At 57.1% G+C, this 64507-nt stretch overlaps 3 protein-coding genes across 5 annotated transcripts; 1 reads left to right on the forward strand and 2 right to left on the reverse strand.

The window, feature by feature from the left end:
* Nucleotides 1-20094: 20094 nt before the first annotated feature.
* Nucleotides 20095-22688, reverse strand: PHLDA3 (pleckstrin homology like domain family A member 3). 3 transcript variants are annotated; one of them, XM_036826692.1, is made up of 3 exons: nucleotides 22052-22688; nucleotides 21073-21215; nucleotides 20095-20757 (listed from the first exon to the last, which is right to left on the reverse strand). In XM_036826692.1, exon 1 carries the CDS (start codon nucleotides 22481-22483, stop codon nucleotides 22112-22114), a length of 372 nt encoding a protein of 123 aa, XP_036682587.1. In that variant the 5' UTR covers nucleotides 22484-22688; the 3' UTR covers nucleotides 20095-20757; nucleotides 21073-21215; nucleotides 22052-22111. The 3 variants fall into 3 exon arrangements, with proteins under 3 accessions (XP_036682587.1, XP_036682597.1, XP_036682578.1); XM_036826702.1 differs by lacking the exon at nucleotides 21073-21215 and having other exon boundaries at nucleotides 20095-20702; XM_036826683.1 differs by lacking the exon at nucleotides 21073-21215 and having other exon boundaries at nucleotides 22052-22682.
* Nucleotides 22689-35793: 13105 nt separating this feature from the next.
* Nucleotides 35794-56757, reverse strand: CSRP1 (cysteine and glycine rich protein 1). The gene is made up of 6 exons (XM_036859709.1): nucleotides 56665-56757; nucleotides 46556-46668; nucleotides 40249-40417; nucleotides 39323-39452; nucleotides 37294-37387; nucleotides 35794-36832 (listed from the first exon to the last, which is right to left on the reverse strand). The coding sequence occupies exons 2-6, from the start codon at nucleotides 46665-46667 to the stop codon at nucleotides 36756-36758; spliced, it is 582 nt and encodes a 193-aa protein (XP_036715604.1). The 5' UTR covers nucleotide 46668; nucleotides 56665-56757; the 3' UTR covers nucleotides 35794-36755.
* On the forward strand, nucleotides 56364-60218 carry LOC118883685 (laforin-like). The gene is made up of 4 exons (XM_036830792.1): nucleotides 56364-57064; nucleotides 58035-58161; nucleotides 59726-59774; nucleotides 59979-60218. The coding sequence occupies exons 1-3, from the start codon at nucleotides 56364-56366 to the stop codon at nucleotides 59750-59752; spliced, it is 855 nt and encodes a 284-aa protein (XP_036686687.1). The 3' UTR covers nucleotides 59753-59774; nucleotides 59979-60218.
* Nucleotides 60219-64507: the final 4289 nt, after the last annotated feature.

Consider the following 64507-nt stretch of genomic DNA (forward strand, 5'->3'; position numbering starts at 1 on the left):
ACTGCTGATGCCACAGCAGGAATCAAGGTCGCGGCAGCAGACTGTTTTCCCACGATGCGCTCACTGGGGAAAAGCCAGTTTTACGTGAGAGTGTCCTTGATGAGGTGGAAGAAAGTGCTAAAGGAACTCTGTTGAATACAGCTGGTACACAGGTCCTCTGTCTGCTTGTAGGTGTGAGGACGTGGAAACCGCCGCTTTCACGTGGCATTTTCGGTTGATTGAAAACTATAGTTAGTCGGACTTCAATGTTGGTAGATTGTTTCTCAGAAATGAATACAGTGGGCCTGTCACCTCGAGGGAAACAGCTGCCAATTAAAAAATTCAAGCTTTCAAGAGAAAATGCAAATCTGGGGAAATTTGTATCTGCCATCGTGAGCTCGACAGTTTCCCAAATATGTAGACTTCTCTGATAAGATTGGCAGTGACGTTAAAGAATGAAATTTTTACAAACTCCCTGAATAATGTGTGAACTGTGTTCACATTGGGAAGATCTGCATGTTTTCCAAATGACCAATGAGTAGTGTTACAGAATCACCCTGGTAAGAGATCCATTCAAAGTGCAGGATAAATGTGGGTTTTAATGCAACTTCATTGAAGAATGAAGACTTTATTGATATGGTTTCGGATTCCACATTGGAACTAACCTTCAAGAAATTCCCGTCTGTTGAGTTTTGATACAGTAACCCAAGAATAGTATTCACAATTCTCTGAAAAGATGATTAAAATATTCTACTTCTCTCTTTTCCAACTACATATCTGTGTAAGGCTGGATATTTTTTGTGAACTTCAAACAAAACATATTACAACAAATTGGCTGCAGAAGCAGATATGAGAACCTAGCTGTCATCTATTGAGCCAGACATTAAAGGTATTTGTAAAAGTGTAAAACAGTGCCACTCTTCTTATTAGATATATTTTTTTTAAGATTTATTATTTATTTATTTATTTAATCTATTTTTGGCTGCATAGGGTCTTAGTTGCGGCATTCAGAATCTTTCATTGCACCATGCGGGCTTCTCTCTAGTTGTGGCACGCGGGCTCCAGAGCATGTGGGCTCTGTAGTTTGCGGCACGCGGGCTCTAGTTGAGGCGCGCGAGCTCAGTAGTTGCGGCGCGCGGGCTTAGCTGCCCCGTGGCATGTGGGATCTTAGTTCCCTTGTCCCCTGCAGTCGTAAGGCGGATTGTTTACCACTGGACCACCAGGGAAGTCCCTTATTAGATAGTCTTGCTTTGTAATTTTATTATTAAAACTATTATTTATAGTAACTAATGATAATGTATTTTATTTGTATTTATACATTTGTTATTTATAACATTATTAAAAATATTTTATTTATGTTATACAGGCTTATTATGTAAACCTATTTGGGCTTACATAATAAGATGTAAGATGGGCTTATTATTATAATTATTAAATAACTCAATATTGAAATTTTTTTCCATTTCCATTTCTAATATGGTAAATATTGGTAATCATGACTGACAAACAAAAGATTTTTAGAGCCCTCAGTAAAGTAAAGGGGTCTTGAGCCCCAAAAGTGTGAGAACCACTGTTCTGTTTTTAGCAGATTATTATTATTATCCTGATTAATTTATTTTATCTATCAAATAAAGCTTAAAAAAAGAAAAAGGATCAACAAAAAGTGAAGTATGATTTTTGCTCCTGTCTAGTGACAGCCAAAAACAGGAATAATTAAGAAATTCTTAACATCCAAGTTATTGTGTGTGGATTGGCCATGGCTAACCTGGGGATTTTGTGGCTTTATGGTTTCACAAAATGCGCCTTAAATGACAAGTTAGGGAGACTTTGATAAGGAACCGCATGAAACTGGGGTTTTCACTTCAGTCCTGGGCGAGAAAACTGCCTAAATTCTAGTTCTCATCATCGCCACCAGAGGGCGCACCGGGGCGCGTGAGTGTGTGTGTTTGTGTGTGACTTACTCGTGACCCAGAGACCACGTACACACGGTCGTTTGTGTTCCTTCTCTCCATTTCATCCCTCCCCACCCACCCACCCCGCTGATACACAGTCAGGCGTCCCCAGTCGGGTCCAAATCCATCACCCGCTCAGCCTTCCCTGCTGTCCACACGTGTCCACACAGGTGAGCTGGGCGGAGCCCAGCGCTAAACCCGGAGACCAACAAACACAGCTTATGGTAGACGCGTTTGCAGTGCAGTTACTGTGACCCCCATATAGCTGCTTTGACAGTGGTGTATCTTCCTTAAAGTGAGGGTACGTGCGTCTAAAAGTCCCCCTGAGGATCTAAGTGGTTAAGGGGTTCTTTATTTTGGGGGGACTTAGAACTTCCTTTGGAAAGTTTTGAAATCCGTAACATTCACACACGTCATTTGGAAGTCATCCACTTTCACACGCACACCAAGACTGGGGGCTCCAAGACCCTCTGAAACCCACTCAAGGACACACTGGGGGGTCTGATCCAGTCGTGTGTTCACAGCTGTCCCCAAGGACTCACAGTCCTTCCAGAGAGGGGACCCCTGCGCCCGGCTCCTCTCTGGGGTGACCGGGTGATGCTGAGAAAGGGCTGCAGGGGAAGGGCCGGCACTAGAGGGCGGTGCTGAGCGGGGTCTGCAGGAAGTGGGCGTTTTCTGATGCCTAAGACTCAAAGGTATGAAGAAAATTCCTGCTGCTTTTACGCTAAGGATATTAAGGTTCCAGAGCAGCATGGAGGCCAGGGAACCACGGTATTTCAGAGCCTGTGACAAAATGATATTCGTTCTCACCAACACCTTCCCCCATGGACAATCACCTCACAATAATTCAGGGGGTCCCACCGGGGGTGAAGTGCACACTTGCTACACCTCACCTGTTATCCTCTCCCCAATCTCGATAAATGTGAATTCTTCATGATTCAGACTAAAATCTAGACAGACGGGAGCCTTCACCTCCTGCTTTGCTGTCCACATAAATATATAAAAACCTCCCCAAACAATTGTAATAACACTCAATACCATATGAGCTTTATTGTAGTACTGATGGGGTGTGATGAATTCTCTGAGAAGAGACCAGGGTTTTTAGGAAACATCGGAGTTCGTCAGGCAACCAAGGAGAAAGGGCATTACAGACCCAGGGTGGTCTGAGCAGACACAGTGGCAGGAAAATGCATGGGGGTGGGGGGGGGGACTATAGGCAGCTTGCTCTCTCTAGAGTGTGAAGGACTAAGCTGGGGACAAGCCGGAGGCGAGTTGGGAGTGGCTATGGGGTGATGACAAGTCCCAAAACCTGGTCTGCACCCCAGGTGCCAAGGAGCCTGGACTCCGTGCATTTACTAGAGGTCTGTTAAAGGGCTGCAAACCAGGTGACACAGGAAGATGTGAATTTTAGAACGTTCATGCAGACTGCAGAATAAAAGCTGGATCCGAGGGTGGAAGAATTGGAGACCAAGCGACCAGAGGCAATTACAATAATAATGATAATAAACAAATAAAGAAGAATTTAAATATAAGTCATATAAAATACAACAGTACAATAATAATAATAATAAGGGTGGCTGCTGAGGAGGACCTGAATTAAGGCAGCAGCAGTGCCATGAAACAGACGAGACTTCGACTGAGGAAAACCACACGACCTAAAAGTTCTGAGTTACGTTATATTTGGGGATCTTACTGAGGACTACAGCCCGGGAGACAGCCACACAAAGAGCTCTAAGGAGCTGCTCCGAAGAAGTAGGGGAGGAGCCTGGATATATAGGAATTTCTGTTGGGAAAAAAAACAAAAAACAACTTGTAGTTGAACATCAAAAAGTTCCTGCTAATCACGAAAACCAGACATCGCAAGTTAATGATTTTAGTGCCTTTCTATGGATGGGAAGATGCAAGAGTCTGGGCACACTGAAATCATTCCTGAGATATGCATCTCAGCTCTCTAGGGCCAGTATCCTGTTTTCCTCCATCCTGAGTCCCCTCAGGGCGCAGCATGGGGGCCGGCTGCAGTGGCTGCTGGCTTGAGATTCGCTGTTACCAGAATGGCAGACCACATTTTTTTATGAGCAAGACAGATCCAAGAGGCCATCAGGAGGATGACCTTCAGCTCTAGCTGTTGACCGGTGTGTGTTGGGAGGTGAGGGGCAGAGGCAGTGGGAGGTGAAGGGAAGAATCTAGACCAATCTGCTCAGTCGACAGGATGGGTGTGGTGCCTTAAACTGGAAGCAGAAGTACATCACAGAGGAAGAGCTGGTTTGGGAGGAAGCTGACGAGGTCCACACTGGACAGACGGCACCCAAGATGCTCAGGGGATGGACCAGCAGCCTGTCCGGTATTTGGTGGGGGGGGGGTGGATATCCCAATGCAGAGCTCCAGGGGGACATGGTGCCTGGACAGGCAGACTGGGAATCACCAGTGCATCCAGCGAAGGCCTGGAGAATACGGGCCGGGTGTGGGGATAGGAGAAGAGGGGGAGGGGGGAGAGAGGGGGAGGAGGACACCCCGAGGGGTGGGACATGCAAAGGCAGGCAGGGGAAGGAATTCAGAGGAGGAGATAAAGAGATGTGGGTAGAACGAGACCAGCAGGATACCCTAGAAGGCAGGGAAGACAGTGGGTGTCGGCTCAGTCAATGACACAGGCGCAGGCAGAGCTTGGGATACAGGCATCACACTGAAAACAAGAGGACGGAGCAAAGTTCACACACGGAGGGGTAATAGCCACCCCTCCCACTTCTGCTCCGGAAACGCTGGCAGCCAGCCTCAGACGCCCTGGCAAGAGGGTGGAGATTCTGATCCAGGAAAAGCAACCATCCCGAGGAAAGCACGGACGTCTGGCAGGCCTGCAGTGAGGCCGCGGGTCCCCTGGAGTTAGACCGCAGGACCCCAGCCGCACCCACACACAGAGCTTCCAATGGCCTTTGAGTGCTTCCGATTCCTTTGTATACATGGACATTGAGGGACCGCCAGATATTTGAGGAAAACGTCTAACTTGAAGGGAACTAAAACAGTCAAAAGTAATCTGGGGAAAGCACAAAATGCAAGGAACGGAACAAAACTTCAAAAACAGATTGAGAGAGAGGAGATACCGTGTCCATGAAATGGGAGAGAATGCTGTAGAAAAAAGGAAAGGAACATTCGGAAAATAAAAAGAACGCTCGGAAATTAGCAATACGATAGCAACAATAAAGCATTCAGTAGACGGGCTGGATGGGAAAGTGGAAGAAATCTTCCGGAAAGTACAAAAAGAAATTGATCAGGAAGGATAAGAAAATTAAAGGCCCATCCAGGGGGCCCAGTATTTTACTACTTGGAGCTATGGAGGGTCAGAGAGCCTAGGAGACAGTCACCAGAGACGCTGAGCCCACACCTCTCAGACCTGAAGCGATGAGCCCAGCTCTGTGAGGACCAAAAACCCAAGGACCAGGAGACCAGCTTCCGGAGAGAAAAGTGGTCACACACCAAAGCCTGAAAACTTGGACAGCTACAGGCCTCTCAGTAGCAATACCAGAAACCAGAATACAGTAGAAAATGCCTCCAAAATCCTACGCGACAATGATTTCCAACTAGAATGCCTCAAATGCCCAGCCAAACCATCAACTGACCTTGAGGGTGGAGGAAAGGTGTTTTTAAATATGTGAAGTTTCAGAGTTCTAGTATCTCTTTTCTCAAGAAGCTGCTGGAGGCTGGGTTTCACCAAAATGAAGGAAAAACCCACAGAAGGGGAGGGCTTGGTGCCAGGAACAGGGATTCACTAGGGCAGAGGCAAAGGGAAGTCCCTGGTCAGTGGGGAGGAAGTACCCAGTGACCAGCAGCTGTGGCCGAGGCCCAGCATGACCAGCACAGGTTAGAGCAGGGGCGGGGCGGGGGAGTCATGGAAGAAAAGAAAAGAGAGGGAGGGGAGGAGGAAACTGTCCCAGATCCCCTGTGGGTTCCGATGAACTGAGTTCTCTCTGCCACCAGAAAAACGGAGGCTTGTTGAGTCGTGAACACACAGACAACCAAGCAAATGCAAACAAGGCAAAACTCAGCTTCAGAGAAAATCATAGTGCTGGAAAAAGGGAATATTAATCATAATATACTATGCCGGCTCTGTTGTGAAAAGCATTTACATAGTCAAATTATGTAAAGACTTTTAATTTAACCAGATAAAAACTAAACTCACTGAGAAGGCGTGGGAGGGATGGATGGGTGGGAGGGGGGATGGGGGTTACACATCACGTGTAGGAAGGTAACCGTGGTGACTGTGGGCCTGGAGACTCAGCCCACCAGGACTGCAGGCAAAGGGTAGGCAGAGTCGTGGGGTGACCTGGGTGAGCTGTGAGCCCCCTGCCCGGGGCGGAGGCAGAGGCGTAGGGAGAGATGCTCAGACGTTTATCTCGTGGCTCTCTGCCAGTTTCCTGGGGACCTCAATGCCTTTGTTGTCACTAAAGTGTCAGTGAGCAGGTGTGGCCCTGACCATGCCCAGAGCATTGAAGTCTTAACAGGGGAGGCTGGAGGAGGGAACTTCCTGACTCTGCAGAACTGACCCACCGACCAGGTGACCCTGGACGGGCCACTTAGGCTCCCTGAACTTCAGGCTCGTCTGTAAACCAGGACTGCAAAGTTGCCATCACGGGGGCTTCCCTGGTGGCACAGTGGTTAAGAATCCACCTGTCCACCAATGCAGGGGACATGGGTTCGAGCCCTGGTCCGGGAAGATCCCACATGCCGTGGAGCAACTAAGCCCGTGTGCCATAACTACTGAGCCTGCGCTCTAGAGCCTGCGAGCCACAACTACTGAGCCCGCGTGCCACAACTACTGAAGCCCGTGCGCCTACAGCCCGTGCTCTGCAACAAGAGAAGCCACCGCAATGAGAAGCCCGCGCACTGCAACGAAGTGTAGCCCCTGCTCGCTGCAACTAGAGAAAGCCATGCACAGCAACAAAGACCCAACGCAGCCAAAAATAAAAATAAATAAAATAAGTAAATTAAAAAAAAAAAAAACTGCCATCACGGGTTGTCGCAAGAATCGAATTAGATAACGTCCGAGGAGAGCCTTTGTGGGCATCAAGAGTTCTGAGGGCCTTGTGCTGAAACCAGATGGAGTAAGCATTGCCTGGAAGCTCCAGGCCTGAGCGAAGCCGGCAGTGATGTCCCACGTGTGCCCTTGGCAGTGGGGGGCGGGTGGTCCCACGTCCAGGCAGCTGACCCCACAGGAGGCTCAGAGGTCAGGAGAAGGACCTGTGGACTCAGGCGTCGTGGACCAGTAATAACTGCCAGAGCTACTGGCCAACTGGACACAGCCAAGCCTCAGAGCTTCAGGTACCTGTGTGACAAGTGCCATTGATCCCTGTCGTTCGAGGTTTTGTTCCACCGTCACTGAACTCTCACCTGACAAACCCTGAGCCACGGCGCCTGGGACATCCAGGGCTGGGTTCCTGGGGGCCTCTGGTCACAGCGTTTTCACCAACCTGTCAACACATGACCTTGTTTTATGTATATTTCTGTTTAAAGACACTTTACCTAATATGTACCGAAGACTCATTAACATTGAACTCGCGACCAACAGCCCTAGATCTTACACCTGAACGAAGCCCATCTAACGTGTTTTCTCCAAAAATCACGTCCCAGCTTCCTTGAGCTCAGGACACCAGACAGCCCTGCAGCATGAGCTTGGGGGCCATTTTAAACACTGGAATCACCAACAAAATCACAAATATGCAAAAAACATGGCACTAGATACTTGTTTACAGTATGAGACGGAAACCAGAAGGCAGACATCGTCTTGCTCAACGTCAGCTGGGAACATGTGCCGCAGGTGACATTTTCACCCCCCTGCATGTGAGTGACCATAAAGGCCCCGTGAGTAGTGATCAGGGGTTACAAATAAATTTTAGCAAGTGGGCTGATTTGCAAATACGGATTCCACAAATAATGAGCAGTGACTGTTATTAAGCCCATTTTACAGAGCAAGAAACTGAGGCTCATCCAGGCAAACAGCTACACCTGACCAAGTGGCAGAGCCGGGATTCAGACCGGCCACGACTGCAGCACAGTGTGCACCAGCCCCAGGACAGCTTCTCATTTACGGCTAAGGCCCGGAGGCCCAGAGAGGTTGTTGAGTCACCTAAGGCTGCACAGATGTTGGGGGCAGTTCAGGCTGAACCCTGGCCCTGGACCCGGGGAGTGTCCTTTCTCACAGCTGCACCCCTTCTTCATGAAGCGCCTGACCGCCTACGTCGTGGGTTCTCCCCTCCCAGAGGTCGGAAGATGCCCTCAGGCCTCTGTCACCAGCTCAGCTCCGGCACTGCAATGAGTGCCTGCAGATGGGGACACCAGGGGGCGCCCCCCTCGCCAACGCCGGGCGCCCCCCAGCCTGAGCAGTCCAGGAAATGGGAGGAACAATGGGGTGATTGATGCAGGCGCCCTGAAAGACAGATTGTTCAGATGAAGAGCATTCCAGGCTCCCGCCAAACGCCCAGAGTGTGTGGAATTTCAAGGAAAAGCTGAGTAAATGAGAGCTGTCTGGCTGGGACCCTGGCGCCCTCTCCGGGGTGTTGCAGGCTCAGCCTGGGCCCCAGAGGCCGAGCCTGGCCAGGTGGAGGCGGCAGGGGAAGCAGAGGGAAGGTGGAGCCATGGGTGGGAGGAGAGCTCCCTCCCCACCCCTCAGATGGCCTCCGCCTCTGGATACACTCAGACACGCACCCAGGTCCTGTCCCCACACCAGCGCTGGCGTGAACCCCAGGGTGGCCTCGGGTAGAGCCTTCCGCCTCTCTGAACTCTGTTTTCTCATCTGTAAGGTGGGACTAAGCATCCCTCCCCTTTGTGCCCAAGGCCATTGTGAGGGCCAAGGAGGAGGGGCTGGACATCTCAGCATCCGGCTCCTTTCTGGTCCAGGCAGGCCCCCCGCGAGCCGCACCAGGAGCCAGCCCCTCCCCCTCCGGCTCACTGCCCAGCCCCACCTTGCTCCCCAGACCTCCAGGTGACCCGGCCCAGCACTGGCCCCTGGCGTGAGCTCCCAGCCTCCTCCGGCCCAGGATCTGAACTTCCGACCACCCCCCAGGGCCAGGGAGGGGGGAGAAGGATCTGGGCCGAGGGCGCACAAGGGCTCCTTGTCCTGCTGGGCAGCCTGGCACCGCCTGTCCTGTCCCCAGAAGGAGTCTCTCTGGGACTATTGTCTTTCTGGTGTGACTCCGGGGAGGGCAGATCAGGGCCACGGGGCCAGGCCGAGCGGCCGTGGTCTGCTCACACCGCACGCCACCCCCTGCAGCGCTGGGACCAGGTTTCATCCGGCCCACCGCAGCACAGGGCCCAGCCGGCACTTGTGTTCCTCCTGGTGGCTCCGCCCCCGGCCCCTTCCCTTCCGAAACCTCAGCTCCCACCCTGTCTTCACAGCCTCTGTTCCACCTGTGTCCCTTTGCTGCTTTATTAATTGAATTATTTACAGTTCTTACTGTGCACCCAGCAGAGTCCCAGCCCTCATCAGCCTTGAGTAAAATGCAGTTACGGCCCAGCCGCCAACCTAAGTCACGCAGGCAGGGACGTAAGCTCCCAGCCTTTACTCTGGCCCGGCGTTCGGTGTTTGTCACTGCCCCTCCTGGCGGCCGGCTGCTCCCTGGCACCCCCGGCGTCCCCTTGCTGCTCTGCCCCAGCCCGTCCTCGGCCCACAGACCCCAGTTCCGACCCGACATCAGGCAAGCGCTACGTGATTTTGAGCAAATGACCCAAAGTTTCTGGAGTGTGTTTCTTTATCTGCAAAGTGAGAAGGGCTCATCTCTGCTCCAGGCGGTGGGAAGATCAAACAAGATGGTAGTTATGAAAGCCCCGTGACACTGATCACCAGCCACGCAGCAGAGAAACCGTCACTGTGGTCCACGTGCTAGCAGGCGGCCTCCCCCGCCACCTGGAGATAAGGGTGTCCTGGTCCAGCTCCTCGGACACTAATAATAGTGATCCCCGTGGCGGGTAGTGTCCCGACTTCACGAAGCATTTTCACACGCTTCAGACCATTACAACTTTCCCAGTGGATCCAGCGACAGAAGAGGTGGGGAGGGAAAATGATTTGGGACAGCTGGAAACCTTCAGCATCACCCGGGTCATCTCTACAGGATTTACTATCTGCCAAAGATACACGAGGCCAACTCCCTAGACACACGCTGGCAACGGAGGAGCTGGGTAAACAGATTTCAGCAGCCCCACTCTGGGGCCGGGATGGGTCCTTCCAGCTGGCCCACAGCTCCTCCCAGGGCCCGACAGAGCTCAGTCCTGAACAAAGGCCTTTTGGGTGCTGGTGGTGACCGAAGAGGAGGCGCATGTGCCCCGGGCACACCCTTCCTGCCACGGTCCCCGCCAGCCGCGCCCGCGCCCTTCCTGGCTTCTGGCAGGGTGGGCAGCTTTAAGTCCCTCAGGAAACAACGCTGGGGCCGTTTGCCAGCATCGCATGCGTGAGCAGAGGCCCAGGCCCAGGGAGCCATCAGCAGGCCTGGGGAGGGTTACGTCCACAGGATGTGCCTGGGACCCAGCTGTTCCCGCGGGCGTGGGCGGGCCAGCGGGGGACTTCACAGCCTCCGCCTCTGCCTCTGCCGGGCTACCACACCTGCCCCTGCCGGGCTACCACACCTGCCCTGGGGAGAGATGCTGCTCTCGGGCAAAGGAAAAGAGGAGCCCAGCTCTGCGGCCGGGCCTCCCACGCAGGTGCCAGGGGAGGTGGGGGGCAACCAGCAGGGAGATGCCAGGAGGGGAAGGCAGGGCTGGCCCTGTCTGTCCCGACCTCCCTTCATGTGAGGACAGCCGTTGGCAGCAGGGAAATCGGTCTGGGAGTTCAGACTCCGGGCCTCACTTGCTGGGTGAGAATACAATGCTAACTATATGAGAATATGCTCTGTGCCTCAGTTTCTTCCCTCCTGGGCGCACCCTCCAGGTAGGCTTAATGACAGCCCCCCAAAATGTCCACATTCTAAGCCCTGGAACCTGTGAATATTACCTTACATGGCAAAATCTTTGCAAATATGACCGCCTTAGGGATCTTGAGATGCGGAGATGACCCTGGATTATCCGGGTGGGCTGTAAAAGTTGTCATGTGTCTGTAAGAAGAGGTACACAGAGGATTACAGACAGAGGAGGAGGGGGCAATGTGACCACAGAGGCAGAGGCTGCAGTGATGGGGCCACAAGCCAAAGGACCCCTGGAACCCCAGAAGCTGGAAGAGGCAGGGGCTGATTCTGGTCCATAGGCTGGGAGGAAGCACAGCCCTGCCGACGCCCTGACCCCAGCCCGGCATCAGCCCCATGCAGGTTTCGGACGTCTGGTCTCCAGAGCCGTGAAAGAAGGGACTTCTGTTGTTTTAAGCCACCACATGTGTGGTCACCTGTCACACCAGCCACAGGAGGCTGTTGGTTGCGTCCTCCTTGCCTGGTGGCACGAGGAGTCCGGTGCCTGGTCTGGCTCCCAGCAAAGTAGCTCGTCTTCTCTGCTGTGCTGGAGAACATCTTTTTCAAGGAGTTTGTCTTCTCCGCCATACAGATAATGCTTTTAAATGGCCAAGGACATCGTTCCGGCCTGGAAACATTCCAGGATGTCCTGGGCTAAACAGGCTGGCGAGAGAAGGTGCATTGCCCACGTGGGAGACAACAGACCCGCCCTTCCTCACCCCCAGGCCCCAGCTTCCTCACGCGGCCCCCAGGACCACTGGACCGAGCCCTGAGCATCGGCTCTGGTCCCTCCCTCAGCCCAGGGCACGCTGATGTCTTCCACTACTGGCCCACTTTCTGAAAAGGCTGACAGTTTTGTCAGATCTGGGGAGCAGTGGAGACGAGAAGACGGAGGGAGATTCTAGAATCTCAGGCTCTAGGCAAACACTGAACTCTCCCTGTTAGCCAAGCACAGGGCCAGCCCAGAGACGAAAGGCAAGAAGAACGTGGTCTCTACCCCGGGGCGGGAGGGTGGAGGCAGAGAAGCGGACCAAGGCTACAGCAGTGAGTGTGTGAAGAGCCGGGCCAGAAGGGAACCCTGGCGACAGCACCTGCTTCGTTATCTGTTGCCAAGTGACAGATCGTCACAGACTTGTGGTGTAGACAACACAGCGCATCATCTCACAGCCTCTAAGGGCCAGGGATCCGGGCGTGCCCCCTGGCCTTCTGCTCTGGGGTCTCACAGACAGCAATAGAGTTGTTGGCCAGGAGGGGGTCTCGTCTCAAGGTCTGACCAGGAGGGACCTGCTTCCAAACTCACATGGCTGTTGGTGGGACCCAGGTCCCTGTGGGCCGTTGGTCAAAGGCCACTCTCAGTCCTGCCACGTGGACCCATCCAACACGGACATTTCCTTCATCCAAAGGAGGCAGGGAGAACACCACGATGAGCGAGATGGGCGTCAGGATCTTACGTGGCCCTAATTGCAGACGTGGCAACCCGTCCACTCACCAGGCCAGTCGCTCTCAAGGGGCGGGGTCCACACAAGTCCTGCAGGGGGTGGAGACAATGGGGGCTGCTTAGGGGCTGCCCGCCACCGGGACTCCCAAACTGGGTCTCAGAGGAAAGCGGGGAACCAGCGAGGTCAGCAGGAGCGGGGGGCTCAGGAAGAGCGTGACGGTCGACTGAGAAACCAGAGCAGAAGGGCTGCCAGGAGGAGAGCAGACCTCAGGGATCCCACGCCTGGCCTGAGTGCGGCCCAGGAGTCTACGTTTTACTATGTGCCCACTTGTGTGTCCTGACCTTATTTATTTGCACAGTGTCCCTGGAGAAAGAGAGGATTATTGCTCTGTCTCCATCTGCGAAAACCGACCCCAGGCAGTAAGAATGTGGCCGAGGCCACCTGCCCATGTGGGCCCCCTTCTGCAGGGAATATTTGATAAGGATGGAATCTGGCAAAGAAAAGCACGAGGCAAGCACCAGTCTGAGGAAGACACAGGAAATGGAGGAATGAGGTCGCTCTTGCGGCCAGGACCCAGGCCTCTGAGGCTAAGTGAACGCATAGGAGCTCGTGGTGTGTGTGTGTGTGTGTGTGTGTGTGCGTGTGTGTGTGTGTGTAAGACACCACTCAGCAGACTCCACTCACTAAATCTCCACCAGGCACCTGCGCCCCAAGCCCCGAGGCCCGCACAGCAGCCCTGCGTTTCCTGCACCCCAAGTGCTTACTCTCCCCCAGCCCGAGATTCACCACGTCATCTATCAGGAAATAGTCCAACATCACAGGCTGTTGTGATAACACAGCAAGATCACATCTGAAGGTTCCTGGAGACTCAGAGGCCTGAGTAGAAACACAGGGTGAGGACAAAGATTAGAGGATGGGGAGGGGTCTTCCAGAGACCTTGCTGGGAGGGGGCTTGCTGGAGAAACAGACCATTGTGACTGGACCCACGGGAGGGGGGAATGCACATTGCCACTTGTGGTTTGAAAGTGGGGAAAGCACGGGGTCTGACGTCTCCCTTTGCACAAATAGCTGAAAGCTCCAAACGGCTGCCCCGACCACCCCAGTCAAGTATAACTAATTGCTGCTGTTGGAACCGCTTTCTGAGCTCCGTTTGTCCTTTTATCCGTCCTGATTAGCGCGGAGGCCCACCTCCTTCGCCACAGGGCGTCAGCCAAGGCTCCCAGGGCTGGCCTGGGCCCCGTTCTGCCCTCTCCTCCGGGCTAGGTGGGCGACAGGCTCTGGGAACTCAGGCGTGGTGGGTAACCTGCCCTCCCTTCCCCGGGCACGGGGACAGGCGTGCGTGTGCGTGTGTGCGTGTGCGTGCGTGTGTGTGTGCGTGTGTGTGTGTGTGTGTGCGCAGGGCTCTGGGCCACTGGAGCGCAGCCCGCTTAGCGGTGTTGGTGGAGATCGTGTCGGCGCAGCTCAGTCTGATGACGAGGAATCTTGACAGATCCTGACCTGCTCTCTTTCTCCAGCCTCCTTCTAACCAAGGGAGCCCCGGGGGCAGTGGGAAGAGCCTGGGTCCCCCCACGCTGGGCCCCTGCTTCCACTCCTCCTGGTGGCACTTCTTCGTCTGGACAGGAGGTAAGTCTGGCAGAGTCTGTGTGTAATTTAGGCCGCACCCCGAGGGCTCGATGTTGGTGTTGGGTACGTTAATTACTCGCGGCTTCCCCCCAAATGGGGATCAGGCGGGCAAGGTCGCGGGGAGGATTTCTACGCGGCTGTGCTCACAGACGGCCGTGTGCACCATCTGTGCGCTGTGTCCTTTACAGGCACTCTCTCCACCACGTCTCACAGTGACCCAGGAAGTAGGCCATCATCGTCTCCGTTTTAATGGGAGCCAAGTAGTATGGCCAAAAAGACACGGCGGGATTCACGCTCGCGGCTGTGATTAGAGCTTTGCTGGTCAGTGGCCACCTGCACGCCTGCTCGTGGGTGACCTGAGTCACTGCCCACACGGGCATTTCCTAACCAGCTGCTGCCTCCCCACCGTCTCCCCGACTCCTCCCAGTCCCCCCACGGCTCCCCACACCCATCTCCCTGCCCCCAGGTCTCCCTCCTCTGCGACCACCAGCCCTTCTGAAGCAGCTCACCCGCACCCACCCTGTTCTCCAGCGGGCCCAGCCGTGCCGCTCTAAGAATTCTCCTAAAGAATCTGCATGATGGCACTTATATGTGCAATCTAAAAAATACAACAAACTAGCGAATATAACAAAAAAGAGGCAGACTCACAGATACAGAGAACAAACTAGTGGCTACCAGTGGGGAGAGGGAAGGTGAGGGCAAAACAGGGGTAGAGGATTAAGAGGTACAAACTATTATGTATAAAATAAATAAGCTGCATGGATATAGTGTACAACACAGGGAATATAGCCAATATTTTATAATAACTATAAATAGATATTGTGAATCACTGTATTGTACATCTGTAACTTATATAATATTGCACATCAACTATACTTTGATTTTTAAAAAGAAACTTAAATTAAAAAAAAAGAATTATTTTACTAGAATATCAGATAAAGAAAAAATCTTAAAAGCCACCAAAGTTAGAGGCCAGATTACCTACAGAGGTACGATAATTAAACTGACTGGTTTCTTATCAACAACAGTTGATGCTAGGAGAAAAAGAAGTAATAGCTTAAATACTAAGACAAAGTAATGTTTAATACCATTTCATATCCAGGTAAATTGTTATTCCAGAATAAAGAATTTTGATTCAGTGAAAAAGAAAAAAAAAAAAAAAGAATTATTTTAAAAAAACATCCAGAGACACAGAGATTTAAATATTTCTTTTTTTATATATAAATTTATTTTATTTTTATTTACTTATTGTTTTTGGCTGCGTTGGGTCTTCATTGCTGCACGCGGGCTTTCTCTAGTTGCGGCGAGTGGGGTCTCCTCTTCATTGCGGTGCACAGGCTTCTCATTGCGGTGGCTTCTCTTAATGCGGAGCACGGGCTCTAGGTGCCCGGGCTTCAGTAGTTGTGGCTCACGGGCTCTAGAGTGCAGGCTCAGTAGTTGTGGCGCACGGGCTTAGCTGCTCCATGGCACATGGGATCTTCCCGGACCAGGGCTCAAACCCGTGTCCCCTGCACTGGCAGGCGGATTCTTAACCACTGCGCCACCAGGGAAGCCCCAGACACAGAGATTTAAATAGGCAAACGTTCGTTGCAGCCTTATATATAACAAAGGAAAAATCAAAAAAACATGGGGATCCAATGAATGAGGGATTGAATGTCAAATAAATAATATAAACATAATAGAATAATATACAGGCATTAAAATATTTAATGTCATGGCCTCATAACACAATATATTAATACATAAAAAATCAAGATATAATACACATAATGACCCCATGTGTGAAAAATAATTACATATTACAAATCATATATAATAATTATATATTACATATATATTTGCATAGGAGTAAATGTAGAAGGAAATATACCAAAATGCTAGCAAAGATTACCTCAAAGATGGGAACACAGATACTTGTTTCCCTCTTTATAATTTTCTGTCCTTTCACATTTTTCTTCAATGTAATAAAATAAAGGGGTGTGTGTGTAAGAACAGCGGCTTTGAGATGGGCTCCCCCCTGCCTGGAGAGAGAAGCGGAGATCACGGCCAGGGGGTTCCAAGTCAGCCGCCTCCTCTGTGCTCACCTGCTGTACTCCCAGGCTCTGTGCCACCTCACCTTTTCCAGCCCTGGCAACTTTGCCCAGGCCAGGTCTTCCCCTGTGCGTTCCCCGCCCCCTGAGAGTCAGAATCCTAACCCCCTTGGAAGGACCACCTGAAACGTTCCCTGCATCCCGCCCCACCCCCGGAGCTCTGCCCCCACCGCACAGCCCTCCTCCCCGTCCAGTCTGCCTGCTCTGGCTCCAGCACCTGGCAGGTGGCGCAGGCTCGGCACTGGTGCAGCAGGTGCGGAGCTGATTGGAGAGCCCTGAGGACACTTGGTTCTCCTTCCTCCCTGCAGCCGGGACCTGACCGTCCTCTGAGGACGGCAGGAAAGTCTGCTGGAGCCGGCGTAGGGGACGGAGGAGCCCATGGGCCATCGCACAGTAGCTCACAGCCCGGGACTCTGCATGGTCCCTTCTCAGGGCCGAGGGCTGTGGGCGGAGCTGACTGCTGAGATGGGGAGGGTGGGAGAGGCCAGGCTTCCTGACCCTGGGCAGGGCTGGGAGGGGGGTGACCGACCGTCCCAGAGTGCCCAGGAGTGAGGGGCTTCTGGGGACACAGAGCTTTCAGTGCTCAAACCAGGAGAGTCCCAGGCAAGCTGGGATGGTCGGTCGCCCCAGCAGGGGGTGAGCCCTACCTGTGGGGCTCTGGGACCAGGGTGCGGCCACATGGGGTCACATCTGCTGAGCCCAGAGCCCTTGTCCCTGCAGGATGGAGTCCCTGTACCCAGGTGATGAGACAAACAGCATTTGGGCCAACACAGGACCGGCACTGTCCCCAGCGTTCTCACGCCCCTCCCCCGACCCGGGGTCCCTCCATTGTTCCAGGGGATCCTGCCCCAGCCTTGATCCTGTGGGCACCCACAGATCCTCCCAACCCAGGGACACCTCCCTGTGTCTCCTCCTGTTTCAAGGCCTGGCTGCAGCCACCCCTCCACCCCTGCAGCCTCCTCCACCTGAGTCTGTGGAGGGTCCCTTCTTGGCCCTCACGCGGCCCCCAGGCCTCAGTGCGTACTCTCAGTGCCCACCTGTGAGCTCCCTTCTCCCAGGAAATCGCAGGCAAACTCACTCTGTCACTCACCTGCTCATCCTGTGAGAAGTACTCGTCTGGTGTGGATTCAGAGAACACATCTAGAGGCCCACTGCCCAGTCGAATCCTGGCTCCTCCGCCAGTTAGCCGCTGTGTGACTCCTAACAAGTCACATAACCTCTCTGGGCCTCAGTTTCTGAATGTAAAACCTAATCCACAACCTCAGCGGCTGGACGTTCCATGACTCCCTTGTGCTGATGGTGGGTCAGTGCCCACAGAGCAAGCTCGGTTACCGTTTGCCATCGTGATGATGAATCGCCTGCCTTGTCCCAGGAACTCGGAGGCAGCAGGAACATACAAGTGACGGGAGTGACCCACTGTCGCCAGGCAGTGTGGTGACGGGAGAGCCGTGGCCGAGGTGCAGAGAGCAGTTCCTTGGCCTGGACTGAGCGGGGAGGCTCCCCATGGCGGGGGGTGTGGGGTGAGCAGTGGGGTGGGTGCAAAGGCCCCCAGCCAGTCCTGGGACCTGGCGCTTCCCATGCAGGGGCCCCGGCTGGGGACTGTGGGGACGGACACTGGAAAGAGCCCTGACATCGGAAGGCACACTTCCTGGGAGCTGGGACTTCCTCCCGGTGCATCGGGGAAACCTCGGGAGGTTTTAATCCGGAGGATGAACTGCGTCCTGGGCGGGACACTCAGGTGGCTGGGAGGAGGTCAGCCCGGGCTCACGTGCAGCCTCCTGGCAGCTCCGCGCACAGCGAACCACAGAGTCTTGCCGGGGTCCCTGCGCCCGGGCCTGGTGGGGCGGCCGCCACGGTGCCTCCACACCCCGGCTTCCGGGAAAGGCCAGACTCCAGGGTCACGGGCGCGATGCCCGCTCCATCCTGCTGTAGACCCTCTGCTTCCGGCAGCTCTTTGAACTCGTCCCCATTCCCTGCAACAGGCTGGCTCTTGCCAAAGCCTCAGCTCCCAGCCCAGCTCACCTGACTAGAGCCAGCCCGGCCCTTCTCCCCCGCCTCCCCACCCGGCCTCAGTAGTGGATTCCCAGCTGCCGCCAGGCTGGGACTTGCCCCGTCTCATTTTCCCATTGATGACTCAGAGATCGGGCAGGAGTGAGCCATGGCTGCCTAGGCAAATGGAAAGATGGTGGTGACTGCCCCGCCCTGGCCTTACGGCATCCGCGGGGCCCCAACTGAGTGAAGTTTTTCCATCTCGTGCATGTCTGCTGGCACTGTCGGGGCCTCTCTGTGCCCCCAGAAGACCTTGACCCTGCTCTGTGGTCCAGCCGAGCTCTCCTGGGGTGAGGGCCCGTGCTCTTTCTCCCAAACTCAGTTGCCAGAGTGGCGAGGACACCCCTGATCCCAGGAAGCAGAGAGACACCCCAGAGAGGTCACGAACCTTTTAAAAAACAAAACTCACTGTGCAAGCCCCGATCCCCGTGCTGCGAGTTCTTGGCGCCTCCAAAGCAGCTACGGGGCTCGAGTGATTATCCCCATCCCAACACCCGCCACTGGCACTAGTGTCTGCTGAGAGTCTGTTCGAGGGTCTGTGCTGGGGGTCCTGCAGCAGCACCCCCTTTAGAGGGGCTGGGACCTCCTAGCAAGGGGAGCAGCCGAAGCTGGGTTTGGACAGGAACCAAAGCATACTTGGAACCAACAGGGCTGGCTGTTCCCAAAAAGCAGGGGGGGCCCGCTCCCCCCCTGCACTGCGTGTGCCCCCGCAGACGTCCCACACTGGCTGTGCCCCCTGCTGTCCTGAGCAGCCAAGCCCCGGAACCACCCCTGCAAGCTCCGCTGAGGACAGGACACTCCCTGTGCTGCTCACACCCCTCTACTGGCACGGCGGGCACTTCCTCGCCCTGAGCTCTGGGCTCGGGTCAGGTGTTTCTTCATCTCCGCACCCCAGCGCCCAGTGCAGCACCTGGCTGCAAGAGGCATGGGCATGTCTGCTGGATGGGTGTGTCCTGCACCCCAATCCCACCTGCTCACAAACACGCTCCCACGTCTGAGTGTCTGGACGCCTCCCTGAATCCTCACCATCACCATCACCAAAGTCACCTTTGGGCTCGATGGAAAGAGCAAGGATTCTGTTTTATTTTTATTTATTTATTTTTTTAGGATTCTATTTTAGAGGCTGCTGTGTTAGAGCAGGATGGAGAAGCTAAGCCTTTCAGGTAGCTTCAATCAAGGAAACAGTGCCAGACACCATGCTCTCCCCACCTCCTCCACCCACATACATATAAGAGCTGCCAACCTCCCCACCTTTCTCCCAAAGCTCACGGCAGACATCACCAATTGATCACAGCACACTAGCTGGCACGGACGGTGATGCTTATTTGCCATCATGGGCTGGGTATGCAGCCTAAGGAGATCATAAATGAGATATCTGTAAAAATTCCTTGGTAACTTGTAAGTTCTTATTTGATTGTAAGATGTAGTTCACATATGAGATAAGCAAGAAGCTGCAGAGGACTCTGAGGGACGGGGACAAAGGACAGAGATCATGATCGGACAGGAGGAGGCATCTGAAGGAGAACAAACAGGTTGGAAGCACTGAGGGACCCCGACTTGTTGCAGGGGACACTCAGCCTCCCTGCTCCTACCAAGCAGTCACCGCTCGGCAACAGGGGAGGCCGGACGTGGGTCACCCGATCAGCAGTTTCTGTGTAACTCAGGACAGCTGTGTCTCTGTACCTCGGTCTCCCCACTGCTGAAATTATTCCTTTTCAACCATCCCGTAGAGAAGACTTCCGGTGTTAATGTACAAGGCCCAAGTGTGTAAATGACAGAGACAGGCCCTACCCAGAATGCAGAGCCGCCCCCCCCAGGAGAGCAGGCAGAAGGGCATCTCTCGAGACCCAGTTGGCCCGTGCAGGTCTCATGGTCCCTCCCCTAGGACCTCTGAGTCCATGTCCCCTGGGTTGCAGGGTCTCTCCCTCCCCAGGCTGGAGATTTCAGGATGGGGTGTGGACTGGGAAAGTGGGGGTGAGGACACAGATGCTCCAAGCAGTAGGTCTTAGCGGCGGGCAAAGAATTTCACTCAGCAAGCGAACAGTGTGGTCACTGCCCTTTGCAGGGCGTCTGCATTTGTGGACAGGTGTGAAATGGTAACGGCTGACCCCCCAACCACCCCGCCACCTCCAGGCCTAGTACCGCAGTGGGGGAAGAGGGGCAGGAAGGGGGAAGAACTGTGCAAAGAGAGGCCTGGATGGGTGGGGGTCCCAGAAGGACCCAAGCAGCAGATGACCCCCAGGTGTGGGCCTCAGACCCATCAGCTACCCCCGCCAAAGTAAATCCAGAGGCGAGCCCAGGTGGTTCCTCTTCTGAGCGCCAGCCTGGCCTCCCGAGTCCTGGGGCGCTGGCTCAGCGCCCCCGGGGGACTGCCTTCCTCCAGGCACGGCACCAAGCCGGGGTGGGGGGGGGGTGCTGATTAGCAGTCTGCAGAAGAGACACAGGGCCGTGGCGGGAGGGGGCTTGGATGCCAGCTCCCCATCACAATCTCGGAGGCCAGGCCGGTGGCCGGAAGGTCCTGAGCCGGTACATCCTGAGAGTCTGCGTACCCAGGGGCTGGATCTTCATCCTCAGCCCCTCGGGGCCTTTGACCTGCTCCCCGGCCCCGGCCGCCCCTTACGCTCCAACGCCTCCTCCACACGTCCACGGCCTCTGCCTCACCAAATGGAGCACAGTCACGCCCCACGAGCCAAAGGGGGCATGGAAGCTGGCGAGAAAGAACAGCAGTCAGGGCAGGGCAGACACTGGGGCGGTGAGTATCCACAGCAGCTGTTTGTACCAGAGCTTCCCAACCTGCTCCGACATTTCAGGAGAAAACAGCATTTGTACAGCGCCCTGTGATCACTGCAGGAAGCTGTTCCTCCCGGCCTCTGAGGCCTGGGGGATCAAAGAGGATCAGCTCTAAGGACAGCAGGTCTGCCTCCTGCCTGGCCTCTCAGTGACCCCTCACTGCCCCACGAGAGGCAGTTAACAGGAGGGCCGGAGGTGTGCAGCACCGACCACCAGGCGCCATGGACCCTACCTGGTGAGGTGAGAAGCTGCAGGACAGGGAGAGTCAGGAGGGTGGAGGTGGTAGTGGGGCGAGGGGATACAGGTTTCCACGGGAGAAATGACAACTAGATCCTTCCTCAACCTGCGCCCGGTTCCCCCGGGAGGGAGCGGCATCTGGGGAAGAGGGCACAGAGCCGGGAGCCACAGTTTCTAGGTTCTATTCCTGGTCCCTCCCCTGAGCCTTGCTGACCACAAACCCGCCCCCACCCCCTCCTCCAGCTTCCCTTCTCGGCCCAGCCAGCATGGCGGGCACTCTGGGGCAGGGGGCCAGGCCCACCCTCCTTGGCATCAGTGGCCTGGCCTGCACACCCCCCAAATCTCCTGGTTTCCCAACAGCTCAGCCCTAGGACCCAAAACCCACCACTGAGAACAGGTAGTGGAGCTCCCAGGCCCAGCCCAGCTCCCACCAAGGTCCCACCTTGGGAACTACGGCTCCTTGGTTCTGGTCTCAACCCTGAGAACCCTGCCACTGAGGGAGGCTGTCTTCCTGCCTCAATCCCACGGTCAAGCTCCAGGATGAGCGTCATCGCAGCAGAAAGGGGTGGGGGGCAAGCGCATCCCCCCTCCGCCCTCCCCAGCTCCCTGAAAGCCACAGCCCAGGAGCCCTGCCTTGGTGGGGGTAGAGGCCCAGCCTCCTGGAAGTCTGTTCTGCCAGCCTCTTCCACCTGAGCCAGGGCAGAACCAACCTGGGGGCAGTGGTGCTCATCCTGCCCACCTTCCTCTCAGGCACGGCGGGCACATTCAGGACCCCTGCCCGGAGCCCCGGGGGAAGGCCGGCTCTTGGCCCCAGGCCCAGGCACCCAGGGTCGACTCCTGGGCTCTCCCTCCCCACTGGCCCTAGGACGGCCAGCTTTGAGGCGGCATGCTGGGGCGGGCGGACATTTCCTCCGTAGGGGAAAGAGGAGACGGGAGGGCAAGAGGGAAGGAGGCCTCAGACCCCAAGAACTCACCTGACACGACCCACGACACCGCGTCCATGGCCGCGGGAAGTGAAGACGTTAGCCTGCGGTCTAGGACACGAGGGTCCCGGTCCCGAGGCTCTGCCGGGCGCGCACGGTCTGGATGGCCTGCTGGTTCTTGAACTTGACCAGGCCCAGGGTGATCTGCGCGTTCCAGCCGGGGTCCTCGGGCGGGCAGCGGAAGTCGATCTCGCCGCCGCCCTCGGTCACCAGCGTGAAGTAGATGTGGCGCCCGGTGCTCTCCACGCACTCCACGGCTTTGATGCGGGCGAAGCTGAGCTCCTTGGGCCGGCCGCCCGCGCCCTTGGCCTCGAAGAGCTGCAGCCCGCGCTCGGTGAGCACGCAGCGCTTGCGCTTCCACTGCTGCAGAAGCCCGCCGCTGCGCTTCTCCAGCACGCCCTCCCGCAGCACGGCCGCCGTCATGGGCGCGCGCGGGGCCGGGGCCGCGGCGCGCCCCGCCGGCTCTCCCTGCCGCCCGGCCGGCGCGCCCGGTGCCTCCCGCGCCGGGCTTCGGCCCCCGCCGCTGCTCCGCGCCCTCCCGCCCGCTCTCGCCCGTTCGCCCGCTCGCTCCCCGGGCCGTCTGCGCGTCGGGCGGCAGCTCGCGGGATGTGCCCTCACATGTCCCGCGCCCGCCTCCCGCCTCCTGCGCCGAGCATTCCTGCCCGGCCGGCCCTGCCCTCTCCTCCCCTCCCCTTCGCTCCTCTCCCCTGCGCGCCCGGGGGCGGGGCGCCTTCAGGCCTCCTGTCTGCCGTTTCTGGGGGCCACAGCTCCTCCAGGCCTTGGACTCGGGGGGGGGGATAGTGAGGGGGAGGAGGAGGGGGCGTCTTCCAGACGTGAGGGGGTCGCAGCTTGGGGGGAGGGGGGGTGGTCCGTGGTCGCGCACTGGCACCGGTTGGGACTCGAAAGGGATGGGGGTTGCCCGACAGCTGCTGGAGCTTCCTGGGCCGCAGCAGTCCTGGCCCCCAGCCTCTGCCCCCTCTCCTAGCTTGACCAGCTCCCCCTTGGCGTTGCGAAATCAGAAAAATGAGGCCGGTCCTGGGGTTGGGGCGGGGGAAGGGGGGAGATGAAGCCTAAGTTGGGTTCCTCCCCCATCTGCAGATTTTTCGGTTTGGGCCTCAGACAGGCTGCCCACAGCTGTCTCTGCTTGGACGACCCACTGTCTTCCGCCTGCCCCCACCCAGTGCGGCTGAGGAGAGTGGAACGCTGAGGTCCCTCGGCCTCCCCTCCCCGCGGTGGAGGAGGAGGGGCCCGCCCCCCACGGATCACCTGGCAATGGCACTGCCTGCATCCTCGGCACACACTGGAGGGGCCTGCAGTCCAGCCCACCTAGACCGCGTGCCTGGTGGAGTCAGCCCCAGGCCAAGCGCGACCCGGGCCTGTTGCTTCCCCTCCGCAGATTCAATCAACCTCCCTCCATCCCGCGCCTCCCGCCCCCAGAAGGGACTTCTCCCCGGATGCTGAGCTGAAGACGGAGGGAGGGGGTGGGAAGAAGGCTCCCCTCCCTTTTCTGCCTGGAGAGTATGGTGTAAAGATCCCATCTCTGCAGAGCTGGGTTCCAACCTCAACTCTTCCGCCTTGGTGGCTGTGTCCCGCCCACCTCGGGCAACTTCATCATCCTTCAGTTTCCTCATCTGTCAAATGGGAGGATCAATTGATTCTTACCTCACGAGCTCTAGTGAATAAGTTAGATTACATCTGTGAAAAGCCCAGGACAGAGCCTGGTAACTCTCAGAGTCTCAAGAAATGTTATTCCAGGGAATTCCCTGGTGGTCCAGTGGTTAGGACTCCGAGCTTTCACTGCTGAGGGCTCCAGTCCGGGAACTAAGATTCCGCAAGCCGTGAGGCGCAGCCGAAAAAAAAAAAAAATTAATTGAAAAAAAGAATTAGTCCACCCCTTCCCCCAGTTTTACTGACTTTAGAGGACAATGAGGACCCCGGCCCAGCACTGGGAGACGGCTCCCCGGGTCCTAATGCCGCCCCATCTTGGTCAGCTCCTCCAGAACTTGCCATTTCTTAGGGACCTATTCATATACATGGTAATAATAGCTTATTATGGGAATAATGATTTGTAATCATGATAGTAATAAGACCTCTTTGTACCCACACCCTGTGTTTCCACCCTCCTGCCCAGTGATGTGGAGCCTAACGGGCACAGAGAGGGTCCAGTGTGGAGGGGGAGGGCGCCCTCCCCGGCAGCACCCAAGTCAGGAGCTCTCATCTTCCCACCCACAGCTCTGCAGCCCGTGTGCTGCAGGAGACACACACGTACACATGCGCGCACGCACATGTGGGCCAGCTAACCCCCTAACTCCCAGAACGCCCCTCCACGGGAGGGAGTGGTCAGGCCAAGAGAGAAGAGAGGCAACCAAGATAGACAGCTCCAGAGGGCGGCAGTGGAGGGAGCTCAAGGGGCCCTCAGCCCTGCCTTAAGGACCCCCAAGGTCTCAGCCTGCCCGCCAACCATGCCCTCCTGTGGCCCTCTCTCCAGCCTCCAACACCCACGCCCCCCACTCCATCCCTCCATGGGCATCTCCTGAGCGCACCAACCCTGCACAGCCCTGCATGATCCAGAGTTCTACTGAGGAAACAGGGCTCCAGACCAGCTCTGTTCCTGACTGTTTTATCGCTGTTGTTTCCTCCTCCTCCGGGCCTGGGACACATTGGTGCTCTCTCCAGACCCAGGTGAATTCACAAACGTATGGGCTTTGAAAGTTTACAGAGCGCTCTCACGTGTTTTTGAGTCTCGTGGCAGATGAGATCAGAGAGGCCGAGCAACCTAGATGAGGTCACACAGCTTTGTAAATGGCAAAGCTGGGATGAGATTGTGTGGTGGCTGAGAGGACCCAGGATCTTTTGCTGACACCACACCACCTCTCTGTAAGCATCTGGGTACACAGCATTCCTTTTAGACGTGAACTAGCCACCCACACTGTCCTCTTCAGCTTCCTGGCTGGAGCAGTGCCAGGCTTTTGGACACAGGAGAATGGGCCGAAAAAAGACAGAAGCACTGGGTAAAGGGGAGGCCGTGGGAGGAAATTCAGCAGGGCGTACTCTATTGCTGGAAAGGTCGCTACCAATTAAATGTCCGGTTCCCAGCCTCACATCTCCCCGGTGTCCTGTGTAGGTCCTTAGAACCTGGGAGTCCTGCCCCCCACCCACCCCCGGGGACAAGGGGAGATGGCTCATTCTAAACCTTTCCCCCAAACTGGTGTCTGCCTGGTGGCCCCATCTGGGAGAGGCTCAGACTCAAGCTGGATTACTTGAGCCTCAGAAGGATCTAGAGGGGCAGGGTGCAGGGGGCTAGTGCTGGCACTCCCTGCCTGCCAGGGCATCTGTACCCCACCCCCGGGGAACACCGCCCCTGGGTACCAAGTCCCTGGGTACACTGCCCCTGGGTACACTGCCCCAGGAATGGAGCTCTCACTCAGCCTCTGGGGCTTGGCTGGGGCAGTGCTGAGTCCCGGAGACACTCACTCAATTCTAATGGACTTGTTGACTCCACAGGGGACTGCTGGACAGAACCGGGGCTGGCTCTTCCCTCTGCCCCCTGCACCTCCCCCCCAGGGAAGTTGGTCTGCACCGTCAGTCCGTCTGCATCCAGCTGGAATGGGCTGGACTGCAAAATGGCCCCAGGGAGCAGCGGGCTGGAAGTGCTCTGAGCCTCCCTAGTGGGGAGTAGGGCGCCCGGTCCACTCCAGGTGGCTGCCTGGGACGGGGTAGAAAGGAAGATGGGAACAGGATGGGATGGAAGGAAGGACAGGGCCCAGAGAGGCTCAAGGGGTAAAATCTCTGCTGTTTTCTACAATGTTTACTTAATCTTATTCGCTTTAAGAATAAGATGGGCCGGGGTCCTCATTGTCCTCTAAAGTCAGTAAAACTGGGGTAAGGGGTGGACTAATTCTTTTTTTCAATTAATTTTTTTTTTTTTTTTTGGCTGCGCCTCACGGCTTGCAGAATCTTAGTTCCCGGACTGGAGCCCTCAGCAGTGAAAGCTCGGAGTCCTAACCACTGGACCACCAGGGAATTCCCTGGAATTCGCTTTAGTGTTCATTCATTGTGAGGCTCAGTCCACAGAACAAGCATTGAAGGTCATTATATTTACAAAGAGAATGTGTATTAACACGGTACAAATTTAAACTGAAGGGAGAATCACCCCTTTGCTTGCAATCCTCCAGAGCCTGAGGCCCCTCGGTGATGCAGCCCTGGGGGGCCTGCCCCTTTCTTCCTGACCTGTACCCCACCCCTCCCCCACCTCCAGCCAGTCTCCTCACCAGCCTGCCCACAAGGCCACGGGCTCCTCCCTGCCTGGACCGCTCCTCCCCCAGCATGTCTAGGTTCGTTTCCTTACCTCACACGGCTCTGTACTCAGACATCGCCTTCTCAGTGAGGTCGTCCCCACCACCCTGTTTACATCCCCCCACACACAGTCACACACAGACACACACACACAGTCACAGGCACACGTACTGCATCCCCTTCCCTGCTTGACTTTTCTCTATACCACGTGTCACCATGTACAAGTCTTGATATTCTCCTTAGTTACTGTACGTCTCCTCCACTAGAATGTAGGCTGTATGCCAGCAGGGAGTTTTATCTGTTTTCTTTACCCTTGTAGATCCAGCACCTAGATTGTTGCCTGGCACACAGGGGGGCCTCAGCACATAATTGTTGAGTGAGTGGATGAAATGGAAATGTAACTGACAAAAACTGGGAGGAGGAAAAGGGCTAATGAGGGGGTTTCCCATTCTTTCATTGTCAGTTGTCAATAAACGCTACCTAGAGTGAATGAACTAATAAGGAGAGGTCTAGGTATATTATTTAGAATGATAATAATAGCCACCAGATGGGCACAGGGGATTTTTAGGGCAGTGAAACTATTCTGTATGATACTGTAATGGTGGATACATGACATTAAATACATGTGTATTACGTATATTTTTAAAATAAAATAAAATCCCTGGGGCTAGCTAGAAAGCTGGCCTGGCAATTCCCTGGGTGGGCACTGCAGGGCCTCCTGGAGTTGGGGGTGGGCACCACAGCAGAGTAGCCCCTGGGCTGGGTGTGCAGCCCCTCCTACCCCTGTGGCCCGCTCGCCCATCCCCTACCCTGGGAAACACGGGAGTCCCCAGGTTCCCCCTAGACCCCTGGCAACTGGGATTGGACGCCTCCTCCAGGCTGCCTGGATTGGACTCCCAGGAAGGAAGGGGCCGTGCGGTGCGGACAGTGCTTCCAGACTGCAAGGTACAAACAGTTCACCTGGGGAGTCTTGTGAATGCGGATTCTGATTCAGTAGGTCTGGGGTGAGACCTGAGATTCTGCATTTCTAGAAGCTTCCACGGAACATACTTGGACAGCAAGGGTCTAGAGCAGTGGTTCTCAAGTGTGTCAGCAGCAGAACCTGGGAACTTGTTAGAAATGCAGGTTCCAGGCTCCACCCCGGACCTGCCAAGTCAGAAACTCTGGGTTTGGGGCCTGTGTTGTAACCAGCCTCCGGGTGACTTTGATGCGCCCAAACCACTGGTGTGGAGGACGGAGCACTGAGCCGAGAGACGGGGCCCCAGCTCCATGACACCTGGGACAAGTCTGTCCCCTCTCTGACTTCGGTTTCCTGGTCCCATAAAACGAAGGCTGCCCAGCCTGTGTTAGATTTGTAAGAAAGTCTGGCCGGTTTCTGGGGGGATCGGTTGTCTCCCCTTTGGTGAGACGAGAGGAGCATTTCTTCTCCTCCCCTGTCTGCTTCACAGTCCCGGGTCCCTGAGGTCTGGTAGCTCCCCTCACCTTGATCAGACAGGAAAGTGGGTCTGCTCACAGCCTGCTTCCCCCCGCTACACACACACACACACACACACACACACACACACACACACACGCAACCTCAGTCCACAGTTCCTCCCCGCCCTCCTCTCCCTGAGACTTCTCCTGACCTGCCCACACCCCTTTGATGTAGAGCGCTTAGTTCTAGGGCTTTGGGGTTTCCTGGGATCTCTGTTTTTCTAAAGGGCAACAGAGGAAAAATGGATCAAGGTTTCAAGTCTCCAGCGAGTTGGGTTTTACGGGCACCATTGCAACAGATGTCAACAGGGCAGCGGCCCCGCTGGCCCGCCCAGGCTTGCTCCTGGGCTGGGCTGTCTCGGTGGAAATCCCCTCCCACGCTCAGCCTTTAATCACTTTCCAGCCCAATAACTTTCCTGATTCACCAGGGCTCCCTTTCGTCTTGAGAGCGCCCACTGCCCCCTCTCTGATGGGGCTGAGTCTGGGCTTGAAGGCATTTGCTCCCAGTTTGGGTCTGGCAGAGATTGGACTGTGGGTTCAGGTCGGGGCCTGCAGAATTTTCCCTTTTCCCACGTCATCCAAGCATCTGGATGCCCCTGCTCTAGGAGCAAAGGGGCTTCCCTGGAATGACCCTCATCCTCGGGGACACTGGGTCAAGGGGCAAGATCATCAGAAGAAGCCTGACTGCTGCCCAGGGAACTAGAGGCCTCAGTCAACCTGCGGGCACCAGCTGGGCAAACTCGGGCACACAGAATGCTTTCTAGCTCATGCCTTTCTTTGTCTTTTAACAATAACAAAGTGTTTGAAGTGCAAGTAACACTTGAATGCACTTCTGCTGTAAAAAATTCAAGACAAGAAAGTATCTTTTTCCACTCCTCCAGTCCCGCAACCGCAGAGACAAGAGTCACTTAGCTTGGCGTCTTCGCTTACACACCTTTGCATGTAGAATGGTATCCAGCAGGCTTCTCCTTGGTCATGTGCGGGGCTTGTCCCAGCATTCATAAGTCCCCTTCCAGCTCTGACATTTCCTGCACTGGTGGGTGGCTCTTCCCTCCCCTCCTAAAGGGCAACCACTCATAGGACCTCATTAAAATCACATGGGGTAGCGGCGTGATGGAGGAAAAAGGATGGAGAGAAAGGTGACAATGTCCCCAGGAGTTCCTTCTACCTGAGGGGACCGTGGGTGCTGGGGTTTTCCTGCTTGCTTTTGAGTTTCATAGCGAGGATTATGAATTTTCACTTGTATTACTTTGATGACTGAGACCTTCCTCTAAGTGCCATTGTCAAGACCAGGCAGAGAAGGCTGTGAGTTGTGCAGCCTAGGACTGGGGTCAAGGAGAAGCTAAGAGATGGCTCAAGGCGGAGGGGCTGAGGAGAGGGAGGGAAGCCCCTAGCATAGTCTTGAATATGATCTTCGGGGCGATTGGTGGGAAGGAATGTCAGAGTGAGTCATACTGGGTGTGAATTGTGTTCTGGGACGAGGCAGGGTGAGCAGGGACCTCCTTCACTCCTTCTGTAGGGAGAGGCAACACTGTGTGGCCCAGGACGGAGCCCTTGAACCCTCCGGAGGGGTCAGGCTGAGGTTGCAGAGTAGAAGTGTCGAAGGCCCATGGCCAGGGGCTTGGCCAGGAGCGGAAAATGCCCACTAAGCGCTTTATTCACCATAACCTGCTTCCGGAATTTTCACGGCCTTGGGGCAAGTCTCCCCAGGCCCATAAACGCAGAACATCAGAGCTGGGCGGGTCCCGGGAACCCGGCTGCTGAATGAGGTCCTGGGACCAGCAGCATCCGTACCTCCCTCCCCTGGGAGCCCGAGAGAGGTGCCGGGTCTCAGGCCCCACCCAACCGCGGAACTGGAATCTGCACCTTCGCAAGATCCCCAGGAGATTCTCAAGCCTGAGCAGCGCTTCTCTGGAATTAATTGAGGCCAACGTCTCCATTCACACATGAGAGGTTGACGCCCAGAGGGAGGAAGTGGGCCCAGGGTCACACAGCTAGTTCCAATCTCCGCCCCACCCCTGGGAGTGACTTTGAATAAGCCACATAAAATTCACTGCATCTCGGTTTACTCTTCTAGAATAAAGGGATAAGATGACCCCTTCTCAGTGCTGGTGGAGGGGTCATGTCTGACAACACCCAGACCGATGCCTGAGTACACAGGATGTGCTCAGTGAGTGTTGGCTATTGCTACAGTCCCAGCACCGCACCCCACACCTCCCGGCCTGAGGCAGTTTCTTCGCAAGCAGAGTGTCAGGTACGTGGTGCAGGACCCGGGCCTGGACCCAGCAATCTGCGTTTCTATCCTGCTCTGCCGTTTGACCTTGAGCCAGATCCTCAGCTGCGGTCGGTATGATCATTGGTAAATGGCAGTAATGACAGCGCCCGGCTCAGAGGGCTCTTGTGGGGATTAAATGAGTGAATGCATTTAAGGACTTCACGGAGGCCACGGCACTAAGTGCACAAGACAAGGAATGAAACCTCCAAAATGTCCAAAAGCGGGAGTCGGGGAGGGAGCTGGCCACGGCAGGGTGGGGTCTTCTCCGAGGGGACGGCTTCTGCTTTGCCCTTGACCCAGTGCAAGCCCCCAGTCTGCTTCTCCAGCCCCGGGACAGCCCCACCCCGGCCATGTTTCTCCTTCTCAGATGATGAAATGGCCAAACAGGGCCCCTTGTGCCTTAGTGGGGAACTCCGGGGAGGCAGGGATGTCTGCCCCCTGCCCACCCACCCCGGCCCAGGAGCAGACGCAGCGTCTCTGAAGGACTGTCAGCCGAGAGGGTGTGCCTGTCCTGGGTGACTCCAGGGACAGAAACAGCAAGTTCCGGGAGGTCGTCTGCAATCATTAGGTCTGTTCAGAGGCGGCACCAGCTGCCGGGTGGGCTGCAGAGCTCAGGCTGGGGGTGAAGGCAGGCGCTGGCCCAGAGGCCGGACTCCTCCTGAGATCCTTCAGCCTAGCTGACCCCGGGCATCAGAATCACCTGAGGGGCTCTGCAAATACAGATTCCCAGGCCCCCTCAGGTGGATGAATCAGACTCTTAGGGGTGGGGCTGAGAATCCAATTTAAAGCCTCCCCCTGTGGTTCACATGGTGGGGGGCAGGGGGTTAGAGGCACAGCCAGGGAGGAAGGGCAGGGGAGGGGGCCAGGGGAGAGGAAGACAGGGGAGGGAGGCCAGGGAGGTGAGGGCAGGGGAGGGGGCAACGGGGAGGGGCGAGGGGAAGGGGCCAGGGGAGGGGGACAGAGGAGGGGGGGCAAGGGAGGGGGACAGAGGAGGAAGAGGGCAGGGGAAGGGGGCAGGGGAGGGGGAGGAGGGAGGCAGGGGAGAGGGAAGGGGGGAGGGGGACAGAGGAGGAAGACGGCAGCGGAGGGGGCCAGGGAAGGGGAGGGGCAGGGGCCGGAATCGTCCAGTTGCTGATCCCTGATGGCTCTTCCCCTGCTCCACAGGTCAGCACCTCTAGGTCTGGGAACGAGACCCTGCTCAGTCGTCGGGGGTTTCCTCCCACGTCTGAGAGCAGCTCTCACCCCCCGCACTTCCTCTCCCTGTCCTCACCCCTCCGGCCATCCTCAGCTGCCTCCCCCCAGGAGGGACCACGCTTTCCCGTCCTACCCCAAGAGCCCACAGGGTGGCCCCTCCCGAAACCGGGCGTTGGTCCCACAGATGCATCTCCTGAGGGGCCCTGGACACCTCGCTCAGCCATCACAGAAATGAGAAGAAATCCCGGAACGGGCAAAGACCCTCGGCCCCTCTTGCTTTGGGTCATTTGGGTTTGGCAGACCACAGGGCCCTACGAGCATGCAAATCCTGCGAGGGAGAAACTCACCTGGGTCCAGAGGTGAGCACCTACGTGCAGGAAGTGGGGTGCTAGGGATCCCGGGGAATGGGGTTGGGGGGCACCTGCTTCTCGGCCTACCGCAAGGTGCCACCTGCAAGGTACGGCCCCTCCCCGCAGCCCCCTCTGGGGCCCCCATGTTACCAAGCAAGGGCTTGTGTGCCCACAGCACAGAAAACCAAATTCTGACAGCTGGTGTTTGCAGCAAAGTAAGGGTTTACTAGCAGAACGCCAAGCAAGGAGAACGGGTAGCTCATGCTCCAGAGATGAAGGCTTTCAGGCAAGGGTTTTTAAAGACAGTGTGAGGGGAGAGGGTTATGGGATGTCTGATCTGCTCCTGGACCTTCTTCTGGTTGGTTGGTGGTGAGGTAACAGGGTGATATTTCGGGATTCTCAACCATCAACCTTCTGGTTCCAATCTGTCTGGGGTCTACATGCTTGTGGTCAGCACGTAGCCACGATCCTCCAGCAGGTGGGGGTCTTAGATTCTGCAGAACGACTCAAAGATTCTTATCTACATCCCTTCAGGAGGAACTAGGAGGCCTGTGATCTTGTCCTGATCATTAAATGTTGAGCCTGCTCTCTGGAACTCGGAGAAGGCCCCGGAGACCAAAGCCTTTTTCTGCAAACAAGAAATGGGGGACGTGGAGGGGCTTTTGTACCCGGGAAGGTCCTGCAGGGTCCTGCTTGGTTTCAATCCCCCCTTTACTTCGACACTCCTCAATCCTGAGGGGTGGGATAAGAAAGGGAATAAAGTTTTGGGTAGAGAGATTAATCATGAACTCGGCAGGGGGGCTCGGTTTTAGGGGAACTGGGTTTCACTCACTGCAGGTGGGCCTCCACCCCCCTCCTCCCCTGCTGCCCGCCCCATGCTGCCCTTAGGGGCTTTCCTGGCCAGCCACCAGCCTCTGGGTACAGCCTTCTGCCTTTACCCAGTCTCACTCCCAGGAGGTGCATGTGCCCCCTCCGCACCATGGCTACTCTGGATGACCAGTGTTCCTGAGCTTGACAGCTAGTGTAGGAGCCTGGCAGATGGCCTTGTGCTGGGGCACCAGGGGCCCCCGAGCTGCCAGCAGAGGGCAGCCTGTTCCCAGCTTTGGGGCCCAGACGTCCCATCCCGGCCACTCCTGTGGGCCCTCCCAGGGCAGCCGGTGGTTGGATGATCTGTTTGTGGAACCATCCATCCTCCCTGATGCACAAACCCTCGGGGAGAACGTCCGGTTGGCCACATCCTGGGCTGGACATAGAGATGTTATCAAGATGATGGAGCCCTTGCCCCGCCGGGAACTCACCTTGCACTTACCTACAGCTCTATAGCACTGACTGGTCTATACCAATCTTGTATGTTTAGGGCCCGTTCCCAGAGTCAGGGAAGGGGTCCCTCAAGGCCCCTGCTGGATCTGGTCATACAGACATGATGCACAGACTTGCTGTTGTTAAAGCAGCTGCTTTTTGTTGTCTTGTGAATTCACATTGTGGGCAGGGAAGCCCAGCCCCAAAACATGCTACAGGCATCCCTCAGATGAAGGACACTGCAAGCTCTCAGACGAGCTCATTTAGAAAAAGTTTGCTCTTCCGTGGACTTGGCTGAGGTGACCCACCAGAGACTAAAGGTTTGTGTCCCTGCAGAATTCATATGTTGAAATCCTAACCCCCAAGGTGATGGTATTAGGAGATGGAGCCTTTGGGAGGTGATTGATTAGGGCTTGAGGGAGGAGCCCTCGTGAGTGGGATTCGTGCCCTCATAAAAGCCAGAGAGCCCCCTCACCCCCTTGTGAGGTACACACGTGAGGGCGCAGCAGAAAGACGGCTGTCTATGAACCAGGAGGTGGGTTCTCCCCAGACACTGAATCTGCCAGCACCTTGATCTTGGACTCCCAGCCTCCAGAACAGTGAGAAATAAACTTCTGTTGTTTATAAGCCACTTAACTTATGGAATGTTGTTAGAGCAGCCTGGACTGACCAAGGCAGAAATGGGTGCCGGAAGTCAGCTGCTGCTGTAACAGACACCTACAAACGTGGACATGGCCTTGGAGCTGGGTGATGGGTAGAGGCTGGAGGGGTTTGGAAACGTCTGCTAGAAAAAACCTACATTGTTGTGAACGGACCCTTAAAGGGGATTGTGGTGAGAGCTCAGAAAGAAGGGTTGGAGAGAAAGCCTGAGTTGTCTCGGAATAAGGAGGAAGTAATTCTGAGCAGAATGTTGTAGGAATATGGATGACAAAGGCCATTCTGATGACAGAAATGAAGGGTGTGTTATTGGAAAGGAGACAAGGGGGATCCTTGTTATAAAGTAGCAAAGAACGTGGCTCGAGCGTGTTCAGACTCTGGTGTTTTGTGGAAGGCAGAACTTGAGAGCACCGGTATTTAGCCAAGGAGAGCTCTGAGCAAAGTGTGGAAGGACCAGCCTGGCTCCTCCCAGGAAATGGAAACACAAGAGGAGAGAAGTGCCTGGAGGCTGGCCTCGCGGAGCACACAGGAAGCAGAACTTAAAGATTTGGACATTCCCAGCCTACCCTACTGCAGAAACAGAGCACTCAGGGTGCGGCTGAGTGACCTACAATAAGATTAGGACGGGTCAGCCCCTCAAGGAAGCCGAGTGCTGTTCCCCAGGACAATGGGGGGATGGCCCAGAGGGTGACTCAGAGACCAGGGCCGCCACTCCCATCACAAGAGTGCGAGGGCAAGGGGTTTCCCTGGTGGCGCAGTGGTTAAGAATCTGCCTGCCAATGCAGGGGACATGGGTTCGAGCCCTGGTTCGGGAAGACCCCACATGCCACAGAGCAACTAAGCCCGTGAGCCACAACTACTGAGCCCACGTGCCACAGCTACTGAAGCCCACGCACCTAAAGCCCATGCTCCGCAACAAGAGAAGCCACCGCAATGAGAAGCCCGTGCACCTCAATGAAGAGTAGCCCCCGCTCGCCACAACTAGAGAAAGCCCGCGTGCAGCAACGAGGACCCAACGCAGCCAAAATAAATAAATTAAATAAGTAAATTAAAAATAAATAAATAAATAAAAGAACTGAAAACGTTTAAAAAAACTTCCATTTAAAAAAAAAAGTGCGAGGGCCACCCCCACCCCAGGGTTCCGGTGAGGGGACCACCAGGAGCCGCCCCACCCCGGTGGGTCCAGAAGGCAGAGGACTGGTCTCAAGGTTTGTGGTCTAGTGGAACTTGCCCCATTCGGTTTTGGAATTACTTGGTTCTGTCACTCCTTTCTTCTTTCCTATTTCTCCCTATTGGAACGGGAATGTCTATCCTCTGTGTGTCCCACCTTTGCCCCTTGGAAGCACAGAACACATATTTTTCACAGATTCACAGCTGAAGAGGAATTTGCCTCAGGACGCCTCAGACCTGGGGTTTCTCCCAAGTCCAGTGTACACGACACCGTGTGAGACTTTAAGTCTCTGGAAGGAGAGTTAAGACTTTGGGGTTATTGGATCGGAGTGAGTGAATTTTGCATGTGAAAAGGACATGAATTTGGGGGACAGAATGCTATTGACTGAATGCTGTCCTCCCTACCCCTCATATTCATGGGTTGAAACCTGATCCCCGGTTAATGGTATTTGGAGGTGGGTCCTCTGGGAAGTGATCAGGTCGGGAGGGTGGAGCCCCCACGAGTGGGATTAGGGACCCCTGGAAACTCTCTCCCGCTCCTCCCGCCACGGGGGGACACAGTGAGAAGACGGCCATCTGTGAGCCCGGCAGCAGGCCCTGCCCGACGACAGCAATCTTGGACCTGATCTCGGACTCCCAGCCCTCACTCCACCGCCTTCCTCCTGGGCAGAAGTGAGCTTTCTGGATTTGACATGCACGTTCCTCTGGCTGAGTTTCCCTCTCGCTCTACGACTTTCCAAGCTGGGAAAAGTTCTCAGCACAGTTTGGGGGCCTTGCCGAGCCCCTCAAATTCCAAGCCCACACAGTTCCCACCCCCAGACGTGGCAGCTGGATTGGGTTGGTCGGGTCACTCCGGGACAGCGGGTTCAGTTACAGCAGACACTAGGGAGGAAGCAGCCCCAGCACAGCAGGGAGCGGCCACTTTCTTTCCACCAGACCTCCTGCTAACTTCCGGATGCTCCCATCAAGGCCCCTCCCAGCCCCACGGGGGTCCAGAGCAGGGCAGGGCACCAGAGTTCTGTTCTGACAGCTTTATTGACTGGGTGCGGAGTCAGCTTGAGTACAGCCCGCGCTGCAGCCCACGGTCCAGAGGGCAGCCCCACTCTGTCCCTGGGGGGCAGCGGGGCCTGGCCCCTCCCCATCCTCCTGCTGCTCTGGACCTGGGGGCCTGGAAGGGGTGGGTGGTGTGGTCAGAGAGGGATCACTGGAGAAGGCTGGGGGCAGGGGAAGGGTGTCCGGGTGAAGACAGGCTGCGTGTACCTCCCTCCACATCTGAGGGTCAGGCAGGCGTGCTAAGGACAGAGCCCCGGCCTCAGGACCCAGGGCTGGGGGCAGAGTTACGCGCCCTCAGGTTTGGGCCTCTGACAGTGCAGCGATGTTGGAGTGTCTCATTAGGGTCCCCGTCCCACCGGGAGCTCGAGCCTGGGGAGGCCAGACCACATCCTGACTCTGGGGCCCTTAGGCCTGGCTTGCTCACCGCCCGAGTCGGGGGACACCTGCCCCCAGTCTCAAAGGCACCAGGCCGAGCGGGGCAGGCGGCCCCTGTGGTGTGCGCCTGCCTGCGTGTCCCCCAGGAACTCCCGAGCTGGGACTCCCCAGGCCTGCTCTGAGGGACACCAGAAAAGAAGCACAGCCTTTCCCACCCCACCCGGTCCTGCTCCCCGCCCGCTGGGCTCCACTGATGACGGACATGCAGCTAAGAGGCTGAGGACAGGGGTCTGCGGGGTGGGGCAGGGCCAGGGGGAGACCCAGAGCCCCAAGGCCTCCTGCTAGTGACGGGCGGCAGGTCCCAGGCGGAGGGAGCGCCCTGGAGGGGTGAGGCCTCCGGCAGACGCCCGAAGCAAAGGGAGCCAGACACCTCAGTTCAAGTCCTTAGTGACGCGTGCAGGGCTGAAGGGAGGACGAATCCTGGAGGTCGTGAGGCTGCCAGGAAGGGGTGGTGATGAGAAGCACAGGCGTGGGCACGCGACGGGCAGGCTCACTCAGAGTGGACCAGAGCCCCAGCTCCCTGCCCAAAGCCGAAGCCCTTGGGCCCGAAGTTTTTAGCATAGCATCCTGCAGAGAGAGCAGAGGGGTGAGGACGCCCCCGGCCACACCTCCCGGCCCTCCCACCGTAGCTCCCGCAACCGCAGCGCCTGGCCGGGCCCCGGGAGCAGCGAAGCCCGCCAGCGCTGCCCCCTCCACGTCCACTCCAACAGTGAGGAGGCTCTTGGCTCCACGGTGTGGCCATTCCCCTGCCTCTGAAATCCCAGGGGAAGCGTCATCTGCTGTCAGAGCTCTGGGCCGGGAGCCTGGAGCCCAGGCTCTGCCCCAGCCTGCCCTGATCTGCCCGTGACTCTGGCCAAGTCACTTCCTCCCCTGGGCTCCTCCTCAGCTCTAACAGGAAAGGGTCTCACTAGACGCTCTGGAACGGACGCTGAGGCCCGGAGTGGGTCTGCATCTGGCAAGGGCCTAACTGCTCGGCCCTCTGCCCCCAGACCTCCAGGAAGGGAAGACGTGCAGGAGGGACCACCCACCTTTGCAGTAAATCTCGCCATCCTTGTCGGCCAGGGTGGTGGACTCGAGGCCTTTGCCGCACTTAGCGCACCGGAAGCAGGACTTATGCCAGGACTGGGGAGGGAAGGAAGCAGTTAGTGCTGCCCCCCAGCCGTTCCCCTAGACGTGATGAAGGCACTCGTGAAGCCTGACCAGCCCCGCTGCTGAGGGACCCTAACCCCACCTCCTGGAGAAAGCGCTGGGTGGGCAGCGGCAGCAGGCAAGGGGTGGGACCACCGCCAAGGCAGCTGCTCCCCAGCTCCCACCGTCAGGGCCGGTCCAGCCTCATCCTGACCATCCTGCCCGGGACCACTGGAGTGGGCGAGGGCTTTGGACCCGTCCTGGCATCACCTCCAGGTGCACGGCTTTCTCACCCCTCACGGGGAGACCGCTGCCGCCCTTGCAGCCAGATGTGAGGACCAGACAGACGGAGCCTGGCCACAGGGCAGGCTTTCATGATCCGCCAGGCCTCTGGATCCTAGAACAGGTGCCTGGTTTGCCCAAAGGCCGTGACCGCGGCAGGGGGGGTGGCGCAGCTGGGCAGGGGCCTGGCACAGAGGAGGCGCCCAGCACCACTGGAAGGAGAGAGGGTCCACGAGCTGCGCTGAACCCGCAGGGAAAGGCCAAGGAGCCTCGTTCCCTGGGGGCCACAGAAGCCCCTCGTGCTTCTACGAGGAGCTCAGAGGCAACACAGCCAACAGCCTCCCCGGGGAAGGTGGCCTGGGTCTGCACCCCTGGCGGGAGCCTGCCAAAGCCGGATCAGCCGCCAGCTCGGGCAGCGCAGCCAAGCGGGCTGACAGCTCTGCAGAACCGGGGAAGCCAGAGGCCGGCAGCAGCAGACGGGACAAAACAAGGCCTTTTAAGGGCAAAGAGACTCCCTCGAACGGCTGCCCGTGCCTGGGGTGGAGATGAGAAAGGAAACCGCATGCCCTCCGGTTTCCTGACAGCCAGACCCGCGCATGTTGCCTCCTGCCCGTTGCTCGAGGGGCCAAGGAGTCCGGGGCCCTGAGCAGGCTCCAGAGCCCAGCGCCCCCAGCCCCCCAGCAGGCACCAGTGCTGGGTCTAGACTTGTCCTACGTGTGAGTTTCCCGTCCACCCCCCTCCCGGCCCCTCCTCAAGGTTGAAAAGCCTCGGAGGCCAAGGCACAGGTCCAGAGAAGCTGCAGACAGTCTCCAGGCCCCGTGGCTGCACAGCTGACCGTGTGAGCCTGGCCAAGCCTCGTGTGAAGGTCCAGAAACCCCCTCCGGGCACCCATCCTGAATATGCCCCTTCAGTGGTCCCCGACTGCTGGTCCCAGGCTGCAAACCCTGACCCCTGCCCACAGCCTCTCTGAGGGAGGGGACCCCACTGTGCTTCGGTGACCTGGGCGGCTACTATGGGAATACTGAGGGGGAAGGGCAGGCGAGGCAGTTAGAAAAGATTGCCTCCCAGGAGGCTGTGATAGGCCTGAACCTTGGGAAGCTCTGCCCTGCGGGGACATGGGTGGGTTTCTGAGTCCACATCCTCTGAAACAGGATGTACGTGGATTTTCAAGTGGTTCTTAACATTTCTGGATCACAAATCTTTTTGAAAATCTGACAAATGCTATGGACTGTCTTCCCAAGGAGAGAGAGGATCTCACAAAAGTCTGCATATTCTTTTCAGGGCTTGTGTCCACACACCCTGAGAGGTCTGCAGCCCCTGATTCTAGAGACACCCATAGATTGGCAGCTCCCTAGGAAGTGCCCGTAGGCGCTTAATAATCAGCTCCACCAGGAGTGAGGCTGTTACGCTCGATCGGGAGGGATTCAGCCCCCTGGAGACCGGAAGGCACAGGGGACAAGCGAGCCCGGGGACAAGGTTCCCCCTTCACGGTGGGCTTTGAAACGAAGGGAGGGAGTTGCAGCCCAGGGCTCGGGCTGGCTGAGCAGAGCTAAGGTCGCACTCGCAGAGCTCTGGAAGCCACGCTTCAGGAAGGGGCTTGGCCGGCCCGCGTCCCCACACCCCCCGCTGGCCCAGCAGCCGCCTTACCTTCCCAGCACCAATCACCTTCTCGGCGGCGTAGACGGCCTGGCTGCACCGCGGGCAGCGCTCAGAGCCGCCGATCTTCTGGGCAAACTTGGCCGCGTTGGGGTTGGTGGCGGGCCTGTGGCTGGGGCCCCTGCGTGGGGAAGGACGAGCGGTGACATGACGTACAGGCAGCAGTACGGGCGGGGGTCTGGCACCGTGTGGGCACCACCCCGCCTCCACCTGGCCTAGCCGGTTACAAGGCCGCGGCTGCCAGGGCCTGTAGGGTCACCTCCCACTTTACAGATGGACACACCAAGGGCAGGCACAATGTTACTCTCACCGGCACATCAGACTTCGCTCAGCCCCCCAGTTAAAACACTGGAGTCACAGAACACCTCGTTTGTTAGGAATTGCCCTCCTCTGTTCCCCATTCCTTTGGCCTGCCGATTATGAGAGTCTTTCCAGGAGAAATCTGTTGACCAATCACCCCCACTGGGGCACTGACCTTGGCCGAAATGTGGGAACTCATCCGTCACTTCCATCCATCCCCCCAGGGCCAAGGAGCTGGCAGGCTGACCGCCAGCACCTCCACTCACAGCAGGTCAGTGGTCAGTGGGCGCTGGGTACCTAGTGACACCCCGTGATTCCGGGGAAGGGAACTGACGCCCCTGTGAGCAGGGGTGCAAGCTGGTCCGGCTCGGACACTCACTGGCTGTAGGGACACCCAGCAAGTCACTGAGACCGGCTGGGTTTTCTCATCTGTGGAAAGAAGAGATGAGACCCAGGAATTCTTGGGGCCCCTCCCAGCTCTGACGCCATGAAAATATGGGCTGTGGCTCCGCCGTATAGGGAAGAGCCTGGGCTGTTTCATTCCCTGCTGGACCCCCGCTCCTCTGACTGGCCTGACACACAGTAGGTGCTTCTACACCTGGGAGGGGTGTACTCACTCCTCGTGCTTGATGCCGAGCGACTCCCCCTTGTCCATGCTCAGCGTGCCCGCGCCCTGCCCGTAGCCGTATCCCTTGGGCCCGTACTTCTTGCCATAGCAGGATTTGCAGTAAATCTCCTCGCCGTGCACGGCCACGGTGGTGCTGTCCAGATTCTTCTTGCAGACCACTGCAGAGGGAAGAGGGTAGGGGGAGTTGGTTCGCTGCAAGCACCCCGAGAGCCGAAGCTCTCTGGGACTCTGCACACATAATATCCTGATCTTTCAGGAGCCTGGTGACAGGGGTCAGGATGGCCAGGGAGCTGGGAGGAGAGAGGAGGGTGTCTAAGGATGCTGGCCGAGCCGCCCCACACCAGGAACCGCATGGGCCTTCCTTGGTCCTCTGCACCCTCAGAAGTCCCGGGATTCAGGAGCCAAGAGCCTAGACTGACCCCAAGCCCCAGGAAGCCTGCTGGACCTTCACTCTGCCCTTGACAGAGAGATCATGTGTCCCGACAGAAGAGGAAAAAAAGAAAGGAAGGAAGAAGGGCAGGGCTTTCCTGCCTTCAGCGATGGGATCGAGAAGGGACACCCCTACAGGCTTGGGGGCAGGGGTGCAGGGGAAGTGATGCTCCCAGAGGGCAAGGGCAATATTTATTAAGCGCCCGGCATGGCGGGCTTTGAAATGAGATACAGGCTGTGCTCAACACGACAGCGAGATCTGCAATTTCTAATCTCAGAATCACTTTGCCACAGGAGGGACTGAGGTCAGATGCTGGGAAGAATTTCCTGACTCCAACGCTAAGAGACTGGAATGGGATAAACTGGAAAGCCTGCGGGCCGCCTGTATCTTCCTGTGGATCTCAGAGCAGGGCTGTGCCCAGCGACCCAGAGTAAAACAGCTCGGAGCCCAGGGTCATGTAGAGTCAGCTGCCCAGAGCCCAATCTCTCTCCCCGCCCCTTCCCAGCCCACGTGTCCACTGGTAGATGCGGATGACAGCCTCCCCCCAAAAGGTGGCTGTGAGAATTAAATGAGCCCTCACCCAGGGAGTACTTAGCACAGTACCCTGTGCACAGTAGGTCATCATAAACGTCAGCTGCTCCTATAGTGTGATACAGAGCTGGTGCCGTGGGAACACAAGGCGGGGGGTCAGGCCTCCAAATATCATCGGCTTCCAAACCCCAAGTCCTTCTCTCAAGAGACCCGACTTCCCCTGCTTCTTTAGAGGTCTTGTCCTGGGATTCTAATTGGGTCCCACGAAGGTCCTCAGATTTGGGATTCAGTGTGTCCACCTGGACCACATCCTCAAACACGTGCTTCTGAAGATGGATTCCGGGGGAACCCCTGGAGGAGCCGGCCGCTCCTCCCTGCAAAGAGGTGCTCCGCTCAGCTCTGGTCAGCTTGCCATCCCCTTGCCTTCAGATTTTTTTTTTCCTCCGCTGTGTGGTTTATGGGATCTTAGTTCCCTGACCAGGCACTGAACCTGAGCCCTTGGCAGTGAAAGCTCCAAGTCCTAACCACTAGACGGCCAGGGAATTCCCAGCCATCCCCTTGCCTTTAAAGGCCGGCTCTCTGCCCCCAGGGCTCAGGTTGGAGATTTCAGACTAAATAAGGACCCTCTGGTCCCGTCCCTGAGATCCACACGTCCTTACGGCACTCAGGCGACCCAAATATGGACCTTCCCGCCGCCTCCCTAGGGCTTGGCTCCCGGATGGAGGGAGCGGGAACAGCAGGGGGTGGGGCTCCAACATTCCTTCTTGGGTGGGAAGTCAGGAGTTGGCCTGGAATTGCTTCCCGTAAGACCCAAGTGGACCTGGAAATTCCAAGACCAGAGGGGAGGCAGAAAGTGAGACAGGACGGCGAGAGGAAGGGAGGTCTCCTCAGACCGACCTTGCCAGCAGGAGACCCAGGGGCTCAGCCCAGGGGAGACTCCAGGGTCTACGACTGACCCCTCCAGACGGCCCCCTGCCTGAGCCCCAGCTTCTATAGGGGGACACCCCGACCTTGCTGCCGGCTTCCGCTTTGCCTTGTTCTCCCAGAGGCCCTGGCCTCTGCCTTCCATCCCGGTCCAGTCTGGGCACCTGTAGGCTCCTCCAGAAACTCCATTCAGGGGAATTTTGAAGGAAGGCCTAAATCAATTTCTACCAAACCATGTTAAGCAAAAACCAAACAAACAGAAAAACTTAATTACCGGTTGGTTGTGTGCATTTGCTGGGAAAATGTACTCCAGATGCCACAGGGTAGAGGCAGCCCCAGGTGAGAGGCCAGGGCCCCCTCACCCCACCCAAAGACAGAGAGTAGTTCTCTGTTTCTGGAAGGAAAACCAAGGCCCACAGAAAAGTTCCAGCTCATAGAACCAGCCAGAAGCAGGGCCCGGCCGGAGCCCAGCCTGACCTCCAGGCCTGATTCTTCCCTGCCAGCCCAGAAGCCCTTTCGGGCGGGCCGGGCGTGGGACCACAGCCTGCGGCTGAGGGATGCTGGAGCTGGGGGCGCGCAGGGCTCTGAGAGCGCCCCGGTGCTCCGGGTCCTGGGGGGCAGCCCAGCTCCAGCAGCTGCCACCTCGGGGAGAGGCCAGCCCTGCTCTGCTTGCCCACAGGGCTGACCTGCCCCAGGTGGGAGCCGTTACCGCTCAGAGAAGCAGCAGCCTTGGGGCAGGTCCCCGCAGAGCCAAGCCCTCTTGCCTGCGGATGGGGACCGGTGGCCCCTCCTCACACCACCAGGCTGTACCCTGCGGGCCGAGCCCAGGGAGGAGGCTGCCCTCCCCGACCGTCTAGGGCAGCGTCCTGCGTAGCCCAGGCCCCAGGAAAGGGATCGTGGGTGCCAACCTGAGTAGGAACCAGAGGCAAGCACCAGGACGGTCAGAGGACCTTCTCTCGGGGACTCAGCCAGGCCTGGCCACAAAGGGGCTGAGGTCCCTGATGCCACCCAGGCCCACACCCTGCTGGCCTTTCTCTGCCTCTGGAGGTGAAGGTCCCCTGATGCCGAGGGTGATTCTGCATTCTTGATTCCAGCTGGACACTTGGGCCCACGTCACTGAAAGAGAAGTGACCCTCCTTCCACTCGTAAACACACCTGCGTGCCCGGTGCTGCTCTAGGCCCCGAGAATCAGCAGGTCGTGAAGATGCTCAGACAGGGGACATCCTCTAGCTCCGGTGCCCAGGAACTCCGCCGCAGCCGGAGACCCCGGAGACACAGGAGGCTGACCTACAGCTGCTAGTAGTCCTACAGCAGCCCTCCCCGCCCTGCTCCCCGGCCTGACCTCCCACAACTGTTTCTGGTCCTCTGCACCCCACCCCTGCCCCGGGCCTGCCTGTTCCTTCCTGTACCGCCCCCCGCCCCGCATGCCTGGCTTCCCTGGACCTCCTGGCCAGCAGCCACTCCTCCACAGGCAGGCCTGCAGGCCTCCCCGCCCAGCTGGCCCGTTTCAGTCTGTGATTAAAGCAACATTTGAGGGCAGAGAGGGGTCCTTGGGGCCAGCAGTCTGGACCCTCTCCCCGGCCAGAGCCAAACCCTCTTATTCCCTCTGAAAAAAACAAACAGCTCGAAAAGTCCCGAGCGCAGTGAACTGCTGATTACAGGACGCTGCTGTGGGCGGCCTCCTCCGGGCTGGACGCCAAGGGCCCCACCCAAGCTTGCTGACCGCCCGCAGCTCGCTCAGTCTCAGCGGCCGGAGGCTGTGGCTGCACGGGGCGGGGCTTCCGGCCGCTCCGCCCACAGCAGGTGGGCGCTGGTGCTCATCCAGGGGGCAGGTGGCCCTTGGCCTGTCTGGACCCTGCTCTGGACCACGAGCTCCTGGAAGCGACGCGGCCAAGCTCTCCCGACTCCGCTCGTGTGAAGCCGGGGGCACGGGCCCGACTCCCAGAGCCCCCAGACAGGCTGAGATGCCAGCCGCTGCTGAGGGGTCCTCGAGCCACACCATCTTGCCGGGGATCCCCCAGGGCCGTGTGTGTGTGTATGTGTGTGTATGTGGGGGGGGTGTGCACGTGTGTGTGTGTGGTGTGTGTATGTGTTGTGGTGTGTGTGTGTGGTGTGTGTATGTGTGGTGTGTGTATGTGTGGGATGTGTGTGCGTGTGTGTGTGGTGTGTGTATGTGTGGAGTGTGTGTGCGTGTTGTGGTGTGTGTGTGTATGTGTTGTGGTATGTGTGTGGTGTGTGTATGTGTTCTGTGTGTGGCATGTGTGTGTGTATGTGTGGTGGTGGTGGTGTGTGTGTTGCATGTGTGTGTATGTATGTGAGCATGTGTGTGTGTATGTGTGTGGTGTATGTGTATGTGTGTGTGTGGTGTATGTGTATGTGTGTGTGTGGTGTGGTGTGTGAGTGTGTATGTGTGTGTATGTGTGGGGGGTGTGCACGTGTGTGTGTGTGGTGTGTGTATGTGTTGTGGTGTGTGTGTGTGGTGTGTGTATGTGTGGTGTGTGTATGTGTGGGATGTGTGTGCGTGTGTGTGTGTGGTGTGTGTATGTGTGGAGTGTGTGTGCGTGTTGTGGTGTGTGTGTGTATGTGTTGTGGTATGTGTGTGGTGTGTGTATGTGTTCTGTGTGTGGCATGTGTGTGTGTATGTGTGGTGGTGGTGGTGTGTGTGTTGCATGTGTGTGTATGTATGTGAGCATGTGTGTGTGTGTGGTGTATGTGTATGTGTGTGTGTGGTGTGGTGTGTGTGTGGTGTGGTGTGTGTGTATGTGTGTGTATGTGTGCATGTGTGTATGTGTGTGTGGGGTGTGTATGTGTGGGGTGTGTATGTGGTATGTGAGCATGTGTGTATGTATGTGTGTGGTGCATGTGTATGTGTGTGTGTGGTGTGTGTGTGTGTGTATGTGTGTGTGTATGTGTGGTGTGTGTATGTGTGGTGTGTATGTATGTGAGCATGTGTGTATGTGTGTGGTGTGTGTATTGTGTGTGTGTATGTGTGAGTATGTGTGCATGTGTGGTGTGTATGTATGTGTGTGTGTGTGGTGTGTGTGTGTGGTGTGTGTGTGTGGTGTGTGTGTGTATGTGTCGGGGAGCTGCTATCATTTACTGAACACTCACAACTGCTCCACCTGCTTTGCTTGTTTTCCGAGCCCCTTCCCTGTTGATTCTCTCCCCCCACCCCCCTGCCGCCCTGAGGTAGGTGCTGTTATCCCCCCCATAACGCTGAGGAAACACAACCAGAGAGAAACCGAGTAACCTGCCCATTACCACGCAGAGAACAAAAACAGAATTCACATCCAAACCCTGACCAACTGGTTCTGAAACCCAGAGCTTAACCCCACACATTCCCTGCCTCCCCCTCTGCCTGGGCTCAAGGAAAACGCAGGTCACCTCTTCTCCTAACCCAGAACCTCGGCTCTGTCGCAATGAGCCCCGGCACTCAGGAGAATGGGGAGGCTCCCTCCGTCCGCCACTTCCTGGGCCGGGAGCTCTGAAAGGCTGCCCGGCCCGGGCCGTGGCCAGTGCAGCACCGCGGCCTCTGCATCCCCTGCATCCCCCGGACCACCCGACAGCTCCCGGCTGGATGGCGGCCACTGCCCGGCTTCCTGTTCATCCAGGCTGTGATCGCAGCAGGTCTGGGTCCGCCTGTCGGGACGATGTCCAAGAACCTCCTGCTCATCCCCCTCTTACCCCAGACTGTCAGGCGGGGATGGGCAGTGAGGGGAAAGGCCTCGGGCTGCAGGCGCAGGGGAGGGAGAGCCCAGCTCCTCCCTAGACGCAGCTTCCCGTGAGGCTGCTGCCTTGAAAAAATGTTTTTTTAATTGAAATATAGCTGATGTACAGTATTAGATAAGTTTCAAGCGTACAACATAGTGATTCACCACTTTTAAAGTTATGCGCTTATAGCTGTTATAAAATACTGGCTATATTCCCTGTGCTGTATAATATATCTTTGTAGCTTATTTATTTTATACATCGTAGTTTGGACATCTTAATTCCCTTCCCCTATCTTGCCCTCCCCCTCCCCCTCCCCACTAGTTAGTCCTCTGCATCTGTGATTTCTGTTGCCATTTAGCAAGGGGTAATCTGGGTCCAAAGACTGATGAAACTTTGGGCTAAAGGTGTCTTCCTCTTAAATGCCAGGATCGTGGCAGGGAGAGAAAGAAGAGAGAGTGGGTGGAAAGTTTTCCCGACCCGAGTCTTTCCTGCCTGGCACTCAGCCCCTGTGCCTCCGCCACCCCCTCCCCTCAGAAAACAGCTTCTGAGGAACAAAGAGGCCCTGAAGTGCTTCCCTGCTCAGCTGCGTGCCAGCCAAATGTCAAGCTGTTTACCTCCCGTGGGGTCAGTTCCCCGGGGTGTCGACAGGCCCATCCGGTCCCCATGGCAACAGCAGGGCCTGGGAGGGGTGCGTACTCACTGCACAGGAAGCAGGATTTGTGGAAGCTGCTGCCTTCGCACTGAACCTCTTCAGCGAAGTACACCGTCTTCTGGCACACCCCACACTTCTTACCTCCTCCCCAGTTCGGCATTCTGAAAGCGGACGCAGAAACGGGAATGAATTCCCCGGGGAGATGGAGACACAGATGGCCCACAACAGAACAGCCAGGGACAGAGGCCGAGGGGGGAGCTGGTGGGGGGGGGGGCAGAGCCTTCCTTGAATGGCAACCTGCGGGCTTCCCACCCCCGAGCCCACAGGTGATCGCTGAGCAACCGCTGTGTTTTCAGCCCCGTGCCCGTCATTCTAGAGGATACACACAAGCGCAAGATACAGGCCATAACAGCAGTAACGACGAACCATCTGCTACACGCGTCCACACGGATGAATCTCACAAAGATGAATTTGGAGCAAAAGAAGCAGATAAGCTAGAACTCATAAAACACAAATTATCTGTGTCAGGCCCGCAAGCAGGCAAAATTCTATCGTCAAGGGAGCGACCCATGGGTGGGAGAGTTATAAAGAAAAACAAGGGGATGAGTATCACAAACTACTGTCTTAGATTTGTTACCTCAAAGAGAGAAAAAGGGGGCCACCAAGGGGGCTGCTAAGCCACCAGCCATGTGTGGTCATCACACGGAGGCTCCCTTTGTAATTATCCTTTGAACTACACATGTAGGTTTTATACGCTCTTTTGTATATAAGATATAGCTCACCAAAAAAAAAATTCTTTTTTAAAGCAGGAGGCAGGCACACAGGACACAGTTAAGAGTCCATTAGAATGGGGGGAGGTGGGGGGCTTTTGCAAAATCAGATTTTCCAGCACCAACTCTGACCCGATGAATCATGACCTCTGAGGATGAGGTACAAGAACGTGAATTTTTAACAAGCACCCAGGTGAGTCCGAAGGAGGCGGCCTGGGACAGCATTGAGATGCTCTAGGTATTGGTTCTGAGCTGGGGTCCTGATGCCAGATGGGTTTGGTCCAGTCCTGACCCTGCCACTCACTGGCTGTGTGTACCTTGAACAAGGTAGCTGGTCTTTCTAAACCTTGATTTCCACATCTGTAAAACGGGGATAAAAGCAAAAGCTACTTCATAGATCATTTCCGGGGATTCAGTGAGACACGGCGTGTCAAAGGCACGGCTCAGTGCCTGGCACGTGCTGAGTGTGCGGTGACGATTATTAGTGCAAGAATCCAAGGCACAGGGGAGGCGACACTGCAGGTCAGAGCCCGAGTGGCACAGACACAGATGCCCACAGAGCCCGAGATCAGGGAAGGCCCATCTCAACCACTCTCAACAGATGCCTGGCTGCGGGGGGACGGTGACCCTTCCCACTCTTTGGACAGAAGTGCACGTGGCGGGGGTGGGGGGCTCTATGGGGGGCGCCGGCGACCGCGGGTACAAGATGGGTGATGGGGTGAGTAGGGTTCAGTGTGCTGGGAAATGGAGGGTGGGCAGGTGAGAGGCAAACCCCCCGGGATGTGCGTCATGGAAACACCGAACGCAGGGATGGGGCATCCAGAGCCCACCCTCTTGGTACCAGGGATGTGCCGGCAGCTAAAGAGTCGGGGTCTAGGGCAGAGGGGGCGTGGTCTCCACTGCCCGGAGCTTCCCATCTGACGCGGTGTAGGGACAAAACTTGCCATCCCGAAACATCTCTCTGTCCTGCAGATTATTTCGAGCTGAAAACAATCAAGGCCCAAGAGACTCAGGAAGAAACTTTGACCTTCCCCCAACTGCCTAAAAGAATTTCGATAGAAGGCCTGTTCCCCAAACAGAGCTATCGCCAGAGATCTCTGCAAAGAACACGGGCGGGTGTGGTGGGAGGGTCGGAGGGTCGGCAGGGCCTGGAGACCAGAGTCCTCTCCTGTCCCATTGTGTCTGCCGGCTCAGCAAACACTCACTCACCAAGCATTTGCTTTTCCATCTCCATGTAAATTGCCTTCCTCCCCTTTGAGGTCCCAAACCACTACCTCCAACTTCCTCTTTTGTCTTTAGCTGAAGATGGTATTTAAGGTGAGGGTTTCAGCCACTTTGGGGAGTTACTCAGTTTTTCTGGGTCTCTCCCATGTAGACATGTTCTTGAACTTTGATTTTCTCCTGTTCATCTGTCTCGTGTCAATTTAATTTTTTTCCAGTCAGAAGAAGCTAGAAGGGTGGAGGAAAATTTCTTCCCCCCCGGACAGTGGACACAGGCCTCCGCTCAAGAAGAAGGTCCAGTCGAGGTTCACTACCAAGTCCCCTGCACACAGGTGTTCATAGAGGTGTTCAAACAGGTGTTCAATAAATCGGCTGCCCTAATAGTGAGAGCCACAGCTGGGCCATGCCCTCCACCTCTGCAGAGCCCGAGGCCCTCACAATGCTCAGTGGGTATGTGCGGGATGAGAGCAGGCCCCACGTGGGGAAGGGGTGTTGGTGACACCAGCTCCCCAGGACCCAGGCTGGAATACTATCGAGACCGTGGGAATCTCCAGCAAGGCTTTGTCGGAGTGGACTAGTCAGTCACTCTTCACTGCCCCTGCTCTGTCCTCCCGTGTCCTGAAAGCTGGGGTTCCTCTGGTCCCACCCTGGTCCCTCTCTCCCCCCAGTCTCCTTTGGTCCCACTGCACCTGAGGTCACCCCTGCCAAGGACTTCCATTCATCGCTGACCTTGACCTCTGCCCTGAGCCCAGGCTCATACACCCGGTTCCACGGGAGCACCTCCACCTGGATGGTCCATGAGCACCTCGATTTCAACACGAGTCACCTGAACTCGTTACCTTTTCTCTCTAACTTGTTCTTTTTCCTGACTTGTCCATTTTTTGCTGCTGGAACCCCAACCATTCTCTCCAGCACTGAGGAATCTTATCCCAAACCCTAGAACGGGGAGAAGTTCTCCTCCTCTCTCAGCTGCACCTGCTCTGTGCCCCCTTTACCTGCTCACCCCAAATCCTGACATCCCTGCCTCTCCGGGCCTCTTCCCACTCACCTTCACTCAGCTGGCCCACGACCCCCTCGGAGGGGGCACCACGCTCCAGTCCCCTTCTCCTTGGGAACCACCCTGATTTTCAGCCAGGGCACATGGCCTGGACCTAAGCTGACCAGCCCAGGTTACCAGCTTGGGGATGGGCCCCTATGCATTTCAGGCCAAGGAGACAGAAGGGAGTTCCGGGGGCTCCGGAGAAGAAAACATCCTGATCTTCAGAGAGAATGTCCTGGAAGCAAGCCCCCCTCCCCTGAGTGAGGAGGGGGAGCCATGGGCTCTGGGGTTGTGGTTCCAAGGGGGACCAGCCGTCCCAGGATGAAGCTGACAGCAGGGAAGGCAGAGCTGAGAAAAGCAGCAAGGGAGCTGCCGTGACATCGCTGAGCCACAGGACAAGGCCAGACGTCATGCTGACCAGTCTCCAGATTCTCCAGTTAAACAAACTAAGAAGCTCCCCTGCTGTTTAAGCCAGTTACCCTACACCTGAATGCATCCCCAGAGAGGACAATTCCGGCCACCCTGCTTCTGGAATCCCCTTCCTAGCCCCCACCCCACCCCCCTGCAGACCTTCTTGGCACAGAAGGGGACGCTCACTCCTCACCCTGAGAGCCTCCCCGGAGTACCTTCCCAGCTCCGTCTCCTGCTATACCGCCCCTCACACATCCTCAGGGTTGGTGATTTAATTGCCCCAGCCCGGGGCCAGGCATGTGGAAGCCGTCAGTCGAAGCCTGTGCGTTGGGATGCGGGAGGCTGGACGGGGCGGACGCCCACCGTCCTCACCCGCGCGGGTCTGGACGGGCCGTCGACCTGCACAGGGCGGGCCTTCCCCTCCCGGGCTCTGGGCCGTCCACAGCTCATGAGGCTTCTGCACATCCCACGCCCCCAGAGGACAGCATTTCTCTAACCCCAAGCGGCCCTGCTCTGCCTCCTCAAATAACCCTCGAGGCCCGAGCTCCCGGAGCCCCAGGGCCAGCCCCATCCCCAGCCTCTGAGGCCCCGCCATTCCTGTCGCCCCTCTGCCCTGCTGAGCCACAGCTGGGCGCCGCAAACCAGGAAGGACAGTCGGGTGGGAGGAGCAAGGTCGGTACCGCCTGCCTAACCGTCAGCCACCTCTCCCCCCCGCCCCCCGCCCTCGCTGCAGAGCCCCCTTCTAATCAGGCATCCACCGCTCCACCGAGTGACCCCAGGGAGGGGCTCAGGGCAGAGCCCAGACCCCTGAGCCACCTGGCGACTCCAGTCCCTGCGGGGCGGTGCAGGGACGGCCACCGGGAGGGGAGCCCCGGGAGAGGTTCTGGTTCACACGGAGCCACGCGGCTTCTCTGACGAGGTGACTGGACGCGACCCCCAAACCCCTGCCCGCGGCACCCGGCAGACAGCCTGCCCTGAGTGTGCTGACCTACTGTGTGCCGGGCAGTCTGCAAACACCATCCACTTCTCCTGGCGACCTGGGGCTGGGGACACGCCCGTGACACAGATGAAGACACAGGGCTGGGGAGGCCAGGCCACCCCCCTGCGGTCACCAGGCTGTAGGAAGCAGAACTGGGATCCAGCCGGCTCCAGCCACCCAATCACTGTGCTGGTGCCATGGTATTCAGGGGGCTGCACTCGGGGGACGCCCGGGCTCCTTCCGCACCTTGCTTCCCACCCCCTGAACCCACAGGGGACGCCCTCCAGCCCCTAGGACGCCCCTAAGGGAGGAGGCGTCCCCTACCCCGTGGGGCGGAGCTGCTGCCAGCAGTGTTTTGCTCCCGACACAAAAGCCCTTCTGCCTCGTGGAGACCCACATATCCAACAGGCCGCCCTTGTTCTCCCTGGCTCCGGGTCAGGGGCCCATATCCAGCAGGGCCCAGGGAACCAGGGGCAGGGCAGGATGGGCGAAATCCGCCTGGGGCGCCTCCCGGCTGGGCCACTCCTCAGCCAGGCCACTTGGTGGGGGGTCCCCTTCAGGAGCCCAGAGAAGGGACAGGGCCCGGCGCCTTGGGGAGAAGCGTGGTGACCGTGTCCACTGCCAGGAGGGTCCCGCGCAGCCCCGTGGACAGGTTCCCCTCCCCCCGCCCACGTGAGGACCCCTCCAAGGGATCTACGGGTGGGCGGGGGGAGTCTCAGCTGGGGGAGCCCCGGCCGCCTCCTTCCCACGGGGACGGGGGGCTCCTGCTCCGCCCCTCCTTCCCACCAGCCCCGTCTTTTCATCAGCCAGACTCCGCGGACAGGAGGCCCGCTGCCTTAAAAGGAAACTGTTTCTCGGACCTTCTGGAGTTCCTATAGGGACGCCCGGCTCCTTCTCAGCTGCCTTCTCAGTTCCGAGGACAGAGGCCCTGCAGCCGACGGGGAGGAGAGATGCTCTCTGGGTCAGAGTTCAGGCGGCTCAGTTCAGAGGTCAGGAAAAAGGGACCTGGATTCATCCCTTCCCAGCTGAACGATCAAGTTACTTTCCTGTCTGAGCTTTGATGTGGTTGTCTCTAAATCGGACCATCCACTGACTCCTTAAGTTGTTGTTCTGAGGATCAGGAAAGAAATTATAAAGCGATGGCCCAGGGCCTGGTGTGCTGTAAGGGCTCACTCCTGACGACCACCCGCAGGACGGGCCCAGACGAGGGCCAGATGTCCGCTCTCCGCCCCAGCCAGGCCACGTCTGGGAGGAGCAAGGCCTGAGAAGTAGCAAGCCAAACAGGGACCTGGAATCCCTGACTTAGGGACGAGTGCCCTGCCCTTCCTTGGGGTGTAATCACCCCGGCACCCCAGATGCAAGCAGAGACTTGTCTTAACATCAACTCTTTTGTCTTCTGCTCTGGGTGACCAAGAAGCTTTGCTGTCCCTGTGGTCACATCAGCCACTCTGGGTTTGCAGTGGGTTCCTCCAGAGAGTTCTGGTTCGTCCCACTTCACACGTCGACAATCTCGATAGAGAACCAGGCTTCAATTTTCCGCTGAATGGCTGGAAATACCTGGGAAGCTATTTACCGGAAATGCCAGGATCCAGGGCCGGTCGGAAGCTGGAAGCCCGGGACTGAACTCTTCCGACGAGCGGCGGGCTCAGTCTGCTGCCCCCTCCTTCTTGTGCAGCTGTCTCATCAGATCCTCTGTCTTGAGAGCAGAGACCCAAGATGGGGCTCGCAGGGCAGCAGAGGGAGAAGCGGACACAGGGCAACACTCCCACGTTCACCCCACATCTTGTGAAAGTCGGGCTGAGGTGACGGCCCAGTGTGGTCAGGTTTCAAGTTTCAGAAACCATCTCAGAGATGCTCAACCCTTAACCGCTGGCTGCCACTGTCTGAGGGAAGGCCTCCTCTCCTCAAATCAACGGTTTGACTTGACAGTCCACGCCCTGTCTTTATTTCTCCAGTGGAAAACCCTCACCTCTCCCGTTCCAAAACCTCTTGCTCCCCAGGGCCAAAGGGTGACTTCTGGGCACAGAGTTCAGGTCCCCACCCACGCAGTCTGGCAGAGACCTATCAGGTGTCTGCCTACTTAGAGTCACCTGGCCGTGTGGTATCCAGCCAGCTACACAGGGGAGCTGTCACCCTTTCCAGCTCGCTGCTCAGCCCCTTCCTCCCCGCACCCACGTCAGGAGGGCAGCCAAGGCGGGGGTCGGGGGCACCCCGCCGCTCAGGGTTCAGAGCCCAGGTCTTAGAGGTGCCACCTGAGAGCCCGGCAAACAGTCCTGCCTTGAAAGGAATGGTCACTGCTGGGGGGACGAAGGGCCAACATGCGGTACAAGCCCGGCCTCAGCTTCACGGGATTTCTTGGGAACCCTGCACGTGACTCAGCCTCTGGGAGAAGCCGGCCGGCACCGCTGCGCTGTGATCCCTCCAGTCCCCACGGTTCCCAAAACTCGACTGTCACCATGGCCCGCTATCTCCCTCCCTGAGTTCTGTCTTTTCAAGTCCAGGCCCCGAGGCCCTTGTGGGGCAGTGGGCTGGGGTGGCGCCTGCCCCCAGCGCCTCGTATAACAGAGCGTTCCACCCCCGGGGTTCAGAAGTCCAAAGGTCAACCAAGGTACAAATGGGGGTCTAGAATTCATTTTAAGTATTTCCAAACTGTCACAGGAAGTCCTATATCATAACAAGATCTCACAGACTAACCAACAGATAACTGTCTTTGCTTGTGTCTGGAACCATGTCACCTTAGTAACAATTGGTTACCCATGCTGGAAAGGTCTGAACGATTTTCCTGGATTAATTTTTAAAAAGCAAAAACAAAACCCATGAGCCCTTAGACCTTATAAAACAGGCTGTTTGCAGCTGACGTCTCGGGAAGCCCCTGCCCCCCCGCGGCTCCTGTATAAAGACAGCCGGACGCACTGCAGAGGGGGTGTGCTCGCCGGGTTGGTGGGTCGGGCGGGGGCCGAGCCTGTGATCCACTGTCGCTGCAGGAATCAGGCAGTGCCTCCGGCCCCTGGGAAGAGGTGGAAATGCTAGCTGCCTCGGTGTTTACACTCCTTACCATACATGGGAATCACTCAGTGCTGACGTCAGACAAATTCCTGGGTAGCTGCGTAGTGCGGCCCCATCGCCACCACAGAAATTCCTGCCCACTGGAAACCGCAGCAAAGCTGCTCCTGCGGGTACCCAGCAGTTCCCCGACCTCACCCCCAGCTCCACTGTGTGTGTGTGTGTGTGTGTGTGTGTGTGTGTGTGTGTCTTTTCCTGAAGCAGGCTCTTTCCCAGGCTTCCTTTCTTTCCTGCAAACCTGGCACCAAAATTCAAACACGCATCAGACCTGGTGAAAGCGTATCACCTGGGACCCAGGCCCCGACTTCCAGAAGGGCCCCCTCCTCCTCCCCATCCATGCGGCAGAGGGAAGACCGAGAGGTTGTGAGTTCTAACGAGACTCCATCCACGTTCACACGGCGAAGCCACATCTTCCTTAAGTAGTTTATGAGCCGCCATAAAGCTCTTTGTAACGCGAATGACTGGGCGGGGGTGTGCAAGGAGTCTGCCTGTGTCTGAATGGCAGCTGCAACCCCCAGCAAGTTACTCATCACCTCTGGGCCTCAGTTTCTTCGTCTGTAAAATGGGGAGCGTCCGTCCCCACCTCACAGACTGTCCCAGATAACACACACGTGGAGGACGCAGGCCAGTCCCTGGGGCCCAGCAAGCACAGACATCTGCCTACTGTTCTCTCTGGGAAGGGCCAGCTCTGACGCTTGTTCTCCAGTTCTTATTTGCCAGAACGCCCGAGTGGTGGCAACCGGTGAACCTTTATTCTCACCAGCGCCTCAGAATGTTTAATGCAGGATTCCTCTGTCCTCTTCCAGCCAACTTTTCACGATAAGCCAGCTTACAGAAATATCTAAATTCCAGCAGCCTCTCAAAAGAGCCTTCCCAGTTTGCCTTCCCACCAGGAGGCCCAGAGTAAGTAGAAACCGTCCCTCTCCTCCCTGACCTGGGCGAGCACCAGAGCACCCCGTTTGCAAGCTTCACACGCGGCCGGTAGGGCAGCTCAGCAAGCCGCCCACTCCTACCCCCTTCATTCACCAAATAGTTACCGCTCGCCAACCAGGTGCCAACACTACACTCCCGGCCAGGGAGGATTCACCAGCTCACCAGCAGGCAAACGTTTGCCTTGAGAAAAGAAAACACCTGGGCTGGGAAGGCAGGTGCTGGGACGGCCCAGAGGCAAAGGCCGTGGCCCTGCTGTGCTTCCGGTTTTATTAGCAGCCCCGCAGCAGAGGTGGTGGGCCGGCTCTTCAGTTTCTCCTCTGCGTCCCTCGCCCCCCAGACCCTCCATAGCGGTAGTGCTGCCCCTCCCCCTCCCTGCCCCACGCTCTGCAGGATAAACTTCCTTCCTCGCGTGCCTGTCCCCCCCCCCCGGCCCCCGGATTTCCTCCCCGCGGGACTGGGCCATTCCCTGGGAGGCTGTGGGCAGTACAGGGCTGGATCCAGCCACAAGGCGGTCTCTCTGGAAAGTGCCCGAGCCCACCCTGAACATCAGGAGGCTGAAAGTGAGCAGCGGCAGGGGCACAACACCCCGTCCCCAGGTCCCACCGGGAGAAACCCCCAGCCTGCACTCTGAGCTCCTCCAGCCTCCTCGGCGTCTGGGGGGCAGGGGAAAGGCTGTGGCGAGGCCCAGGGACAAGACAGCAGCTGGCCCCTCCGGGCCCCAGGCCTGCGTCACGCCCTCCCCGTACCACCCCCCAAAGAAGCCGAGCATGAGAAGCCAAGTCCCCTGTCCACGGTCGGCCGAGTACTCAGGGTCAGTCAGGGCCACACTCTCCACGAGAGCCCGCTGGACCTCCCGGAGCCGCTGGGACAGGATGACCAGGTGAAGCCCCCTCAGCTGGGAGGGGGCTGCCCATGCATCCACGCCCCGGAGCAGGGGTGGCGGCCAGAGCCCAGGCCTCCAGGGAAGGGCTGAGCCCGTGCACCCTCCCGCCTAGACCCAGGTCTTGATCAGAGCACAACAAACGGGACAGGCGTTTGCGGAATATTCTGCGGCCTGTGAGAGCAGATAGAACGCCTGGCTCGAGGCGGCTTGCTGCGTAACATACTGCAGCTTGCTTCAGGTGTGCCGGTAGCAGCCCCTTCCTGCTCCCCGGCCCTCAGGGACTGAGGCCACCAAACACTGCGGCTTCCTTCAGGCTGGCGTGATGGTCCCCACGCAGCGCCAAGACAAGGGGCGAGGGCGGGTGTGAACGTGGCGGGGGGTGACCGGGGACGGCTGCCATCTGGTCCTTTCCTAAAGGTGAAACTCACACCTGGGCTCGGGGCACAGCTCGGGGCACAGGCGGGCCCTGAACCTGGATGTTCCCCCACCCTGCCCGCGGCACGCTGTCCAGGGGGCAGGCGGGGGGTGGCACGGCCGCCCTCATCCCCCGCTGTACAATGAGCTCAGTGCGCGCGCAGAATCGCCGATTGTTCCGCCGCGGGACGTGCAGGTGGCGGGGAGACTGGCCGTCCCGGGTCAGGGGCACGTGGGGGCCCTTTGTGTCCCGGGAGCCCGGGGCGGGGAGGAGTCCCGCGCCTCCTGGAAAGAGAACCAACCGCCGCCACTTCTCCCCCCTCCGCGGCCCGCGCCGGCCCCGGCCGCCCCTTTTCCTTGCGACCCTGCTCGCAGCTTCCCGGGCGGCGGCGGGGCCGGAAGGCCGGGGGCGCCCTGCGCGCGGCGGGGCCGGGGCGCACTCACCTGGCGGCGGCTGGGCACTCGGCGTTGGCGGACGGCGGGCGGGCGAGCGGCAGGGCAGCGCTCTGGAAGCGGGGCTGGGCGCGCCCGGCCCGCGCGGCGTTTTGTTCCGCTCGGGGAGGGCGTGTCCGGGCCACGCCAACCAGTGGGCTTTGCACACTGCACCACACCGGCGCCAATGTCACCGCACCGGCGCTGATGTCACGGCGCAGTCCCGCAGCGCGGCCCCCAGGCCGGAGGCGTCCCGGCTGCGCCCTGGGGACCTCCGGTGCGCCCCGCCGCGGAGGAAGCAGCGGCTCACACGTGCCCGGAACTTCTCAGGGGTTCCCGGCAGCCTAATACGAGGGTGGAGACACATGATCCAAGAGATAAGACTCCTGATAAACTTGTGCCACAAGAGAAAGTGTGGGGGGACGGGAGGTGGTCTCGCGTTTGGTGTCCTGGTGGCAGGGTGTCACATGGGGCGCCGGGGTAAGATAAGCCAAGCTCTGATCCCGCCCCTTCCGCGTACTAGCTGGTCCCCGCCCATAAGCCTCAGGTTCCGCATCTGTGAAGGGGGTATAATCCAGAAGGAAGTGGGTTTTTTTTGGGGGGGGGAGGCGGGGGGAACAGATTGTATAGGCCTAGTAAGCCTTCAGCAGTGCCCTTCAACGAGTGTAACCCCCCCAAACAGCTCTGTCCCCTCAGCTTTCCCCAATCTCCCCTGCTATCCAAAGAAGGAGCCCCCCTCCGACCCCCAAACAGCAGCTCTGAGGAGTGGGTACTTCAGCTGGGCTTTTATCTGGGCCTCGCCAAGCTGCCCAGGGGCAGCTGCGGGTGGGTGGGCTGCCCTCGCCACCTCCCAGCCCTTCCCGCAAGCCCGCTGCCGGCGTCTCAGAGGGCAGAGAGGCTCGCACCTCTTTCCTGGACGCAGGTACAGCTCAGAAACCCAGCGCTCTGGAGAGAGAAGGAGCTCCCGGAGGCCCCTGGCAAGGAGGGCCTGGTGGGGAGCAGAGAGAGCCGGGCTTTAAAGGAAGGTGCCATCCTCTCCCCCCACGGTCCTGCCCGCCCCAATCAAGGCGCACTGCCCTTTGGGCCTTGTGGATCTGGACCCGGAGGATCATGAAAATCTGAGACACTGGTGTTCCCAGGACTGGGAGAGCCTTGGGAGACAAAGCACTTTCTTCTAGTTTGCAGTTTTTGTAGCTTGTTCACTGCATTTCTAAGTCAAGAGGAAACTCCCTCTCATCCTCCAGGTTGAATTACCCCATTTGCACTGAATGCAGAGGCAGACGGAGCAGGGCCTGCCCACATCCTGGGAGTCCCTTTCGCTGTGACTGTGTCCGCTGTGCGCCTGTCTGTGTGTCACTCTCTGCTTCTCTCTTGGGCTCCAGCGTCTCCGTGAGAAGGAAGCCTCCTTCTGCCCAAGGCAGTGAACTGGGGGCAGGTCTGCTGGGCAGCTGGTCGCCCCTCCCCCAGGTCACCCACAGACGCAGCTGCCACGTCTTCCAGGCTGGACAGGTATCAAGGCCTCAGACCCTCACAGGCTTCATTTAAAGCCCCAGGTGGCCGAATCAACTCTTCCAGGAGTAAAGTCAAGCATCTCATAATCCAGAAAATGGAGTATTATATTTATCTAGGCTTTTCTTACTTTCTACCCTAAGAAACATCTTTCCTTGGGCCGGGCCCTCCATACAAACAGGGTCCCCCAAGATTGGGAGCATCGACCAGGATTTCTTGCAGATTGGGTGGCCGTTCTCATCTGACCCAACCAAGATGTAAGAGCAGAACCCAGGAGAATTCCCGGTCACCCCTGCACCGCGCGAGCGATAAATCAACAGGCCCGTTACATTGCAGAATGACATCAGCGTCAGAGGCCATGGGCTCACTGTCCAGAGGTGGCGGTCTCGCGGGATTATCCCGCCTCCCTTCAGTTCCCTGGATCCCGGAGAGAGGAGCTTTGGAGTCTTGCCCAAGATTTTACAAAAAGGCAAACTCCTGCCTTTCCTTCTTTGGTCTGGGTTTGTCCTGTCTGGGCGATGGGGCTGCTGATGGATTTCCCCAGTGAGGACAGCCAACCTGTGCTGTGAAACGTCCTTAGGGAAGGTCCAGGAAAAGGCAGTCACACCTGGATTCTCCCGGAGGCTCTTGGAGCACCTCGTAAACTGGTGGCTGTGTCCTGAGCCCTGCCTCCTGGGAGGCTGCTGAGTGGAGAGCACAGGGATGTGTCCACACGACACTGGGGCAGCAGGACTGTCCCAGGCAAACCAGGCCATGCGATCGCCCTGCATGCTTTATTCTTCTCCAGGGGGAGCACACGGTCAGGAAGTTTTCCCGGAGAAAGTGAGTTCTTGCAGGGCTGAGGTTCTGCTGGGAGCTTCCCCGGGCGCGGAGGAAACGTGAGGGTCGAGGAGGAAAGATGCAGATGAACACGTTGTCCACACGCCTGGGGGTGGTCACAGCTGTTTCACAGCCTGAGACGGACCCCCAAGGAAGAGCAAGGCCCTTGGATCATCAGGGCCGCGACACTCTGAAGGAACCAGGGCTGAATTTGTATTGTGAGTCTCAGCTCCGTCATCAAGCATTTAAAATAATAATATGGGGAATTCCCTGGCCGTCCAGTGGTTAGGGCTCCACACGCTCAATGCCGAGGGACCGGTTCAATCCCTGGTCGGGGAACTAAGATCCCGCACGCCGCACAGCGTGGCCAAATAAATAAATAATATTCATGACAACCAGACAGATCATGGGGAGGATTTTGAGATGCATAGAAATATCAAATCACTGTGTTGTGCACCAGGAGCTAACATAGTGCTGTCGGTCAATTGTGATTCAAAAAACAACCAAACAAACTGCTAAAGAGATCAGATTTGTGGTTACCAGAGGCAGGGGGTGGCGGGAGGGGAACTGGATAAAGGCAGCCAAAGGGTACAAACTTGCAGTATAAAATAATAAGTACTAGGGATGTAATGTACAACATGATAATGAACACTGCTGTCTGTTATATAGGAAACCTGTCAAGGGAGAATATCCTAAGAGTTCTCATCGCAAGGAGAAAAGTTTTTCTATTTCTTTAATACTCTAGCTATACGAGATGACGGATGGTCACTGAATTTATCCTGATAATGACGTATGTAAGTCATATCACTATGCTGCACACCTTAAACTTATACAGTGCTCTATGTCTATTACATCCCAATAAAACTGAGAATAAATGATATCAATACTAACAAATAACTGCTGAGCACCAACTGCCCGTCGGGCCCTTTACAGCAGCTCCCCTTACTCTCCCCAATGGCTGAAGGTTGTAGGACTATTTTCACCTCTTTTGCACGTAGGTGACCACTGGGCAGTAACCAGCTTGGTGACCGTGTGACCGTGATCCAGACCCCGGTTTTCCTCGTGTGTGAAATGAGGGCTGGGACCAGCTCCGCACTCTCAAAGCTTCCCACGGAGGTGCCCCTGCCAGCAGGGACGGGATGTGCTGCTCGCTGCTCCCGGGAGCTCAGAGTGTTGACGGGATCAGTCGCTCCCAGGGCTCTGAAGTCTTCGGTTTTATTATAAAAGTTTGTTTAAATTCCGCGTTCTCCTTCACAGATGCCTGTGTTTGTTTTAATAAAAAGATAATGTTGAAAATTATTTACAGTAAGAGAAACAGAGGTTCTTGGAAAGGGTGTCCTGCCAGCCTCTGTGGACCCTGGACGGTGACAAGCCCAGCAAGGGGCCTGGGGTGGCTCTAAGGCTCTTCCCAGGCTTGATCTGCCTGGATCTGCCTGGATCTCCCGGGGGATCTCCCTGGATCTGCCTGGGTCTCCTTGAATCTGCCTGGATCTCTCTGGATCTGCCTGGATCTCCTGGGGGATCTCCCTGGATCTCCCTGGATCTGCCTGGATCTCCCAGGGGATCTCCCTGGATCTGCCTGGATCTGCCTGGATCTTCCTGGATCTGCCTGGATCTCGCTGGATCTGCCTGGATCGGATCTAGCTCTGCAGTGCTGAGGCTGTGACAGGGGGCTGAGGGATGGCCCCGGATTCCTGACCAGGACCCTCAGTCCCTGTCTTCATGTTTCCCGAGGAGGAGTCCCAGAGCCTCTCGGGGTTTGCAGGAGAAATGAGCCTGACAGCCAAAGATAAAAGAAAGGGCAGGAAAGTCCATGTGTAAACGTCAGGAGGATAAAATGCTTGGAAGCAAGAAAGGGGGAAATCCACCTGGAGAGGAACAAGGGTACTATGGGGGCTCCAACAGGGAAATGTGTTCCCATCTTCAAGCTGCCCTTTACACTGTGAACCACAAGGAATGTTCCAGGGAGCTTGGAAGGTGATTCAGAAATTCCTCGGGGGAGGCCCGGGGCTGGGTCCTCAGGGTGTTGTGAAACAGGCTAGATAACTCTCAGTTAAATCCACCACTTCCCCTTCCCCGCCCCCCCCCGACCAATGGCCTTGTGAGGCCACTTCCCTCTCAGCAGCCTGTGCCCACACCAGGCCGGTGTGGGCACGGAGACAGGAGGCACCGGGAGACAGGGGAAAGGAGGGCCCGGGGCCTGGCAGCTCCGGGGAGAAGCGTGGCCGGGCAGTCTCTCCGGCAGACCTGCCTCCTCCACCCAGCCTCCTCTGCTCCTGATCCGTTCCCTGGCCTCCTGTCTAGGACCCTCCAACATCCCTGTGGTCGTCTGGCCAGACAGCAGAGGTGTAAGCAGTGAGTAGATTGAAAATAACCAGGCTTTAGGCAAGACCTTTGACGCCTCTGGTCCATCCGGGTCAATCGTATGAAATGAGACCCCGAGACAGAAGAGAGGGGCTGGACGACAATCCAAAGATGAGCTCAAGAGACAGAGTTTACTCTTTATAGGACGGCCGCAGGGGGCAGGGTTGTGGCTCCGTCTCCTTTGTAGCTCACACGCGCCTTGCCTGGAGAGGTGCTTGGCTTTACTTTGTTTTTTTATGTTTTACGAATTCCAGCACCAAAAAGGTTCACTCCAGTTTGCAGGCTAAGAACCAGGAGCGAGGCTGCCACCTGCCGGCCAATTTGTGAATCACACTCTCAGGGGCCTCCTAGCCTAAGCAGCCCTTCATCCTTTGTTCACTGGGACCACTTGCTACTTAAATTTTTTTGACTCTCACTTGAGACATCCTAGGCTCCTAGCAGAGAAGCCAAAAGTCCTGGGACGCTGTTCAGAGAAAAAGGCCTTTGAAGGTAGTGGAAGCTTGTTTGGCTCAGGGCCCTCCTCTCTCCCCAGGATCCTCTTCCCCCTCCTCCAAGCAGCACCCACTATGTGCCAAGCGCTGGGCTGTAGACTCGGGGCTTCCCAGGGCCAGTGGAGATGTGGGCACTGGATGTGATGCAGGAGGCCGGCACAGCAAAGAGCACTGGGGGCTCAGGAAGGAGGCTCCCCTGCAGGAATCCGGGACAGATTTACCTGAGCTACTGCACACGCTGATGAGCTGGACCACGTGGAAATGGACAGACTTCCGGTACCTGCTGCTGCGTAACGAGTCACCCCAAGCTCAGTAGCTTAAACCCACAGCAGTCACTTACTTTTCTCTCTCGTGGTTCTGGGGTTTATGAGCTCAGCTGCATAGTTCTTGCTCAGACCATACATGTGATGCAGTCAGGTGATGGTTAGCTGCGGTCATCAGGGGGACTTTCCTGCTCATGTGGCCGGCGGCTGATGCTGGCTGGCAGCTGGACTGTTAGCGGGAACCCCTACGTGTAAGCTCGCCAGGCGGCCAGGCGGGGCTACGAGGGCAAGTGTCCTGGGAGAGAGGAAGCCAGGAGGAAGCTGTGTGGCCTTTTGCCAACCAGCCTCAGAAGGTGCAGAGCAGCACTCCCTCCCCACGCCCACCGCACTCAGCTGACAGTCCCAAAGCTCCACCCAGTTTCAAGGAAAGGGGACACAGACCCCGCCTCCTGATGTGCACCATGGCAAGGTTCTAGAAGAGCACGTGGGATGGGAAACACAGCCCTTTTGGGAAAAGACAGTTTCCAGCGGCGGGGAGGTCACTCCAGGTGGATCCCTTCAGCTATGCTGCCTTCAGAGATGCATTTCCTAAGAGAGAAAGTTTTTACAGATGGGGTGTTGCCAAGAGAAAACATGAGGGATTAGAAGTATCCGCTGAGCCGTCCTCACTAAGACTTGCAAAAACATTTCTCTGAAAAGGATCCTCAGAGAAAGAGGTGCATGCAGACTGCTCCCCTGAGGGGGTGTCGGGGGCTCTGGCTGGCGGCCAGCGTTGACCAAGGCAAGGGAGTAGTGGCCGCTGGGGGAGGGGGCCCGTCCAGCGAGGTTCCGCTGAGACGGACTCCCAGAGGGAGAAGAATCCACTTGGTGTCACCACAGCCAGTGGCCAGGCAGAGCCAGTGACTCTGCCCCGCTGAGTCTTCTCAAGCAGCCATGGGCAGAGCCCAAAGCGGGAAGCGACCAGTAAGGAGAAGCCGCAGCACGGCGAGAGAGATGAGGTATGGCCGTGGTCACGTGGAAGCTCCCTGTGCGGGTGTCACACAGGAGCCGGGAGCGGTCCTCGTGCATAGCGAGACCTTGCTCGGAGAGAAGACACAGCCCGCCGGGAGAAGGCAGGATGGCACCGCAGCGCGCAGGGAGCGAGGTCGAGGACCACGGCGGAGCGCGAGGGCCCACGGGCTGGTTGGGAGCAGGCCTGGATGCCCAGGACCCTCCGTGTCACCCACCGGCCTTTAGGGAAGGATGCGTGAGCCTGCTTCAAAGGCTGGACGAGCTGGGAATGGTGAGGTCGAGCGTGGCTGTGTGGGAAGGGGGATGGGGGTGGGGCTGGCCCTCGGCAGCCCCCGAATGTCTCAGAAACAAGCTTCCAGAGGCAGCGCATTTGGGCCCTGAGACCCAAGGGAAGGGGACCCCGGCTCTTCTCTCTGCGGAGCCTGGGCCCCAGCCTGCAGAGGACTGGTCCAGCTCTCTCTCCAGGACGCAGAACGCTAAAGCCCATCGCCTGTGTTTTCCACTTCTGAGCACCGGCGGGCATCACCCGAGCCCCCTGCGGGCAGCTTGATGCTACTTTAGGAGGATTAGGTTTATTCTTCGTAGTCTGAGCTGCACAGACGTGGTCCCAGCCAAAACTTCCTTTGTTACAAAGGGCTACAGAGAAGCACGAAGTTGGGGACAGAATTGTGTCTTGGTCAACTTCTGCATGTCCAGTGCCTGAGATAGTATCTGGTCATAGTGAAAAAAGGAAAGAAGAAAAAAAAAGAAAAGGAAGGAAGGAAGAAGAACAGAGTCAGATTTTTTAAAAAAAGAAAAGAAAAAACTGTGCCTGGTGTCCTAGTCACACCTGATCTGGTCAGTTCAGGAGAGCCAGAGGAGTTCTGGAAACATCCATGACCCAGACAGACAGTATATGCTGAGTCAAAAAAGAAAGCTGCAGAAGAACACACACAGTATGATTTCATACGTATAGTTAAAATAGTCTATGCATGTATAGTGTATAACATAGTAAAAGCATAAAGAGATGTATGGGAATGGTTAATGCCAAGTGCAGAATAGTATCCCCTCTGTGGGGAGAGAGAAATTCAAGAGGGGAGGAGCTTAAGCTATGCTCTCGCACTGCTCTATTTCTTACACTGTATGGTGTTCACAGGTATGATGGTTAAATTTATGTGTCAACTTGACTGGGCCACGGGGTGCCCAGATATTTGGCCAAAATTATTCTGGGTGTTTTTTGGATGAGATTAACATTTAAATTAGTAGACTGAGTAAACCAAATTGCCCTCCCTAATGTGGGTGGGCCTTGTCCAATCAGCTGAAGACCTGGATAGAACAAAGGGGCTGATCCCCCCTCCCCCGAATAAGAAAGCATCCCTCCTGCCTGGCTGCCTTCAAACTGGGACATCAGCTTCTGCC

Source organism: Balaenoptera musculus, chromosome 1 (assembly GCF_009873245.2).
Source record: "Balaenoptera musculus isolate JJ_BM4_2016_0621 chromosome 1, mBalMus1.pri.v3, whole genome shotgun sequence".
Lineage (NCBI taxonomy): Eukaryota > Metazoa > Chordata > Mammalia > Artiodactyla > Balaenopteridae > Balaenoptera > Balaenoptera musculus.

Excerpts from the sequence above, each read along its gene's own strand:
- PHLDA3 (XM_036826702.1), bottom strand. The coding sequence starts at position 22,483 with ATGACGGCGGCCGTGCTGCGGGAGGGCGTGCTGGAGAAGCGCAGCGGC.
- CSRP1 (XM_036859709.1), bottom strand. The coding sequence starts at position 46,667 with ATGCCGAACTGGGGAGGAGGTAAGAAGTGTGGGGTGTGCCAGAAGACG. Across the intron at positions 40,418-46,555 it reads CAAATCCTGCTTCCTGTGCA|TGGTCTGCAAGAAGAATCTG; the intron begins GTGAGTACGCAC and ends TTCCCTCTGCAG. Across the intron at positions 37,388-39,322 it reads AGGTGATTGGTGCTGGGAAG|TCCTGGCATAAGTCCTGCTT; the intron begins GTAAGGCGGCTG and ends TTCCCTCCCCAG.
- LOC118883685 (XM_036830792.1), top strand. The coding sequence starts at position 56,364 with ATGAGCTCAGTGCGCGCGCAGAATCGCCGATTGTTCCGCCGCGGGACG. Across the intron at positions 57,065-58,034 it reads AACTTGTGCCACAAGAGAAA|CGTCTCCGTGAGAAGGAAGC; the intron begins GTGTGGGGGGAC and ends CTTGGGCTCCAG. Across the intron at positions 58,162-59,725 it reads ACGTCTTCCAGGCTGGACAG|CTATACGAGATGACGGATGG; the intron begins GTATCAAGGCCT and ends TTAATACTCTAG.